Here is a 72,089-nt window from a genome sequence, read left to right as displayed (position 1 = left end):
AAAACCCATAGACTTGGAAACCCTTATCCTCCTTTCATTTATTTTGTAATTAACAGTTTTTTTCCTTATTCTTGGTCTCCCCCCTTCAATCCAATAGTTAAGTTTCCTTTCCCATTCTTTTAATTTCAACAGGGGAGGAGTTCCTGGAAGTGCCTGGAATACATACATCATTTTTGGAATTATCAACATTTTCAGTGTTCCTATCCTAGACATCCGCCTCAGGCTTTTATTCTTCCAACTACTCATTTGTTTTAACATTCTCTTCCATACTACTTTGTAATTTTCATCCATTATTTTCTCTAATGTTTTTTATATATAAATTCCTAAATACTTCATTTTTATACCCAATTTTAATCCTGATTCCTTATCTCTAATTGTTCCCTCAAAGGGGGGTATTGATAAATATGTCTGATTTCTCCATATTTACCAATAGCCCCAATTATTGTTTAATCTCCCTGAACATTATTTAAATCAATTGAATCATTTCCCTTGGTCTCTGTGTTAATATTATTGCATCATCTGCAAATAAGTTGAGTCTCAACTCCTCTCTACCATCCTTCCTTATTTTATATGCTAAGGATTCTATTACCAATCCATCCGTGCCTGGTACCCTATATTGCTTCAGTTCTTTTATTACCTTAATTACCACGTTTAACATATTTTTATCCTCCGCATTTGCTTTATTTTCGGTCTTTATCTCAACATTATTCACCTGTTCTTTTTGGTATAGATTCCTGAAAAATTATCTCATTATATCTTCTAATTTCTTTCTCCCTTCCTTCAACAATCCATTTTTATCTTTTGTTATATATGACTTTTCCTTTCTCTTTTTAAAGTATCTAACCATTTGTTTCATTGATTTTGTACCCCCATCCAATAATTATTTGCATCACACACTGTTTCGTTTTATTCCATTGCACCTCATCCATTAATTTTAGTTCTTCCTTTTTCTGCCTTAAAATTCTATTTATATTCCTTCTTTTTTGTTGTTCTCAATTATTCTTGTATTAATTTAATCTCTTTTATAAATTTTTCTCTTTTCTTCCTCCAGCTTTTCCTGATATGGGACTCAATACCAATACACTGACCTCATAACAGACTTTTAAATGAGTCCCACACCATGGTTTAAGATAAATCTCCAGTATCATTCATTTTATAATCTCTTATTTCCTTCTGTAACTTCAATTTATATTCACTTTTCTCTACTACCACTGAATTATATCTCCAAATTCTCTGTCTAATCTCATATCTCTACCCCAGTGTCGCAACCAAAGGATAATGGTCTGACAAAAAGATTGGTTTACTTCCTACCTTCTTTATTTGGACATTACCTGCTTTGTTTATTAAGATACAGTAGAGTCTCACTTATCCAACATAAACGGGCCGGCAGAATGTTGGATAAGTGAATATGTTGGATAATAAGGAGAGATTAAGAAAAAGCCTATTAAACATCAAAATAGGCTATGATTTTACAAATTAAGCACCAAAACATCATGTTATACAACAAATTTGACAGAAAAAGTAGTTCATTACACATTAATGCTATGTAGTAATTACTGTATTTACAAATTTAGCACCAAAATATCATGATATATTGAAAACATTGACTACAAAAATGCGTTGGATAATCCAGAACATTGGATAAGTGAGTGTTGGATAAGTGAGACTCTATTGTATAATCTATACAACTAAATTTATTGTGTCTTGCTATGTATCTCTTTTACTTTGGTTGAATGTACATCCACCATATTAAGCTTATTTACATTTGATGCTTTGTTAATTTTTGTAATTAAGTCCAAATTGAAATCACCTGCCCAAATCAGTGTCCCTTCTGCATAATTATCAAGCTTCTTTTTTGTATTCAGTATATACTGTTTTGTATTTCTGTTTGGTGTGGACATCACAGCTAATGTTATTTTATTCTGAGTTATCATTCCTTTCACAAAGACTGTTCTGTCTTCCCTATCTTTTTGAAAACTGAGCTCCTCAATGGAACATTTTCATTTATTAGAATCTCTATATCTCTTGCATTACCTGTCTCACATGATTCATAAAATCTACTCCATTTTTTATTCTTACTCAATTTATCACACACCCCTCTTTTTGTGCATTTTGGATAACATTATCAGGTTTATTTTACAATCGCTTGCCAATTTCAAAATTCTACATATCTTGAGATCTGCCATCCTGTTAATGTTCAGTGCCAGTATTGTTAATTCACCCATTTGTTTTGTTTAATTTCATTTTATGTCTCTTCTTTGTTTCTTTAACTTCCTTTCTTACTTCTACCTTCACCCATTTAATCCCCCTATATATACCCGTCATGACCCCCCTTACCTTGAAAAGAGGAGTGGCAAACCCCTATCTTGCCCTGTTTTGGGGACAATCATTCTGGTGTGCTTTGAATGCGATTTCCTGCTTCTTAGCAGGGGGTTGGACTGGATGGCCCAAGGGGTCTCTTCCAACTCTACTATTCTATGATTCTATGATTCTAGAGTCCTCCCCTATTCTTCTATTAGAGATATTCTTCTATTTTACTCTTTCCCTTTCACCTTCTATCCCTTCCATTCTGGGTAACTTATTTTTTAAATAAGATTTTACTGGTTTATTTTAATCAGTAAATAAAGGTCTAATGACATTTTTTTTTCTTCCTCTGTGCTCTTTTCCCTTTCACATCCTGCTTGTGTGCGCTCATCAGCTTTTGTTCTCTATTGTCTCTATCCTGATCATCCTCATGAGATACATTTGTTGCATAACTTTGTGTTGAGGTTGCTCCTTCTCTCATTTCTCTCAATTTCCTAGAGGTGTTTCATTGAGCTGGGGCTGATATTTGATCCATGCCATCTGTCTCAATTACTAATGACTTGAGCAATTGTAAGCCTTCTTCATATGTTTCCACTCTTAGGATATTGTTTCCTTTGAATACCAGGTTAGCTCTTGGGAACACTCAAGTAAATCTCTGATTACTCATTGTCAGCTTCTGGAATATGAGGCATAATTCTCCCCTTCATCCTCAGTGTTTCAGATGAGAGGTCTCTTACAGCAATTTTCTGGTTTCCTTCATGAATAAGGTTTGAATCAATCTGAAGTGTTTATATAATCTCTCCCCCTCCCTCTCTCTTGCAAAGGAAACTAGAATGTCTTTAGGTTTCTCCACTCCTCTCCAAGCCGCACTCCAAATAATTCTATCTATATCTTCTATATTTATCTCATATTTCTTTTACTTGAGCCATGCTTTTCCCTGTTACAAAGTTTTGATTGAAGCCTTGAATGCGAAGGTTCTCACATCTTTGTCTGTCTTCCAGATTAGTAAGTCTATAATTTTGTTTCCTCACACTTATTCACCATTTTAATTTGGCTTTTCATATTACATTGCTCTGTTTCTAATTTTTTAAGGTCCTCTGAAGTTTTTTTTTTGATAGTTTGTAACTCTGTAACCACTTGGGAAAAATTTTCCTTCATGAATATAAACATTCTATTCATTTTACCTTCTAGAGTTTCACAGGAAGTCGGCTCACTACTTACTTCTTGTCTTCATCTTCCCCTCTCCTTTGTTTGCACTCATGTTATTTTGCAATGGGCAAATTCCAATTCTGTTCACCTTTTCTGACCATTTTAAATGTTTTTTACCCTTTTCAAATTATTTTTTATCTCTCCTTTCATATGGTCAATTTTGCAAGTGCTGGGATATGGAATTATAGAGTATCTCTCATTCATTACACTTTGTGATGGGGAGCTCCCCTCTGGAGCATCTAAACTCTCTGATGACACTTATGCAACATCAAGGCAATTTCTTCTTCTATGTTTGTTAGTTTTCAGAATACAAAATTATTCTCACACCTTAACATGGATGGGAATCATGCAGACATTCAGTCATTGTTGGACTTTATTTCTCAGCTTCCCTTGCCATTGATTATGCTGGCTTCCGCTGTTGTGAGTTGCAGTTCAGAAACATTTACAGAGCAGCATGATGCCCATTTCTGTCTTTAAAAAGACTATTGATTAAAGATTGTTCAAGTCAAATGTTGAAGCAATTTTCCACATTGTATGTGAGTTGATTTTGAGACAGTGGATTGTAGGCTGAATATATGTGCAGCTAAATACTTATAAACCCCTTCCTTTCTTTTTAAAAAATAACCTTATAAATGACAAAAAGGAAATATTTGAAATTTTTATCTTTAGTCATTAAAGACACACAGATAAAGGTCCATTTATAGGTGGATTCCTTGGAATTAAGCAGACTGTTTCTTCACTCCTCTATATAAAGGGGCAAGGTTTAGTTGCACATATGCAGTTATTGTACCAGTAATAAGATTCTATACTTGCACACTGTTTTGAATGTTTGCTCTTGCAGAGCTTGAAAAGGATTGATGAGAACTGGATTCAAATTTCACTATCAAATTATGATGTTCAACAAATCATACACATTCTGTCACTATATCTTTTCCTAACCTACCAAACAGGGTTATTGCACTTACGAGAATGTAATGGCCCTATTGTATGAAACACTGAGCTGAGTGAAGGAAAACTTTGATTCAAGTATGACAAATGAATACAATGCTATATAGACATTTGACTATATAGGTTGAAATTCATTACCTGACTTTTTGGGGTCCATAAGTGTTTTGGATTTTTTCAGATTTTGGAATGTCTGTGTTTACATATACACACATAATGAAATATCTTGAAGATGGAACTCAAGTCTAAATAGGAAATCCATTCATGTTTCATATGCACTTCATCCACATTGTTTGAAGCTAATTCTATGCACAATATTTTAAACTAATTTTGTGCATAAAACAAATGTGTATACCTTGAATCATCTGAATGCATAAGTATTACTATTTCAACCACCTATGTGGACATTTTTAACTTTTAGGGTATTTTGGCTTTTGGAATTATGGGTAAATGATGCTAACTAAATCTGAAATCTTATAAATTTATAAAGAAAAGGTTGGAAGAATATTACAGATATTTCAAGTTTGAACTAGTGCCCAAGAAGGAGTTCTCATAGCTCATCAAGGCCTACAGCTTGGACTTTTTCATTCTGGATCTGAACCCATATTGAGACTAGATTAAAGTTGAAAAACCAATTGTGAGCAAGCAGCTGAACTTCAGCTTCTATAAAGCTAGTGAGTTTTGAATAACCTATAGCCTTCTGGAAATTAAATCTCATGCACTGCAGGGGTAGTCGATCACTTAATTTTTGATGTGTTTGTTGTTTGCCTGGTGTTAACATCCAGCTCATAAAATTGTATAGGCAAAATTAATATTAATTATATTTTGTCAGGCAATCCTAATGCCTCTGTTAGTACTGCAATATGACAATATGTTTTGATTTTATTACCAGTCTATCTTTCAACCTGTCCTTTTAATGACCATGGCCTTATTTACAGTGTTTTTGCAATGCTATCGGACGTACAAATGAAATGAAATAAAGTAAACAGTTCTACTAAATTATTGAAGCTGTGAGTGAAATGAGGATTGTGGAAAGGCCTGTGTGAAGTAAAAACGGTGGGGAAAGGTATCTGCTAGAGCTTTTCAGTCAACATTTATATTATTTATGACGAAAAGAACAAACTGCTTTTAATTGAGTTCTACTTGGTTGTATTCCACAGTTCAAGATAACCAGATTGTTTACACTGGAAGAGTTACTCCTAGAGGAGCCAGGTGTATACACACACATCCACTTAATGTTAAATTCCAAGTGACATCTTTCAAAACAGCCAAATAGACTACTTGCAATTTGTAGTAAGAGCAAGGCTGGAGGGAGACGGTGATTTGAAATGAAATAATGGTGAAAGTGGAAAGAATGTGACTGTCCCATTTAAATCAATGGGAATTACCAATAAGCAGAAGTGACTGTTGGCTTCCATGTCATGTGCTCAGCAAATCTGCTAAAGATATTATTCCAGGCTTTTAAAGACCTATCCAAGATGTCTTATGCCTAAACAACATTCAGCTCCTTAAATAGTTCCTTGAAAATAAATTGACCACAGAATGTATAGAATCCACTAGACAATTCATTTTCAAAGAACTATCCAAAGTGCTGATTTTTTGGTATGGGAATTTTATAATAGCAAATTTAGGAAATTTAGAAAATTTAGGAATCTAAACATTTTCAATTGTCAGTTCCAACTGACAGGTAATGCCAATTTGTGTGTATTTTTTCACTTGTATAATTTTTACTCAGAGGCATTTAAAAATGTTTTCATGGTTTTTTGTGGTTTTGTTTCCTTTGGAATGCCCCATAAGTTTTGCAGTTGTGTGATTTTGTCCCTCATGTATTTTTTCCCCTTGCAACCAGCCTTAGGAAATATAAGGATGCAACATAGATCTCTCTAGGTACTGAAATTATGTGATACAAATTTGGGAAATATTTATTTTGTTAGAGGAAACTCCCAAAACAGCAGAGCATCCACAAATACAAAAAGGATACTCATAATTGAGTATTCAGCTCACAGCAAGCAGAGTGTGAAGTGTTGTGTCCGGAAAATAATTTAGAGCTTAGGAGACAAAGATACAGAGTTCAATCTTTGAGTTCAAGTTACAAAAGGTATCAGGGGGAAGGGATTCCCTTAGCCTATTCTAAAGCCAGCTAACTGCTCCTCATTGAGGACTGAAGACTTGGGCAGTGTGGGGTTGAATTCCAACATATTTAGGCCATTTTCAAGAACTTTTCAAATATTTATCTCTATAGTTTATATTTCTCCTGAGAGGAGACCCATGCTGAAGACAAAAAAACAGATTTGCAGTTTGTAAAATTTGAATGTAAAGAAAGATGACTTGCTCAACTCTAGTCAGGATGCATTTATGGTTGTATTTGAAAAGGGTTTTTTTTTTTTTTACCACATGGCAGATTTATTTTTAATTTTTAGAAAAACACATTTCACTCACTGTAAGGCACACTCCATTACTGAAGCTTCAGTTTTAGGGAAAATAACAACAGCAACAACAACAACAACAACTTGGGCTGGCTTACATGGGGCCAAGCCCGGGTAGTTACAATCATCAGAAGATAAAAGCACATCACAATAAAATACAATTATACACATTAAACATAATAAAATAGCAATAATGTCAAAGTTTAAGTAAAGGTAAAGGTTTCCCCTGACATTAAGTCCAGTCATGTCTGACTCTGGGGGTTGGTACTCATCTCCATTTATTTATTTATTTTTATTTATTACATGCATTTATACCCCGCGCTTCTCCCCGAGGGGACTCTAAGCTGAAGAGCCGCCGTTGTCCGTAGACACCTCCAAGGTCATGTGGCCGGCATGACTGCATAGAGCGCTGTTACCTTCTCGCCGGAGCGGTACCTATTGATCTACTCACATTTGCATGTTTTCGAACTGCTAGGTTGGCAGGAGCTGGAGCTAACAGCGGCTGCTCATGCCGCTCCCGAGGTTTGAACCTGGGACCTTTCGGTCTCCAGCGCAGTGCTTTAATGCACTTTGCAACCGGGGCTCTTATACGTTTCATATTTATACCATCCCGCTGAAATGGTACCTATTGATCTACTCACATTGGCATGTTTTCGAACTGCTAGGTTGGCAGAAGCTGGAGCTAACAGCAGCCGCTCATTCCGCTCTCCGGATTTGAACCTGGGACCTTTCAGTTTTCATGTTCAGCAGCTCAGTGCTTTAACACACTTTGCCACAGGAGCTCCTTTAAGTAGACATAAATAAAATAAAAATAAAAACCAGAGTCAAGTTCATAAAAGTTAACTGGGCCAAAGTGCGCAAAGTGTATGTTGTAAACTAGAGAATGAAGTAGATGACCAAAGTGCTGCAATTTCATAGGATATTTTTGTATTTTAGAAACTTCCTGTGAAAATTTGATAATGATGGGGGATTGAAATGGAGTAAATACATCAAGAATAGATGAAAAATTGATAAAATTTCTAAATTTCTAAAATTCTAAAGAATTTATTTCTAAAATTCTGCATTTTAATTTCAGTATTGCTTTGTAGTGCAATCTTTTCTGTGGGGTGAGGAGGGAGTGTGAAGAAACCTGCAAGTCATTGTCTGCCCGAGTCTATAAATATTAAATCTGTAGGCTCATTAGAGAGGTAGAAGAAGCAGGAAGCAGTGCTTAGCAAAAATATCAGAAAACAGTCATCTGGCTGAGGACAAAATGGTGGGCATGTGATAGAGCCATTTGGGGCTGGGGCCCTCCCTCCTCCTCCTCTCTTTTGGAGGTAAGACAGTTTTGCACACAAAAAACACATCTATTCCACATATTTCTATATGGAATACTTTGAAAAACAGGCCCTAGAAACAGCACCAAAAAAGCCAACTGTTTGGTTCAGATACGTAGATGACACCTTCACAATTTGGAGCCATGGAGAGGAAGAACTCAGCAAGTTCCTGGACCATCTTAACAGCATCCACCCAAACATCCAATTCACCATGGAAAAAGAAAAGGAAGGAAAACTGCCATTTCTAGATGTTCTGGTCATCCGCAAACCCAATCAACAATTGGGCCACACAGTTTACAGAAAACCTACACACACAGATAGATACCTTCATAAAAACTCCAACCATCACCCAAGTCAAAAAAGGAGCACAATCAAAGCCCTGACAGACCGTGCACAAAGAATCTGCGAACCTCACCTCCTCCAGGGTGAACTCAACCACCTAAACTGGGCTCTACAGGCCAATGGATACTCCACCACAGACATCAGAAGAGCTGCAAGGCCAAGAACAAGCCATGAGAGTCAAGACAAAGATCCACCCAGAGGAAAGGTGTTCTTACCATACATCAAGGGAACTACTGACCGCATAGGGAAGCTGATGAAGAAGCACAACCTACAAACTATCTACAGACCCACGAAGAAAATCCAACAAATGCTACGGTCAGCGAAGGACAAGAGGGATCCTCTCTCTTCTGCAGGAGTCTACCGGATACCATGCAGCTGTGGACAAGTCTACATAGGGACCACCAAACGCAGCGCCCAAACAAGAGTCAAAGAACATGAAAGGCACTGCAGACTAATTCAACCAGAGAAATCAGCCATAGCAGAGCATTTGATGAACCAGCCTGGACACAGAATACTATTTGAGAACACAAAAATGCTGGACCATTCTAACAACTATCATGTCAGACTACACAGAGAAGCCATTGAAATCCACAAGCATGTGGACAACTTCAACAGAAAGGAAGAAACCATGAAAATGAACAAAATCTGGCTGCCAGTATTAAAAAACTCAAAAATCAGAACAGTAAATAAAAAGCAATACTCTGAAAACAGAGGGTTTCCAGACATGAATTAACCAAGGGCAGTTAACGACTCTAAACAAAGGATGCCCCAGAGGCAGGAAGAAGACAGCAGATAAGCTTTTCAATGCTAATTAAAGTGATTAACTACACAACATTCACACTGACCTCTCTCACCCTAGACTTTCCACAGATATATATTAACCTCTTTGCTTAGTTTTCTCCATACCTCACAACCTCTGAGAATGCCTGCCATAGATGTGGGCGAAACGTCAGGAGAGAATGCTTCTGGAACATGGCCACACAGCCCGAAAGACATACAACAACCCAAAAAACACATCCTTTGACAAATCTAAGCCACCATTGAATCTAAGGTGCACCCACAAATGGGTGCACCTTAAATTCCAAACAATAAGTCCAATTCTGTAAAATTCTTAGATACCAAACAATAAGTCCAATTCCGTAAATCACTGGAAATCCCAGAATAAGCCATACAATTCACTGATTAGTCTATATCCCACACAGGGCTGGAATCAAGACTGAGAAATGCAGAGCACTCAGTAGGGCAGGACTAGCATTGCCACATTTGAAAAATTCAGAAACACAGCTTGCTGGAAGGTAAATAAACTTCTCCCCCTGAGAATAAACCACAGCATTCCCATGGGAATGCCCTCCTTTTGCCCCTTTGTTTCCAGTTCCCTGCCTTGGTCTAGCATAGATCCTGAAAGGTCATTGCAGTTCCCATCAGTGCAACCCAATCCACTAGGTAAGAGAAAATAATAACTTTAATAATAATAACTTTATTTTTATACCCTGCCCCATCTCCCCGAAGGGACTCGGGGCGGCTTACATGGGGCCTTGCCTGATAAAACAATCAAATATCAAAACACAGCAATAAAACAATTATCCAATAAAAACATCAATATCAATTAAAAAAATCATTAAAATCGACATAAAACATACAATATTAACACAGGAGACTAATTCATAGAACCCAGGCAAAGTGCAGAATGTGCTGAAATGGGCCCAAATGGGAAAGGTAATTTCACAGTTGAAATGGACAAAAGTGCAATATAACATTGGCAACACTTCGAGAATGGGGGTATTATAAAATGGGCAGATAGATCAGTCCGACAACAGATTACGTGTCAAAGGCCTTTTGAAAGAGCCAGGTTTTTAAGCTCCTTTGGAAGGAGAGGAGGGTAGGGGCCTGCCTGATCTCTCTAGGGAGCGAGTTCCAAAGCCGGGGGGCCACGACGGAGAAGGCCCTCTCCCTCGTCCCCACCAACCGCGACTGCGAGGGTGGTGGGATCAAGAGAACGGCCTCCCCCGATGAGTGAAGAGAACGTGCGAGTTCGTAGGGGGAGATGCGGTCTCTAAGGTAGGTGGGTCCCAAACCGTTTAGGGCTTTGTAGGTGATAACCTGCACCTTGAATTGGGCCCGGAAAGTAAATGAAAAAAACCTGGGTCCAGACCAATCTGCAATCAGCTGTCAGGACCCAGGCTGCAGAGCACCAATAACCATGCGCAGAGACCAGATTCTATCTAATATCTTTATTAAGGGAATATATAAAGTCAATAAAAACAAGTGAAGAATAAAGTTCAGAAGTAGACCTTTCAGGAAAGGTCAAATATAGTCCAGGAAATCAATGTCCAATATGAGATATTAGAGTCCAAAGTTATAATCCAATAACCGAAACACACACTTGCCGAGCAAGTGTGGGGAAATGACAGGGTCCTTTAGTCCAATAGAGCTTGACAACAAGGCTGGAAAACAAACTAGATTCTTGGCAAACAAGACTTGATACGTGGCAACAAGAAGCAAGAAGCAAGAACGAGGTCCGAGGCGAGGTCCGGGGAACAAGGCAGGCTTGGAACTAGAACAAGGTCCGTGGCAAGGTCCTGGAAACAAGGAACTGTAGTAATGTAGTCCACACACGATCTCACTCCTGAAGCTGACGAATTGACTCCGCAAGGATCTCCTTGCGGGTAAACACCTATATAGGATCTTGTTTTCCCGCCAAGGAACACTTTCTCTGGGGAACAAGAAGTGAAACCCATACTATGTCCAGATGCATGACTCCTTAAGATTTCCCAAGGGAAACAGGCTTAATCAGCTAATTGTCTGGCAGCGATTCTGGCGCTTCGGCGATTCGCCTCCCTAGCGCCTCTATCTCGATTATAATTATCCTTACGAGAGAACGGGGGAGAATTCTGCCCAAGGCTTGTTTGGCTGGCTTCTGGAGGGCAAACATCCTGCACGTGCAAGGGCTCCAATTCTGGCTGAAACGGTGGGAAACCAAAGTTTTCCTCTTCGTCTGCCACAATAGTACTGGGAACGGGACTACATGGCCCATGAGACATCACATCAGCAGACCTTTGTGTAAGTGCTTCACAGTGAACTTGTTCCCTTTAATTTGCTTTCTTATTTTATTTAAATAGCTGTGTAGAACTGCCCTGAGATAATAATCAAATAAATAAATAATTTTGTATTTACAGCCCATTATCATCTCCCCGAATGAACTCTGGGTGGCTAACAGAAGCACTTAGAATTGGCACCTATAAACAAACAATACATAAGCATATAAACAGAAAAATAAGTTTAAAAACAAGAAACACACATAAAATCTACCAACAAGACTTTGAGCCCCAGGGATCTGTCATTTTAGCTATCCAATCGATCTTGCCTCAGGGTCACAAAAACTCTGTTGCACTTCTACCTGGGATTTCCTTTTTGGCCACATCTCCTCTTTCTAAGTTTCATCTCCTCCTCCCCAGCATGATTATAGATACACTATAATATCTCATATTCTCCAACAGGAGGAATCTTTCCTTAGGTTTTTTTTGTCTTTTTCACATAAATAATCCACAGTTACTTGCAAGAAAAGATGTAGCACATAGGGAACATGTGTTTTGTATTGAAGATACTAGCTTGAATTTCTGGTTTCTCCAGGTCAAATTTAGGAAAGTATCCTGTCTGAAACTTGGCTGATTTCCTGCTAGCCTGTGTCAATTTACAAGGCCAGATTATCTGAACAAATAAAAGGCAATGCTTAGATTGGAGGCTGCTAATAAAGACTCTCCATGCAAAGGATCGTTACCTTGATGTGGTGCTGGAGCTTGTGCACCTCAATGATGCCATGAGCTAAACCGTGAAGGGGCACCCCAAGACGGGAAGGTCATGGCAGAGAGGTCAGACTAAATACGATCCCTGGGGAAGGTAATGGCAAACAACCCCAGTATTCTTGCCATGAAAACTACATGGATCAGTACAACCAGAGAAATGGTCGGAAGATAGGACTCCCAGGTCGGAAGATGATCAAAATGCTATTGGGGAGGAACAGAGGACTAGTTCAGCTAGCCCCAGATGTGATGAGGCAGTTAGCTCAAAGCTGAAAGGAAGGCTAATGGCCGACAGTATTGGAAGTGAGCGACAAATCCAATGTTCTAAAGATCAAGACACTATTGGAACTTGGAATGTAAAATCTATGCACCAGGACAAACTGGACGTGGTTATTGGTGAGATGTCAGGATTAAAGATAGACATTCTGGAAGTCAGTGAACTGAAATGGACTGGAATGGGCCACTTCATAAAAGATGACCACCAGATCTACTACTGCGGACAAGAGGAACACCAAAGAAATGGAGTAGCCTTCATAGTTAATAATAAAGTTGCTAAAGCAGTGCTTGGATACAACCCAAAAAATGATAGAATGATCTCAATTCGAGTTAAAGGTAAGCCGTTTAACATCACAGTGACCCAAATATATGCCCTTACCACAGCTGCTGAAGAAGCAGAAGTATGTAGATCAGTTCTATGAGGATCTGCAGCACCTGCTGAATAATACATCAGAAAGAGACATTATTTTCATTACAGGAGATTGGAATGCTAAGGTGAGTAGTCAAATGACAACCGGAATCACAGGCAAGCATGTTTTGGGACAACAAAATGAAGGAGGACGTAGGCTGATAGAATTTTGCCAGGAAAACTCACTGTGCAAAACAAACACTCTCTTCCAACAACCTAAAAGACGGCTTTATACATGGACTTCACCCGATGGTCAACACTGAAATCAGATTAATACATCATTTGCAGCCAAAGGTGGTGGACATCCATCCATCCAGTCAGTGAAAACAAGACCTGGAGCTGACTGTAGTTCAGATCATGAACTTCTTATTGCACAATTTAGAATCAGACTAAAGAGACTATTGAAAACACAGACAGACCAGTTAGATATGATCTCACAAACATTCCTAGTGAATATGCAGTGGAGGTGAAGAATAGATTTCAGAGATAAGATTTAATAAATAGAGTCCCAGAAGAACTATGGACAGAAGTTCACAACATTGTTCTGGAGGCGGCAACAAAGTATGTCCCAAAGAAAAAGAAAACCATGAAAGCCAGATGGTTGTCTGCTGAGACATTGGAAATAGCCCAAGAAAGTAAGAAGGCGAAAGGAAACATTGTTGGGGGGAGATATGCCCAATTAAATGCACAATTCCAGAGGTTAGCCAGAAGAGACAATGAACTATTTTTAAACAAGCGATGCATGGAAGTGGAAGTAGACAATAGAATAGGAAGGACAAAAGACCTCTTCCAGAAAATCATAAACATCAGAGGTACATTTCAGGCAAAAATGGGCATGATCAAAAATGAAGATGGCAAGGACCTAACAGAAACTGAAGAGATCAAGAAAAGGTGGTGAGAATATACAGAAGATCTGTATAGGAAGGATAATAATATAGCTATAGGAAGGATAGCTTTGATGGTGTGGCGAGTGAATTAGAACCAGACATCCTGAGGAGTGAGGCTGAATGTGCTTTAAGAAGCATTGCTAATAACAAGGCAGCAGGAGATGAAGGGATCGCAGCTGAGTTGTTTAAAATCTTGAAAGATAACACTGTCAAGGTAATGCATGCTATATGCCAGCAAATATGGAAACAGAAGATTGGCCATCAGATTGGAAAAAATCAATTTATATCCCCATACCAAAAAAGGGAAACGCTAAAGAATGCTCAAACTTCCATACAGTGGCACTTATTTCCCATGCCAGTAAGTTAACACTCAACATTCTGCAAGGCAGCAATACATGGAACGAGAGTTGCCAGATGTCCAAGCTGGGTTTAGAAAAGGCAGAGGAACAAGAGACCCAATTGCCAATATCCGCTGGATAATGGAGGAAGCCAGGGAGTTCCAGAAAAACACCTCTTTCTGCTTTATTGACTATTCTAAAGCCTTCGACTGTGTGGATCATAGTAAATTGTGGCATGTTCTTGGTGGTATGGGGATACCAAGTCACCTTGTCTGTCTCCTGAGAAATCTGTATAAAGACCAAGTAGCCACAGTAAGAACAGACCACGGAACAACAGACTGGTTCAAGATTGGGAAAGGAGTACGGCAGGGCTGTATACTCTCACCCTACCTATTCAACTTGTACGCAAAACACATCATGCGAGGTGCGGGGCTTGACGAATCCAAGGCTGGAAGAAACATTAACAACCTTAGATGTGCAGATGATACCACTCTGATGGCTGAAAGTGAGGAGGAGCCTTATCACTAAGGTGAAAGAATAAAGTGCAAAAGCTGGGTTGCAGTTAAACATCAAGAAAACCAAGATTATGGCAACCGGACTGATTGATAACTGGTAAATAGAGGGAGAAAATGTGGAGGCAGTAACAGACTTTATATTTCTAGTTGCGAAGATCACTGCAGATGCAGACTGCAGCCAGGAAATCAGAAGACGTTTACTTCTTGGGAGGAGGGCAATGACCAACCTTGATAAAATAGTGAAAAGCAGGTACCTCACAACCTCTGAGGATGCCTGCCATAGATGTGGGCGAAACGTCAGGAGAGAATACTTCTGGAACATGGCCACACAGCCTGAAAGACATACAACAACCCTTTTTCTTACTGTTTTCTTTTTTACTTTCAATGCTACAGTTATAGATTGATCAGCTTTGCACATTTTTATTATTACAGTGGTTGATGCTTTCAGTGTTCCAGGCTTCATCTAATTATTAAGAACATGCCTCAGCTATGGAAGTTGCATTCTAACTGAAGTAATTATGCAGATGTTTGTCCATGGTGATGTTTTATGCTGCTTTCACATTACTGGCATGCATAGCCAGCAGCGAAAACAAATTATCTCTCAATTTGGATAATCTTTGATTGTTCAGAATTTTACTCACTGTGTATTTTGTGTACAAAAAAGTAGTTTTACCACAATCTTTTGGACTACCTCAATCTGTTTTAACAAGAGAGAGAGAAATACTTTTAAACAGCCAATAATAGCTTTTTGGTGGCATCAGACTCACAATGTTAAGCAGTGACATATGCTAGCAATGACTATCAGAAGCTCTAAGGTTGAACTTCTTGTTCTCAAAGATTTTCTAGGGTTGAATGAAAAATAGCCCTCCCAAATATATCCACATTTCTTGTCAGTGGTGAAATGTGGGCACAGAAGGGAGTAAGATTCATTTAATAAAAAATCTTTTTCTTATTTTAATATATAAATTTTATTTACATACATTAACAACTTACAGTGTCAACAGAACACATAACAATGAATAGTTTACAAACACACAACCCAACCACCAAGGCCCAAACAAGTACAATTTCCTTTTACATAAATGTATGAGTCAACCAGTAAACAAATGTCATATCCATAATTCCTGACCAACACAGTTGTATTTATCACATTCGAAAATATATTTAATGAAAACTGATCAATATGCATCAAATTACAATCTATTAATTTCCCTCCTGAATATTGTCATTTCCATTGACAGTTTAAGGCTATATTTCATATTTCCCCATTCTAGCATGAGATTGGTTACTATCTGTCCTGCCCTCCAGCTCTCTAGAGAAGAAGTTATCTCACAGGCAGACTGGAAGGCTTTTATTTCTCAAAGCATACAGCACGGTTACAAAGCAAAGTTCCTTCTGAAAGTTGCTTTCCCTCTCACCTGCTCATATCCCTCATCCTGGCCCCTTCACCATGCCCGTCCTGTTTCCATTGAGACCCTCCATCTGGTCAGCTCTCCCTTGCTTCAAGTATGTTTCTGGTCAAGGCATGACCTACTTTTATGATTCCCCACAACACCAGGAAAGAAGGTCATAACACTATCTTCCAATTCCTTGCAATTATAATCTTACCACTGTGAGTAAAATAATCACCAGTTCTTTTTTTTTCATTTCTAAGTTCAGCTTTGTGGCATCAATTAGTAATGCTAACCTAGCATCTGGGGCAATGTTTAATCCGATAATGTTACCCATGTCCATAAATATATTGCTCCAAAAGCTCCTCAGCTGGGGGCATTTCCGCCATAAATGAAAATATGACCCTTTGTGCATGCCACATCTCCAGCAGTGGTATTTTGCTTCCTATCCATCTGGGGTAATTTAATGGGTGTGGTATACCATCTCCATATGACTTTATGCATGCTTTCTTTTAATCTTATTGACAGATTCTTAATGACTCCCCACTTCAGAACCCTTTTCCAGCCAAGATCTGTCAAAGGCCCTAGATCTCCTTCCCATATCTTTTCTAACAGCTTCAGCCCTATTTCCTCACTATTAATCCATTGTATATTTTTCCAATTAGTCCTTTCCCAGATATTTCTTGCTTTTTAAGTTTACCTAACCATTCTTCATATTTATTTAACTCTACATATGGCATTTTTACCTAACCAGTCCTTTTTCCAATTATATAGCTGCTGCCTCTCAAACCAATTCAGAACAGCTTGTTGCTCTAACTTATTACAATTACCCATTGAATTTTTTATCAATTCCTTCCAAAAAAGAACAGTTGGGGCATGTAAAAATCAGTTGGTGTGTGTGTTAATTGAAAATGTAAAGAACGAAGCTGATTGATTGGGCCACACCTAAGGAGCTAACTGAGCCTAGGAGTTTTGGCATCAGTTACAGATTGCTTTCTGTGCAGGAGCTTAGCAAGAAAGATTTTGCTCCTGGGCAAAACCTCAAGGAACATCAAGGAACAGTCAGATAGGCTTTTCAATGTACCCAAAATCACAAATGCAATTTGACAAATCTAATTTGACTCTCATCTCCAAGACATTTGCAGCTACAGTAGCTTTGCTTGTATCCATCTGGTAAACAATTATACATGACTCACTTGATACAGGAACTGGGAAAGTTCTCATGAAAATCTGTAAGCATACTGGCAATGTAAAAACCTTGGCTGATATGGTGATAGAGACTAGAAAAAGGGTTAGGTCAACAGAAAATGAAGAAAATCATACAGAAAACCCAAAAATCCCACGAGACAACATATCTCATATGAAAATCTACAGGAAGTCCAGATGATGAGATCCCAAGGAGTAGATACTGAGAAAGAAACTCCTCAGTTATTGGAACAACTTCATAGGACACTTAAGCCCATTACATAACCCTACACCATCAATGGAGATTATTTGAGTTGGCCCATTAGAAAGACAGAACACAGGGGAAAGGATGTATCATGTTCACTTTAATTCAAAATGGTGAATAGGTATCAAAGGGCCCATTTACATTGACACTAAACCCAGGTCTGATCTCAAGCATTGCATTGGGTGGCTGGGTGGGTGGCTGGGTGGGTGGGTGGGGGGTTGAATTTTTTAAAAAAAATTTTTTAGCAAATCATGCAGAGTAGGTAATTGGAAAAAGGCCAATTTGGAACGGAGTGGCAGGGAAATGTCCTATTCACTTTCTCTGATATAAATTTCTCTTCTTGTTCAATTTCTTTCAGACATTTGTGATCCATTTCCATTTCCCAGTGTTAATCTAAATGTCTGTTTGTATAGACATTTGGATTAACATTGGGAAATGGAGCAGCTTAGGAGTTCGCAAAGTGGAGTAACCTTTACGTAGTTCCCTCAGGTATGAATACTGTTTGCTCCACTGTCAACATAGATATATTGGTGAGTATAATATATTGGAGGTGTCAATGAAAAAGACTATAGGTACACTGGCAGTAAGGAAAGGAAATCAAATAATAATGTGCACTGCAGTGTAGACAGGGAACACAACTCTGTTTTTCTTTTTCTTTTTTTGATTCTAGGGAATGGCCTTTATAGCCAAGATACTCTGGGAGAGATGAGTTAAAAATTTCTCACCAAAGTGATCACCTAAGCCAGCCATCCCAGACTGTCTTGGCTGCAGTGACAACCTACTTCCAGGAAGCCAAGCATTCATGTAATAGGCAGTAACCTTCTTTTGTCACCACCCCAACTCTCTTTGTATGTTGAGAAAGTGCAACCACACACATAAATGATATATTACATGTGCAATAGGATTCTGGCCTCTGCATCTTTAAAAAAGTGGTGTTCAGATTGTCCATATTAACTGGCTCCCAAGAGACAGATTAGCATGTGGAGAGCACACTGCATTAGATAATATAAGAAGACTTAAAATACACATTTTATGCAAATGGAGTAATAAAAGTATGATGAATCCTACTAGTTGGAACTATTCTAATTAGGACTAACAAGCATATTTAGGCCATAAAGCCACTATTTTTCTCTAGAAATTAATATTGAGGCATCCTGGAGCTGGAGACAACATATAGACATACTAAGTAGCAGCTATGGATAGCTTTCCCCCAGCAATGCCCTTTGTCTTTCTACTTTTTGCCCCTTCAATGCAAACCTGATTTTGACAAAGAAGATGCAAAATATCCTTGGTTAGATTTTAACTTGTACAACTGTTTGGCTGGTATTCTAAGAGTCACACTGCTTCTGCAAGTTAGAAATGTGTCTTGAAATTGCTTCCAAACATTTCTGCTTTAGACTGCACATACAGCAAACAAACAAGATTGGGGGAATATATTATTCTACATCTGTACACTTTTTGCATCTCTTCCCAGCTAGGAAATTATCCTCTGCGGGAGTCCAAAGTATTATCGACTATGTGGGATAATACATTTGGTTTGCTTTAGAAAGAAAACAAAGTCATTTTCACCAATTGTTTCTCACTTATAATGCTTAATGTAATGTACATGAAATGCCATGAACATATACCTTCAGAAACCTTTCATTTTATCTGTACCATAGAACTAATTTAGTAGATCTCAGCTAAATGAGGGAAAGCTATATGGATGCTTTATCAAAGGGATATTTACAACCTCTCTTGAGTGAAACATTTCTAGGCTTAAATGAGGCCACCTGCCAAGATAAATGTATTCACATCATGAAAAGGAGAATGTCACAGAAATCCAAGACATAAAGTTTTCCTTGAAACAGCAGCCTTTGAGAAGATTTTTCCTATTCACCAACACCTGAGGGCTGTTTTAATTTATGGAAGTGCCAAACAGCCTCTGTGGATAGAAACTATTCCACAGCCAGGAGGCTTGTCACACTACATATTTATACTACTGTGATTCCACTTAAATTACAACGGCAATATCCAATGAGACCTTGGGTTTGGAGAAAAAAGGGGTTATTCGGCATTCTCTGTCAAATATCTCCCCCGTAACACACTGCTAATATTTAATTGTTTTTTAACTTTTGTATTGTGCTTTTTAAACTTGACTACATATGGGATTGTTAGCTGCCTTGAGTATCCATGGGGAGAAAAGTGGGATATAAATATGATGATGATGATGATGATGATGATGATGATGATGATGATGATGATAATCCCTCTACAAACCACAGGATTCCATAGGAAGTTGAAGGGAATCATGTTCCCCATAGATGATGTTGGGTGTAAATCAGGGCCCTTCCAGACATCATTCAGGGTCCATCCAAACAGGGGCCATATCCCAAGCCCTCTTGGACTATTACTGGAGGTGTCCAAATGACACCTCCAGTAAAGGATTAATTTGAGACAAAGCAGGAAAACTCTGCTTCATCTCGAATGAATTTGATAGCCCATTAGACCCACACCTTTGTGAAAGGCCTGAGTCTAATGGGCTATGGGTCCTGTCAGCATAGGCCCACGGGGAGTCCTGGGACTACCCAGGACTCATACACCCATTTTTCACCTTCTGGGCTCCTGGAGGTTTTTTTTTGGGGGGGGGGGGGGGTTGGGGGAAGGGGGGGCATCTCCCACCCACCCCCTCCAAAAGCCTTAAAAATAAAAAGGAAACTTACTTGGAGCCACAGTATTCCTGCCTGATGGAACATACAAATGATGTGTGAAAAGATGGGGCAGCAAAATCGCTCCTGGCAGCCCCTGTCTTTTTGCACATCATTGGTATGTTACATCAGGCAGGAAGAGAAGCCTAATGGCTTCTGATTAGTTTTATTTTTATTTTAAAGGCTTTTTGGAGGTGTTTTTGGATGGAGCTCCGGTGGCAAAGTGTGTTAAAGCACTGAGCTGCAGACCGAAAGGTCCCAGGTTCAAGCCCCGGGAGCAGCGTGAGCGGCCGCTGTTAGCTCCAGTTCCTGCCAACCTAGCAGTTTGAAAACATGCCAATTGAGTAGATCAATAAGTACCGCTCCGGCAGGAAGGTAATGGCGCTCCATGCAGTCATGCTGGCCACATGACCTTGGAGGTGTCTATGGACAACGCCGGCTCTTCGGCTTAGCACCACACCCCAGAGTCAGACATGACTGGACTTAACGTCAGGGGAAACCTTTACCTTTTACTTTGGATGGCCACATGCCATCCTGAAAATATTCACAATTGCATGTGGACAGCCAACAAGCAAAACCTTTTTTCCCCCTGCCTATGTGGACTTAAACCCCCTTTGGAGCAGGTTTCTTAAACCCACTCCGAAGTGGGTTTAATGTATGTGTGGAACTGACCAAAATCCTGGGAGAACTGAGAAATTATATCCCTCCTGGAATTTAGTCTCCATACCTTCCCACAACCCCAGGCATTCTTTGGTGGGTGGGGTGGGGTAAACCTAGGTGACCCCCCCCCCCAAATCTCCTGACACATCATTTTTTAGCACCAGGAGAGCTCTCCAGAGGAGTCTGCGGGCGCTTGAATCCCAGTTTTCTCTGGATTAATTCAGTTTTACCTAAGGTGTAATTTGGACACCTCAGGTAAACCTGAGACAGGTCCTGGGATATGGGCTCGTCTATATCGGCTGGAGGTCACAAAATTTGGCAACAATAAAAGGTTTCTGAACATCTCCACATTTACACAAATCTGTTAGCAACAGCATGCAATGTTTACAGTAGACGCTGTAGAAAATGCTTCAGCTGTACTCCACAAAAAGGAAAATCAGGCTGTTTAGCAGGCTTTGCAAATGCTGATTTATTATCAGTATACGTTTGATAGGTAAAGGTAAAGGTTTCCCCTGACTTTAAGTCCAGTCATGTCTGACTCTGGGGGTTGGTGCTCATCTCCATTTCTAAGCCGAAGAGCCGGCGTTGTCCGTAGACACCTCCAAGGTCATGTGGCCGGCATGACTGCATGGAGCACCGTTACCTTCTCGCCGGAGCGTTACCTATTGATCTACTCACATTTGCATGTTTTCGAACTGCTAAGTTGGCAGGAGCTGGAGCTAACAGCGGCTGCTCACGCCGCTCCTGAGATTTGAACCTGGGAGCTTTCAGTCTCCAGCTCAGTGCTTTAACACACTTTGCCACCGGGGCTCCTATACGTTTGATATTTATGCCTATTTTATATATCTAGATATCTGGAAAAGTTATTGGAAGGAAAAGGGTCTTGAGTGGAAAAAAAAATAAGATGACCTGCTTAGAGACTAGGGCCTTTTCTACACAGCCCTATAGTCCAGATGATCAAAACAGATAACGCACATTATCTGATTTGAACTGGTTACCCACCTATAGCAAATCTTTACTATGGTCATAGACCAGCATAAGGAGAGTGGGTACTGTCTCACAAAGGCATTATACATTGAAAATCATATTTTATCATATTCCACCTAAACATTAGGAAGAACTTTCCTAATAGTAAAAGTGATTAGGCAATAGAATGTGCTGCTTTGGAGCATGGTGGGGTCTCCTTCTCTTGAGGTTTTTAAGCAGAGGTTGGGTGGCCATCTTTTGGGAGTGCCTTTAATTGTGTGTTCCTGCATGGCAGGAGATTAGATGGGATGGCTGTTGTGGTCTCTATCAATTCTATGATTCTATGATTCTATACACATCTTTAGAGCTCACAGATTTGAGTGGCTCATAGGACAGAGATCAAACCCACGGTTTATGAATAGCATCAAAGGCATTCATCTGAAAAAAAAAATCACCATCACATAAATTTTGTCAATTAGGAGAAATGCTTGCATTAGGCAAACTGGATAAATAAATGAATGTGTTTTAAAATGCATTAAAATATGAACATTCCATGACAGAAAAATCTCAAATGGTCCAAAATACAAATAAAAATATTTATACTATTTCTAATTAAAGATACTGTATTTCATTGCATAATCATTGGCAATCTTCCCTCCTCTCTAAGATGTTTATTGGAGGTAAAGCATTTTATTTATTTATTTATTTAAAAATCAAGAAAAGGTGGAGGGGTTCCCCTTGTGTATTAGATCCCTTCTACACTGCCATGTAAAATCCAGATTTTCTGCTTTGAGCTGGCAGTGTAGAAGGAGCCATAGTCACACTCCCCATTTTTGATGAAAAAAGGAAGGGAAAGTGCAACTGTTATATGATGAAAGATAGGCACTCAGATATTCCAGCTCAAAGCAGATAATCTGGATTATCTGATGATAATCTGGATTATATGGCAGTGTAGAAGGGCCCCAGTTCTGACAGCCAGGATAAACAAACAACATTTGGGCCTTAACAACATAACAAGGGGGAAAGTCATGTGAAACATTGGATTTAACAAGGTTTGTACTTTTAAAATTAGAAATTTAAAGCAACCATTTTCAAAAGACTGTCAAAGAATTGCCATGGGGCTAATTTATCTCCTCTTGAAATGAACATCACCTCCAAGACATTGACACTTTCACTATGACAGCTGGGGATAAAAAAGATATTGAAGGATTTTATGCTGACATAAATGACTAATGGGCAGAACAGTTATGGCTAATGGGGAGAATATTTATTCCCGTCATTGTTATCTTGAATTCTGTCAAAAATTAGGTGAAAAAGACTAACACGTTTACAAAGAAAAAAACATGAAAAGAAAGAATACAAAAAGCATAATTATGTATCAACTACTGAATAATTACCATTCATTCGGGGTGTGTGAATGTACTATAACTTCAATTACACACATACACAACTTATTATCCGTAATTGCTTGTTTTATCACTTTTAAAAATTGTATGAATATGGTGCAAGCCACAGTTGAGTAGAACTTTGATTTATCTTTTCTAGCCAAGTTTTTTTCAAGTTCCCTTAAGCTTAACCTGAGGAATTGTAAATTGCTAGTGGCTATTTGAAGAGTTCACAAGACCAGAGCTGACCTATAGGCTCAGTTTTCCTTTTTGTATAATGTACTCATCTATTGGAGAATTATAATTCTGGAAATAAAGGGGCATTGAAGTTTTCTAATACTTGGATTTCTGTACATCACTATCATATGTAACAAGAATATCTTTGGGAAATAAGGACTAGCAGTGATGTGACAGTAGACTTAAGTATGTAGGTGAGTTTTGATTTACATGCCGATTACACTTGGACCACCAGGCTTTCTGTGGTTGCTGATAGTGTTTTACACAGTTACGGAGAAACAGAACTGGCAACAATTCAATGCCACATGTATACATACATCAATGAATAAACAAAGTATTAAAACCAACCAGTTAAAACATAAAATTAATACAAGAACTAAAATCACATAATCCAGGTCATATTCTATGGCTATTCTGACTTGTCATTAAAATTAATTTATAATCTATTAATGTTACTGCTCCCATTATTGCCCAAAAGCCTGATCCCAGAGCCATGTTTTTGGTTTTTTAATGAAGGCCAGGAGGGAAGGTGCCAATTTAATTTCACTGGGGAGGGAGTTCCATAGATGAGGAGCCACCACAGAGAAGGACTACTGTGCATGGACTACCGTGGCCCAGTCGGACTTCCCAAGGTGTGGGCGCAACTGACGCACAAGTTTTAATTATGAAAAAGCTCCCCTGACCACTGTCAAAAACTGAGGTTCCAGGCTCAGCAATGAGTTCAGGATTACTCCCAAGCTGCGAACCTGTGTCATCAGAGGGAGTGCAATCCCATCCAACACAGGCTATAACCCTAAACCCTGTTTGGTCTTATAAATGACCAAGAGTACCTTTGTCTTGTCTGGATTCAATTTCAGTTTGTTGGCTCTCATTTAGACCACCACAGCTGCCAAGCACCAGTTCAGGACCTGAACAGCCTCCTTAATAGAAGTAGAAAGGAGTGATAGAGTTGAACGCCATCTGCATACAGATAACATTGAATTCCAAAACTCTGGATGATCTCTCCCAGCAGCCTCATGTAGATGGTAACAACATGGGGGACATTATTGAGCCCTGTGGGACCCCAAAACCAATGGCTACGGGGCTGAGCAGGTGTCCCCCAACAGCACCTTTGGGGAGCAGTCCTTCAGAAAGGACCGGAGGCACTGCAAAACAGTGCTTCCAAGCCCCATTCCCATGAGGTGTCCCACAAGGATACCATGGTCTATGGTATCAAAGGCCGCTGAAAGTCCACCAGAACTAACAGGGACACACTCTCCTGTCCAGTTCCAATTCACTAAAGTGACCAAGGCTGTTTCAGTTCCATGTCCCAGCCTAAAGCCAGACTGTGCTGGATCCAGATAATCAGTTTCTTCCAAGAACGCCTAGAGTTGAGAGGCCACCACACGTTCCATGACTTTGCCCAAAAAGGGGAAATTGGAAACTGTCTGAAAGTTGTTTAGTTAAGTGGGGTCCAGTGGTTTTTTTTTTCAACAGTGGTTTTATTACAGCTTCTTTTAAGTTGGCTGGAATTTTGACTTCCTGTAAGAACGCATTAATTACCATCTTCACCTACTCACCAAACCCCCTCAGGTCTCCTTTACCAGCCAGGATGGGCAGGGGGTCTAGGATGTATGTGGTTGTTCTCCCTTCTCCAAGGATCTTGTCCACATCCTTGAGCTGCACCAATTGAAATAAATCAATCAAACTAGACAAACAGGTGCTCCTGTTACATCCTCAGAGACTGCCGTTAACATGGTGTCCAAGTTGGAGCGGATAACCCAAGCAAATGCTTCACAGCAGGCTCCCGAATACACAGGGAATAGACAAGATTTAACAACCCTCTGACTACTCAAAACAGTTCGCTGGATGGTTCCTTGAGAACACAGTATTGGCCACAAAGAAAGATTTCTTTGCGGCATCTTTTGCTGTGGCATATGCCCTTAGATAGGAACACAACCTTATTCGGTCTGACTCGCTATACTAGTTTCCTCTTTTACACGCTTCATCGCTGCCAGCTCCTTATTGAACCAAGGGGCTGGTTTAGCTCTGCTGTTCAAGAGTGGATGTTTCGGAGAAATTGTGTCTATTGCCCTAGTCATCTCCCCATTCCAGAGAGTGACCAGAGCATCAACAGGATCACCTACCGAGGTGGCGGGAAATTTCCCAAGAGCCATCAGGAATCCATCCGGATCCATAAGCCTCCTGAGGCAGATAATTTTAATTGGTCCTCCACTCCTGCAGAGGTTAAGGGACATAGTATGCCTAAACCTGATCAGCTGATTGGTCCATGGTAATGGAGCGATGAACAGCTCCTCCACACCACCACCACCTTCCTATCTCTGGCAGAAAACCAAGTCTAGTGTGTGTCCAGCTCTGTGAATAGTGCCAGATACTAGTTGTAACAGCCACATGGTTTCCATGATGACCATGAAGTCCTGAGCCACTCCCAACAGGGTGATCTCTGCATGGATGTTGAAGTCCCCCAGCATTATAAGCCATTGGGACTCCAGCGCCAAGCCTGAGATCACCCCGGCTAGCTCAGGCAGGGAGATTGTAATCCCGGTCACCTACCCACAGGTGGACACATTCAAATATGGTTGACTGCAGGCACCTGGTAAGGGAAATTGAATCCCTATAGACCACAGCAACACCATTTCCCCACCCTTCAGATCTCGGATGGTGCTGCACGGAGTAGCCTGGCAGGCAAAGATGGGTGAGATTAACCTCCCCCTCCCCAACCTCATCCAGTCAGGTCTCCATTATGCATGCCAGATCTGCCAATTCCTCCAGAATTAAATCCTGGATAATAGCTGTTTTTAAATTTACAGATCTGGTGTTCAACAGCACCACTCTTAATCCAAAGGGACCACCATCCTAGGTACTCAGTTTTACCATGTCAGGAACTACAAGTACTCTAGGCTGTTCCCTAGGCTGAATTGATTTAGGTCTCCCTTTCCCATATCTCTCCCTCCCCAATATTACTTCTATGGAAGGCAACAACAGGTGGAGAATGGCAGTAGCAGCAGAGAAAGCAACTAGGGCTTCAACAGGTCACCATGTGGATCAGCAGATCAATGAGATGTTCATGAGCCTAGGAAGCTCGGTACAAGCCATCCATCAACGGAGCCACCAGCCTTATAGGTCCACTCCAAGTAGGGAAACTGCGATCGAAGGGTTTCACAGGGAACTCCTATTTATTCAATTCAGTTAGTTTGTTCATTCTCCAAGATCACCTGCCTGCGGAACGAAAAATTCATTGGATTTATATTTCTATAAAGAAATACCCATTTGATCATTCATGATGTTGTGACTGCGCCTTCGGGGATTATGGTTGATGGTGATGGAATTCGGAGAGGAAGAAAAAACCCTCGTGATGAGGGTTCACTGGAGGAGTTGCGCAGGAAGCGACTTAGAGAGCTATATGGGGAATCTTCTGAGGAAGATTCAGATGGGGAGATGGATGCTGAGGAACAGGTGGTGGCTGGGGAAGCGGGCACTGAATGGGCACAGCCACCGGAGATGTCTGGGGATTTGGGGCTTATGGATACTTCTGAACCTGGGGTTTCTGCAGGAGCTGATCCCAATTGGGATGCTTGGAGAAGGAAGGATGGTCCTTTAAGTGTTCATGGGGCTAAGTGTGGGCAGGATGATTGGGACTCCGACGAATTGCTAGGTACTCCAGATCCACGAGCTCTAGCTGTGTGGAGTTCAGACTCTCAGTAGATTTGGGACACCTGGTGTTTGAGTGTGAGTGTTTGGTCACCCAGGAGGAAGGGGAATAAAATGGGAATGTTTGGCCACTGCACTTTGCGTGTGGCAAGGTGTTGCTGAGGCGCCATTGGGATCTCTGTGTTTCTGGACTTGGACTGTGATTCGGATCTGCTGATACCATCTGGCTTGGCTCTCGCTGTGTCTTATCGTGGACCTGTTTTGGATGACTGCACCCTCTTCGGACTTTGGATTGAATTTGACCTGGCTTCTGTCTATGCCCTCTGACTGACGGCTACTCCCAGCTTCTGACTATTGGTTTGTCTTTCGGAATTTCTGCTGCCTCCTGACCTGACCTTGGATTCTTCTGACGACAGCTATTCATCATCCCTTTGAGGCTCTCGGCTTATCTGCACCGTGGAAGCAGCTTTACTGCTTTTCTAGTTTGTTTATTTTCCAGCAATTAACTCTATTTGTTTTCTAAAGCTGAATTGAAGCGTTATTTAGTTTTTTATTGAATGCCAGCATGGGAAATTAGCGTGGCTCGTTTTTGAGTTATTATTGTCCAATCTACTCTCGAAACACTGAAAAGTGAAGTGTTTCAAGGATATTTCCTGTGTTTATGTTATTTTTTGGCTTATCTTCGGAATAAACTTTGTTTTGTATGTTAACTGGCGTCTGACTCTTGACACATGAGGCTACTAATATAACATAATATATCTTTCAATGGTTGTATTGTATTTCAGAGACACATAAAATGCACAGATACTTAGCAAATGTTCATGTCTAAAACTCTGTAATTTTTTTTAAAAATAAATGTACTAAAACATGCTTTATTCAATAAAAAAGCATAAAAATGTATAGGAATAGATACAGACATGTATACCGTGGAGGGGGTGCACATAAAACATTCACTATTTTCATGTAATTAAAAATTACTAAGTGATTTGACATGGGGATAAAACATGAATAGCAAATTTAAAAAATCAAGTGAGAAGATTGCCAGCATTTTACATTTTAATTGTTTCTTATCTAAGCAACCTTCCTTCTTAAGATGGCAGAAGAACATGTCCCAGGCCATTCTGTTTCAGAAAAAAAAAAATCTTTAAAGCAGCCCAACCACATTTTATCACTAATCTGCTGATACAGTGGAACCTCGATGTAAGAGTGCCCCAGCTTAAGAGTGTTTTGGGTTTAGAGCCATCACTCGGCCCAGGTTTCACATTGACATACGAACAGAATTTGAGTTAAGAGCTAGCACCAGAGGAAGCAGTAGCACGAGAGTGCAGGGCTTTAGGGGTTCAGTGGAGTAGCCTCCATTCCTCGTGCTCCTGTCCGCTTTGAGAGAGTGCTGTCTGCTTTTCCTCTTGTCCACTTTGGGAGATTGCTGGCCAGTTTGCTAATGTCTGCATTGAGGAACTTTAGCTTAGTTGATTTTGTATGGTTTTTACTCCTGGTATGTTTGGCTTCATGACGAGAGGGAGGGAGAGAGAGCAAGAGAGGGAGAGAAGCTGGAATGAGTACTGTATGAGGAAAATGATGCTTCTGCCTCTTCACTCTGTGATTTGCTCTTCCTTGCCACAACTTTGTGCTTCTATCATTTTAAAGTCGATCTTTCTTGTTTATTGTTCCATGTGAATGTGCAATAGATGACTTGAAGGCATATATACATAGACACATATCTATATCAAATCCATCAACCACCACAGAATTTAGTAGTAATTATGACATGGCAATTTCACTGGGGCTTTGTAGGTATCAGAATTGAAGGGCACATTTTATTTAGACATTTCAAGAATGTTTCTTTATAAAGATTTTGAAGCCTAATATGTGGATGTCACAAAGAGAACCTTCTGTACCCACCCATTCTTATAACTACCTGTATGTGCTGCAAAAAATATCTTTGGAGGAAGACTCGAACAATATGAACAGGGCACAGAGGACTGCTAGTGGGAGAAAGGGCCAAACGTCTCTTTAAAGAACATTCTCTTTTTATTTATGCTCCAAGCCAAGGATTCTCAAGAACCCAAAAACAAGAACTTATATATTATATAGCTATTATCATATTTAAACCTTAAATTCCAAACTTTTTAATTTCAGAGCCAGCAGGAACGCAATCATTCTTTTAAAGCCTGTAAAATCTGCTACTTTGTGCAAAAATAATATATAGTTTTAAAATTGGCTTCAAAGTAGGCAACTAACAGTTCTAAGCTGTTTATAGTGCTTCTTTGATGGTTGTAGTTGCTGCTTGGACAATTGTTATCAGTAGGCCATTCCACCAAATTTATGTCTACTTTATGTTTTTCAGAATGTATTAAAGATACCTGGGGCTTTAAAGGAGATGCAATTTGTGACAATTGGGATTACAGTCATTATGCCAGAAAAAGAATCAGTACCTCTGGGTCTTAATGGGACCTCCTCCTATTTGGTGTGTGCAGACGACTGAGACTCATTTGCTAAAGGTAAGAAACTAGTGTCCTCAATAATCATTGTGGGTCTGTGGACTCTTGTGTGAGCTGAAGATTGCTTGTTCTTTCCTCCCCCAAAGTAAACTTTTAGATACCTTTGATTTGATATTTCATGGCTTAAATTCAACATATGTCCTTTGCATTCCACAGTAATGAAAGTTTTCCATCTCTACTGCTTTATCATAAAGAGTGATGATTTAATCATCATCATCATCATCACCATCATTGCTACATCTTTTCCCCAATATGGGACCCAAGGTAGTTCATAATATTTAAAAAATATATAGTTTAATCATTTACATAATTAAAAATATAGTTAAAATATGAGTACAATTAAAAGGAATTAAAAACAAACCATTAAAAAGGAAAACAAATCTAAACAACACAGCACATTCAAGATATATTCTCCTTGAAACCCTCAAAGACCTGCTAAACCAAAGAGTTGTGAAAGAATTGAAAGTACCAGTCTAATCTTCTGGAAAAGATAGCTCCCAGTTATTCATGGGTGTGAAATCGGTATAATTGGTATAAGGAGAGAAGACTTTCACAAAGATCTCAACACAGAGAGAGGCATCTATGTAGCAACACAGATAAACAGCATTTTGAATTGTGTCTGGAAACAGCTTGGCAGTAAGTACAGCTGATGTAGCTGTACTCCTGATAGTTAGTCTTGTGACCTTATCAGAAGACTCAGTGGCATGCTTCACTTTGCTACCCCTTTAAGCACAGAACTTGCCGACTCCCATTACATGATGTACTACTACTTCCAGTGACTCTTTATGCTTAAAGGAGTGGTGAAGTGAAGCATGCCACTGCCATGGCAACACAGGAGGCCTCTCGTGTTGCCTTGGAGCAATGGGGGGAAGCCAGAAGGTCGATCCCTTCCCCCATGGGATCGCCCTGTGGGTAAGCTGGGCAATGAAGAGCATGGGACGACAGGTTCCCCATGCCCCTCAAAATTGGTCGCCAGATTAGCCATGGTGCATGGTGATTCCAGTGGCCAGTGCGAAAAGGTCCTTGGTGGACAGTCTGGAAGCAGTTCTTTGGCCCAGTTCAAGTTTTTGGCTTATTTGAAAGGCAGACTATGTTATAGTAATGGAAACTGGAGGCAACTCAGGTAAGATCTGACATCTCAAGAAGCAGACACACTTGTCATGGAAGGCTTTAAAGTATCAACAGACTTCCACACCGAACTCAGGCTCAGGGTTAAGGCTGGAGTCCCAGACGTTAGCAGTGGCCACAGGAGCACATTCAAATAGTTACCATGAGTATTTCTTGATTGAAGAATTAATTTCACAACATAGAACATTTGTGGCTTGGAAATTAAAACTGCAGCTGGTATGCCAGCTACTTCCTTTTTTGGATAGCAATAGCCTAGTCCCAGTCAGGGCCGGCCGGAGATATTTTTAAATGTTAAGCGGGGGTGCTAAAAAGCGCCCCCGCCACCGGCCCCGCCTCCCACGCCCTGGCCCCGCCCAGCATGCCCTGGCCCCGCCTCCCACGCTGCGTGGGAGGCGGGGCCAGGGCGAATAGTGCTGGGGGCGGGGCCAGAGTTGGCCCCGCCCCCCGTCCAGCGTGCCCTGGCCGCGACCAGGAAGTAAGGGCAAAATGGCCTATCTGTGCTATGTGTATGCGCACAGCACAGATAGGCCATTTGGCCCTTAGTCTACAAACTAAGGGCAAAAAGGCCTATCTGGCTGTGCGCATGCGCACAGCACAGATAGGCCATTTCGCCCTTAGTCTACAAACTAAGGGCAAAATGGGCTATCTGGCAGTGCGCATGCGCACAGCCAGATAGGCCATTTTGCCCTTAGTTTGTCGACTACGGGCAAAATGGCCTATCTGTGCTGTGCGCATGCACACAGCACAGATAGGCCATTTGGGCCTTACTTCCTGGTCGCGGCCGCCGGGCAATCGGCGGCCGCGACCAGGAAGTAAGGGCCAAATGGCCTATCTGTGCTGTGCGTATGCGCACAGCACAGATAGGCCATTTGGCCCTTAGTCTACAAACTAAGGGCAAAAAGGCCTATCTGGCTGTGCGCATGCGCACAGCACAGATAGGCCATTTTGCCCTTAGTCTACAAACTAAGGGCAAAATGGGCTATCTGGCAATGCGCATGCGCACAGCCAGATAGGCCATTTTGCCCTTCGTTTGTTGACTAAGGGCAAAATGGCCTATCTGTGCTGTGCGCACGGGCACAGCACAGATAGGCCATTTGGCCCTTATTTCCTGGTCGCGGCCGCCGATCGCCCGGCGGCCGTGACCAGGAAGTAAGGGCCAAATGGCCTATCTGTGCTGTGCGCATGCGCACAGCACAGATAGGCCATTTTGCCCTTAGTCGACAAACTAAGGGCAAAATGGCCTATCTGGCAGTGCGCACAGCACAGATAGGCCATTTGGCCCTTACTTCCTGGTCGCGGCCACCGATCGCCCGGCGGCCGCGACCAGGAAGTAAGGGCCAAATGGCCTATCTGTGCTGTGCGCCTGCGCACTGCCAGATAGGCCATTTTGCCCTTACTTCCTGGTCGCGGCCACCGATCGCCCGGCGGCCGCGACCAGGAAGTAAGGGCCAAATGGCCTATCTGTGCTGTGCGCCTGCGCACTGCCAGATAGGCCATTTTGCCCTTAGTTTGTCGACTAAGGGCAAAATGGCATATCTGTTTTCAGCGGTTTGGCGCGGGCGCGGGGATTGAAGCCCCGCGCGGCCGCACCAACACCGGAGGCGTCGGTGGCGCTACGGGCCGCTGTCGACGCCTCGACAGCGCCCCTAGCAGCCAGCGCCCGGGGCGGCCGCGTCAGCGGCCTCGTATAGTCAACCGGCCCTGGTCCCAGTAGTCCATCCACTGGTAAGCTCCTGATTACATTATTGTAATACACTCTATGCGGGAATGCCCTTAAAGAAGACTGTCAACTGGAATATCATATAAACTGTGTGTAATGTTAGCTTTAAAAGGCCTGGCTGCCATTACATGTATGATCTGAATTCAAAGCATTTGTAATGACATTTAAAGCCCTAAATGGCTTGAGACTTCCGTGTATGAAAAAGCATCTGTCAAAGAATTAAGATCTGTGTTAGGAGTCTTGCTCCTAGCCTGGAAGTGAGTGCAGTAAATTTTTCAGCTGTGACACAAGAAACTTGCTTCTTTACCAAAGTCTTTCAATTTGTAAATTATCCAAAAGCTATTGTTTATAGCTTTTATAGGGGCCCCTGGTGGCACAGTGCGTTAAAGCACTGAGCTGCTGAACTTGCGGACCAAAAGGTGCCAGGTTCAAATCCTGGGAGTGGAATGATCACCCGCTGTTAGCTCCAGCTCCTGCCAACCTAGCAGTTTGAAAACATGCAAATGTGAGTAGATCAATAGATACCGCACTGGCGGGAAGGTAAAGGCGCTCCATGCAGTCATGCCAGCCACATGACCTGGAGATGTCTATGGACAACACCGGCTCTTCAGCTTAGAAATGGAGATGAGCACCAACCCCCAGAGTCAGTCACGACTGGACAATGTCAGGGGAAACCTTTACCTTTACCTTTACCTTTACCTTTACCTATGGTTTATAGCTTTTTTTAAAAAAAAAAACCCTTTAAAATATTAAAATCAGTTTTAGCTAATTGTATTGTTTAATATCACAGTGATCCAAATATATGCCCCTACCACAGCTGCTGAAGAAGCAGAAGTATATAGATCAGTTCTATGAGGATCTGCAGCACCTCCTGAATAATACATCAAAAAGAGACATTATTTTTATTACAGGAGATTGGAATGCTAAGGTGGGTAGTCAAATGACAACCGGAATCACAGGCAAGCATGTTTTGGGACAACAAAATGAAGCAGGATGTAGGCGGATAGACTTTTGCCAGGAAAACTCACTGTGCATAACAAACACTCTCTTCCAACAACCTAAAAGATGGCTTTATACATGGACTTCACCCGATGGTCAACACTGAAATCAGATTAATACATCATTTGCAGCCAAAGGTGGCGGACATCCATCCAGTCAGTGAAAACAAGACCTGGAGCTGACTGTCGTTCAGATCATGAACTTCTTATTGCACAATTTAGAATTAGACTAAAGAGACTATGGAAAACACAGACAGACCAGTTAGATATGATTGCACAAACATTCCTAGTGAATATGCAGTGGAGGTGAAGAATAGATTTCAGAGACAAGATTTAATAAATAGAGTCCTAGAAGAACTATGGAGAGAAGTTCTCAACATTGTTCAGGAGGCAGCAACAACGTATATCCTTAAAAAAAAAAAAAGGAAAACCAAGAAGGCAAAATGGTTGTCTGCTGAGACACTAGAAGTAGCCCAAGAAAGAAGGAAAGCAAATGGAAACAGTAATAGGGGAGATATGCTCAATTAATTGCACAATTCCAGAGGTTAGCCAGAAGAGATAAGGAACTATTTTTAAATAAGCAATGCATGGAAGTGGAAAAAGACAATAGAATAGGAAGGACAAGAGACCTCTTCCAGAAAATTAGAGACATCTGAGGTAAATTTCAGGCAAAAATGGGCATGATCAAAAACAAAGATGGCAAGGACCTAACAGAAGCTGAAGAGATCAAGAGAAGGTGGTGAAGCTATACAGAAGATCTGTGTAAGAAAGATAATAATATTGAAGATAGCTTTGAAAGTGTGGTGAGTGAATTAGAATCAGACATCCTGAGGAGTGAGGTTGAACACCTTGCCACCTGAAGTTCGTGCCTTACGAGACTTGTCGGCCTTCTGCAGGGCATGTAAGACACATCTTTTGAGTTCTGTTGTTGATGTTTTAAAAGGTGCTTTTAGGATGTTTTTAAGATGTTTTTTAAATTGTTGATTTTAGCCGGTTCTTGTAAGCCGCTCCAAGCCCTAGGGGAGTGGCGGCATATAAGTTTGAAAAATAAATAAATAAATAAATAGACATTCCAACCCTAAGGACCTCATCACATTGTAGTTCAGAAGCTGGGGGACAGTGGGGGAAATGGTGGGGCAGCCAAATGCTTTGTGCCCTTACCATCGGTGGACATGGGATCCCTTCCCATGACATTTCCCTGCTGTCCCAGCTTCCCCCACACACATCCTCCCCAGCTTTTTTTTGGCACTAACAGGATGCTGGAGCATGGAGCCCAATAGAGCCCTGCCAGAAATAGCCCTGCATCATTTGATGGGCTCTGGGGGCCTCTGTGCCAGCAGCATGTTGGCAATGCCAAAAAGCACAGGGAAGACACTTCTGGACTTCAATGTGATGAGGTTCAAATTATATATTTTTTAAAATTGTACTTTATCTGGGAGCAAAGTTTTAGTTCCAGAGTTTTTGCTCAGTCAGATTTCACTGGTGTTTTATACCATGCTTGGAGATGATGAGAAACTGAAATGAAATGCTGTAGAATTAATGAAGGTTGACACCACTTGAACTGTTCCATAACTGTCCAATGTTATGGAATTCTGGGAGCTGTACTTTGGTGATGCACCAGCATTCTTTGGCAGAGAAGGCTAAAGACATTGTAACACTACAGCCCCTTGATTTCTTAGCATTGACCTATGGTCGTTAAAGTGGGTCAAGTTACATTAATTCCACAGTGTAAATGCAACTGTTGTGGTGTCAATGGAAGCAGAAGGCATTTGCAACCCACACTAAGAACTGTACTTCTTCAATTTTAAAATGCACCTTTTTCCTGTATAAACCTATCTAAAAATGGATACATCTTACAATCGCAGGTGTGTCTTACAAACAAGAGTGGAGGGTGGAGGGACAGAGTGCTAGTACTATGTGCCTTTGCAGAAAGGACAACTTTGCTTTCAAATGCTGGAACTGACAGAGGAGTTCCCCCAATCCATGATAAGGGACGGAGCTTTGACTGAACAACCCCAATGCCAAAGCAACAGTTATTTACCAAATATGATTTTATTTTATTTATTCATCTGAATTTATGCAGTCCTGCCATTTCATGTTTGGAAATATGGAAAGAGGGTCAAATGAACACAATATTAACAATAATTGCTAAAAAAAATTTGATGCAAAATCAATGACAGGAAGGTAGAGAGATGCCAAGAAATGACAATAGCTGGATGTCTAACATAATTCAAGATGTACAAAATCTAGTAAAAGAGACACTGTGAATAGGGAGGTAAATTTCTTACATTGGCGAATGTCAGTGAATTAAAACATATGAGAAAATCTAAAAGATATTCTAAGAAATTGTATTTTTCTTAGAATCAAAGCTCTTTATCAGTTGGTTGTCCTAAAATTAGTGTACATCTTACAATCAATTGCAACACAAAGAAATACAGTATTTTCCAGAGCTACCAACATTGTCAACTGCTGTTTTATTCTGCATTTTGAAATAATTTTTATTGAAGTTTACTAAAGAAAAAAAAAATCAACTGCATTTAAAATATGTATATGAAACCTAGCAGTAATATAGATATGTTTCTGCCATTGATGAGATTTTTCAGGTCCTTTGGAAGTGACCAGAAACCTCTTATTTCAGAGAAGAGGTATAAAACATGTATGGCATCTTTGCAATTCTCTTCTCCCTTGCAAATATAGAAGTTGAAGAGGTAATACCAGGGTATGCATAAAAGGTACTATTTCTAGCAAACTTGCCCTCTCAATCTGCACTGTAATCCATTTTCCTTGGAATAGTTGTGCCCAAAGGTGAAACAACTCTGTAGTGGTTATGAATCTAATTCCTTCCTGATATTTTTTCCACACTAAGACCAAGCTTGATCTCAACGTAGTGGCAGAAATTAGCCCCAGGCTTTTCTTCAGTAACGATGGTAATAAATTGGATGAAGTTTGAAGTTTCACATTTCCCAAATGACATTTTCATATTGCCTTCACAGCCCAAAATGTTGTAACAGTGTTATATAAAAAGAATCTAGTGGTAGTCCTCTTTATGTAATTTCAAATCATTTTTCTTTTCTTGAATTATGGACTAATTTAAATATATCAAAAAGCATTAAAATATACTTCTAGACCCGTCTACACAAAATTAAGGTTCACTGAATAACTTCTAGGTAAGTGACTGCAGCATGGATGGGAATCAGTGTCAATGAACAGTTAGGCTCTGCACTGTTCCATTTTTCAAACCGGGCTTCAGATGATTCAGCATTTTTGGGTGTCAGATCACCTGTAACAGCTTGGGTGGCAAGGGCATTTTTTTTTCAACCACAACACTCAGCAGCTGAAAATGGTTGCTTTCAGTTTCTTTCGGCTACACATGAAGCATGAAGCAGCAGCTGAGCGCGCACTGGTTTTCCTGTGAGCTCTGCTGCCTGAGCCAATCAGAAGAAGAAAGCCAGTCACATGTCTTTTAGCCTAGCTCTGTTAATTTTATCTCTCAGTGCCATCGCTGCTTTGGATCACTTTTTGACTCAATTCTTTTTCTTTGGCAATTTAATTAAATTTTCTTTGTTTAATATCTTCCAGTCCTACTTAAAAAAAAAATCTTTAGGGAAGTGAGGGTGGCCGTGTGTTTGGGGGGGGCTGTGAAGGGGCATTTTTGTGGGGTGTATGTTTAAATATTGGGGTGTTTTAGTGAAGGGAGGGGATAGCCTGAATCCCTTGAGCCCCTGTAAGTTGTTCACCTCATGCGGCCCGCCCTGTTATATTGCTTTTTTGATTTTGTGTTGTACTGTACATGATTATTTATTGTATTGTTTAATTGTATTATGATATGTTGTTTTTATATTTTGCTATATTGTATTGTCCTGGGCATGGCCCCATGTAAACCGCCCCGAGTCCCCGTTGGGGAGATGGTGGCGGGGTATAAATAAAGTTTTTATTATTATTATTATTATTATTATTATTATTATTATTATTATTATTATTGTAGCTGCTGTGTGTATGCGCTCCTTCTCTCTCATAAGAAGCCTGAGTGTTGAGGCCTATGAAGCCTCTGAGGATGAAGATTTTTTTGGTTGAACCTGCTATTTTTGTGGGGGAAAGCAAAAGTGTTTTTCAAGACAATGGGAATGTTTTGGGTTGATCTGTTGTTGGGGAAACAGACAGTAATTCTCATGAGAATCAACCAGGGATTGACTCCTAAAGGAATGTGGAGGAGACAGGAGGGTTACAGATAATCCAGCATTTACAGATCCAAAGGGATAATGCGAAACCGAGACAAATCCGGTGTTCCCAGAGACTGTAAGATAAACAAAGGGAATGCAGGTGTGAGTGATGTCATGGGCAAGAAGCAGTATTCTTAAGGAACTGGACTCAAAGTTTGGTGGAGAGATCAACGTTGGATTTTCATGTGTGAAGTTGCCTGTGTTTGGAGCTCTGTTCTTGAGTCTAGATCTTCTTTTCCTGTTTAAGTTCCATGCCTCCTGTTTGGATTACAAATCTTGTTTCAAGTTTCAAGACTTTGGGATTACAGTGTTCCCTCACTTATCGCTGGGGTTAGGTACCAGGACCATCCGCAATAAGTGAAAATCTGCGAAATAGGGACACTATATTTATTTTAATATTTATACATTATTTTAAGTCTTTATCAACCAATCGTGTGTTGATAAATTGCCTCCTTCTCCTCCCGTTGCCGCTTGGGCTCCTTTTCTCTCCCTTTGGCTTCTCCTTCCTCCCTTCCTTAGTCTGTAAATTGTAATTTTTTATGATTTATAATAGTCTTTTAGAATTTATTGAAAAACTGCAAAACAACGAATCTGCAAAAAGTGAACTGCGAAATAGTGAGGGAACACTGTTTAATCAAGTTCAAGTATCAAGCCTTTGGATTATGGTCACTTTCATGCTTTCAAACTTAAGGATATACAGTAGAGTCTCACTGATCCAACACTTGCTTATCCAACATTCTGGATTATCCAACGCATTTTTGGAGTCAATGTTTTCAATACATCATGATATTTTGGTGCTAAATTTGTAAATACAGTAATTACTACATAGTATTACTGTGCATTGAACTACTTTTTCTGTCAAATTTGTTGTATAACATGATGTTTTGGTGCTTAATTTGTAAAATCATAACCTAATTTGATGTTTAATAGGCTTTTCCTTAATGCCTCATTATCCAACATATTTGCTTATCCAACATTCTGCCGGCCCGTTTATGTTGGATAAGTGAGACTCTACTGTAATTCTAGTTTAAGTGCAACAACTCTTGGACTACAGTTTCTTGCTTTTCACTTAAGTGATTTTGGAATTCCTATGCAGAGTTGGTCATTACTTTTTGTTAAGCTTCTAGAAATCTAGCTCATACTCTTTTCTTAGTAAACTTACTATTCTTGTTCATCTGTGTGGTGTTTGGGTAAAAGGGGGATCAAGTGGGTGGCTGGGCTGCAATAATGAGCCCATTCCTCCCCCCCCCAAAAGGTAATAAATATTATATATAGAGAGAGGGGGTAGCCATGGTGTTGGTGCTGCTGGGTCAAATGGCCAGGCTTTCAGGGGAGTAAAAGCCAGAGGGAGAGGGAAAGGTACTACTGAATCTCAATCAGATCCTCCCAAGGGATACCTTTTGCGGTTTTTCCTCCCTGCCTCCCCACCTACCCCCTTTCCCCACAATCCACCCTCCTTTCTCCCTTCCTCACTTCCTCCCTTCTCTCACTAACTAGTGTCTACTTTTTTGGGGTTTTAAAGAATATTTTATTTCTAGAAAGTTTAAGAATTTCTTTAAACTCAGTGGATGATTCAAACATTCTGAAACTTGGTGGGCTTGCAGTGGTAGATGTGTCCTCCAAGAGTGGCCATTTTCATCTTGATACCCCTAAAAATGACAGAAACCAGAGCTTAGGAAGTTCTCCCATTGCTGCCAATGGGCCAGATCTTCCCAGGGCGAAAATGAATCTTTGGGCTGCCAGATTGAAAAACAGCATTTTCCCCTCTTGATTTCAGGCAGCTCCTGAAAAAACAGAACAGGGGCACCTGAAACCAGACAGAGAATGGGGTTTACCTGAAATGCCCCTCCCAGCAACTTGAGTCAACACACCTAATGCTGAAGTATTCTGGGACTGGCAGTACACCAACATCTATAGGTCTGCATCATTCCCAACCCTGCAAAATAAGATTGCAGCCTAGAAAAATTAATGGAACAAATGTAATAGTTTTGCTTTTGACCTCAGTCACCAAAAGGGACAAAACATTTATAAGGACCAAAGTGTGGGTTCTGTTAAGCATGTTTACAACTACACAGTACCTTTAGGATCCTGGTTGTATTTGCTTTTTGAGTTCTCAACTTAGTGAATCAAGAATGGCATTTTCTTCTTGGGTTGTCAGTGGGAAAGAGTAATGATATTTTGACACAACATTATGATGGCATTTATTTTATTCTTTTTTATTGCTGGCATTTTTGTTTGAACTTTATATTGCACCTTGGGCACCCACAGTGAAATTTTAAAAAAGGTGTTCTGCTGCATGCTTTAAACACATACAGTTATCTTGAGAATTTCCTAAAATTTCAATGCTTGATGTGTGTACTAGATTTTATCCTTTTATATGTAACACATGAATGGGAATATTATATACCATTGGCATCAACAGAACATGTGGCGGAGACGTCTCTTTCTCCCCTGTTACAAAAAAAATAATAATAAAACCTCTATGCAAACATAATACTGGAATTCAGATATAATTCTGCAACTATTTTGTCCTCACATGCAAGGAATAAATAATAATAATTAATTTGTTCACATTGTGGGAGAAAATGAATATTCCTCTGCAATACTCTCCCCAAATTTGAAATGTTGAACTGTTGCAAAGCAATTATTCTATGGGACACACAACTCCCTGTTCTTTTCCCTGGATCTCTTCCACCTCTTTTAGGAAATCGGTTGGAGGTAGGGACACAGCCTTTTGGTTGTTTGAAGGTATTCTCCCTTTAACACCAAAGCCACAAGCTTCAAGTTTGCAAAATTCTGTGACTTCAGCAATGTCACTTCTGTCTCCGCTGGATGGTTCATATTAACATCTTTGCCTAATGAAGCAACCAATGATCTTCAAAAGCTAGCGTAGTGTGGTGTAGGGCTTTTTAAGCCTTCTGCTGAACTAATAATGATATTACCAATGTGCATTTTGGATTTGGTTTAGTCAGTGTGGCTACTAGTGCATTGTACCAAGAAAAAAAATCTGTTGTTAATTACAAACAAGTCAGTTGTGACCCAATTAATGAGAGACCTCCAAGACACCATGTTATAACAGTCCTGTTTAGGTTTTGCAAACTCAGGACTATAGCTTCCTTGAATTTTATTGTGGTCTTCTTCTCTTTCTACGGTCTATTACTCTACCAAGCATTATTGTCTTTTGCAATTATTCAAGTTGTCTCATGATGTGTCCAAAGTATATTAGTCTCGGTTTAGCCAATTTATCCTATAGGAAGAGTTGAGAGTTATTTGCTCTAGTAGGGCTCATTTGTTTGCCTTTTTAGCAGTCCATAATATCTATAGGACTCTTTTTCAGCACCATTTTGGTACCCTCCTCCCCCAACAAGTCACTGAAAAATAAAAGGTAGAAAGTAGAAGTGAATAGAATTTATATGTGTGACTTGTTTGTAATTAACAACAGATTTTTTTTTCTTGGTACAATGCATTAGCAGCCACACTGACTAACACACACACACACACATATATATGAGAGGCATATGTTTGTGTGTGTGTGTGTGTGTGTGTGTGTGTGTGTGTGTATATCTTATATACACATACACACAATGAGGAGAATATGTGGCAAGGTAGACAGGTGGAGGATTCTCCAAGGTAGACAGGTGGAGCCACAGTGGAGGATTCTTCCCGGGAGCAAGGCCTCAAAGCACAGCAGACAAAGAATCAGTACAAGAAAACCGCACTACAAACTAGAGCTGACAGCTGGCACAACAAAACATTGCATGGAAAGTTCCTTGTCAAAATTGAAGGAAAAGCTGACAAGGAGACAGAAGGCCTGATCCTTGCAGCCCAGGAGCAAGCCATCAGAACAAATGCAATTAAGACCAAGATCGAAAAATCAGCTGATGACCCAAAATGCAGACTGTGCAAGGAAGCTGATGAAACCATGGATCATATCCTCAGCTGCTGTAAGAAAATCGCTAGCTCCAGTTAGAAGCCCTTCTGTAGCCCTTCACTAATGTTTATCGTAAGTACAACTCTTCAGTGACGCTTGTTCAACTTTTATTTATTTATTTATTTATTTATTTGCAGTATTTATATTCCGCCCTTCTCACCCCGAAGGGGACTCAGAGCGAATCACGTTACGTACATATAGGGCAAACATTCAATGCCCATAAACACATCAAACCGAGACAGAGACAACAGACAGACAGACGCAGAGGCAATTTTAACCTTCTCCTGAGGTGATGTTCGATTCTGGCTACCGGGGGGAGCAGCTGCTTCATCATCCACTCTGATGGCACTTCCTCACTTCCTCATTCCAACGTTGTAAATTAGTTAAACTTGCCTCCCCACTTTTATGAGTGGTACCTTATTTCCTACTTGATAGATGCAACTATCTTTCGGGTTGCTAGGTCAGCAACGAGCAGGGGCTATATTTTATTTTTAATTGATGGGTGCTCACCCCGCCACGGGCTGGCCTCGAACTCATGACCTCATGGTCAGAGTGATTTATTGCAGTAGCTGTTTACCAGCCTGCACCATAGCCCGGCCCCCATACTACATTTGCAGCTCTTCATTATAACTTGACCGGCTTGTTATGGCAATTGTTTAAAGGACATATCTTTTGAAAACTTTATAAGGGTTGATTTTACCCATTTATAAGCTTATCATTATGATAGCTTTTCAGAAAATGTGTTCATCTCCTTACTATACGTCATAAGCACAGCTTTTTAGTAAAGCATGTTCAGCTTCTCACCACACTTCTTAAAGGGCACTTATGGAGAATAATTATCTGATGATATTCATTTGGACAATGGACCTTAATCCTTAAACTTACTTTAAATTTACTTTATGTTAATCATATAACTGTCTTAGCCATATTATAGAGATTACATTCAGTTCCACTATGCTATTGTTAGCTATACACTATATCCGTTTAAGTTACATTTTATATTTCTTGAATTTGGTTGTTCTATGTTAAGTATTCTATTATTTTGTCTTTTAGAAAATTATTTGCATAATGCATATTTATATTCACATCTTTATTTGGATTAAAGTTTTTGTCCTGAGTTTAGTTAGTTTTTTGTATCTTTGTGAGAACCTCTGGGATTTACTTGTGTTACAGCTTTCTTCATCGGCCAGCTTTTCATAACTATACATAGAAAATTGATATAATAAAAACATTATTTAAACCCACTTTAATTGCTGGTGGGATGCCTTCTAGCAATATGTATAACTGAAAGCATTTGTGAAAATGTGCACACCAAGAAAAGAAAGGGACTGAACCAATCTTACCCCATTTCTCTGAAAATAAAAACTAACAGGAAGATACTGTAAGCCCTAGTATGATTTTTCAAAATGCTTGTAATATAAGCCCTATCCTAAAAATCAGCCGCAGTTAATCAACTAGATGGACAGATTTAGGACCACATCAGACAGGCGGGGGGACGACGATGAGAGAAAGTGTGGGACAGTGGAGGGAACAGTCTTACTCTGTTCCCTCCCATCCAGGTCCATTTGATACCATCCCATGTCCTTCCTCCCTTCAGGTCTATACTTCCCTGACATTTTTCCACTTTGTGCTATTAGGAGCTAGGTAACACCCAACTCCTCCAAAAATACTCTGTGCTTTGTTTCTCCACACTGCCAAAGCAGACATGGAAGGAGTCCTTCCAGAACTTGCCCTGTGTCATGTAATAGATTTCATGGGACTCCCTTTTGGAAACAGGGAGAAAGAGCAGAAAAGACTGCATCTGATAAGGTCCTTAGTACATCTGTTATAACACACAATAGATGTACTGAATTATAAAATGAAAATATTACTATATAATTTAGCATAAATAAATAATATTATTTTCATTAACACTTAAAATAAATGATCCTATAAATATCTTGCCTTTGGACGAGAGGTAAACGCCTATGTGAGATGATGAATGCAAGACTTATTGCCAAATGACCAATCGGAGTACAAACACAATGCACAAATAATGTGTGCACTTGGTAACAAATGGATGTGGTTTGTGTAATATAAATCTTCATAATTCAATATATCCTGTGTTGTAATTGATGTAGCTAATGCACTCATGTGAAATAAATAAATGTTTTCCTGAATTGTGGTGCCTGCAATTTTTGTCACTTTTATGTGGACCATCATTCTCATTAAATTATAGCTTTATTGCTGGACATGAGATTGCGGCCAATGGTTCTACAGAAAACGTAGTTGCAAGAAATTCAGGCTGGAATTTGAGGTTTGGAGAGTTATGACAATGTTCTAGAAAGATGGTGACATATCTGTATTTGAATAAATGTAGATTGTTGTACATGAAAAAATAAGTCATCCCTGAAAATAAGCTCTAATTCAAAAATTGCTATAAGATCTAGTCTTATTTTAAAAACCTCAAACATACATAAGATCCAAAATGTGGAGAAGGGAAAAGAGGACTTCTATAGATGTAGAGTTTATAGATCTGTACAAATCTAGTCACTTGCGTAGCTGACATTTCTTAAGAACACTTTGTTTGCAACAAACCGGTGAACAGTTTCTCCTTTTAGCCTTTGTGTGTATGACAGCAGTTTCAAATTAAAAGTCTTATGAGCCTACTCATATTTATGAGTAGAATGCATATAAGCATCATTTAAATGAAATAGTTCACAGATGGAGAGGAGGACAGTTTTCCTTACCACATAAATTTCAGAACAAAATTGATTTTTGAAAAGTTGTGTCAGGGTATGTAATGGAAAAATACTCTGGAGATGAGAAGAAGATGAATACTTGCAGAAGATAAGATTTGCAGATATCAAGTTTGGAGCATTTCTTCAAGCCTCTAAAATTAAAACTCTTCTCTTTCAGTTTATTTTCATAAAAGTACATGAGGTCGCCTTAGACTTCCATTCCCTCAATATCATTCTGTGATCTTGCACACTGTGGTGCTCTCCTCAGGCAACAGTGGGAAACAAAAGAATATTAAGGCAGCATGGATGAGTCTAAAGCAAATTGTGACTTTGGTAGATGAATGTACTCTGCATGTGCCTCAGGCATCTGATGTTGACATTTACCTTCTGCTCCCTGTTATAAACAGTGAAAAGAAAATTGTTCCCAGAGTGCTCAGGAAAATAGTCCCCATCAACTAACATGTAAACAGACATGCAAACAACTCTAGATTGTTGTTTTGTTTTGCTATGTTGTATGTATTTTATCTCTTTGATTGACTGAGAATCTGTTAGAATCTTCAGATATGATTCTAGTATCTATTTTATTTATTTATTTATTTTAACAAAATAACGTTTCTATTTCTCATAGTTGCAAACAAAATCCTAGGTACTTCTGTGCCATTATTAAGACTTTGGGCACATATATTTCATCAAGTTTTATATCTCTCAGCCCTAAAAGCATCAAGTGGTGACTTGTAAATGAATGAAGTGTTGTTGATCTGAAACCAGAGCATTTATATCACCCAGTGTCAACACAAGCACTGTGAATTCTTTGCCACATTTTCAGAAGTCAGAATTGGGAGCCAGCATTTGACTGGTTAAAATAGTAATGCAATCAACTCCTCAAGTGAACTGCTGGCCTGAAGGTTGGGTTGCTGACCTGAAGGTTTCCCGTTCGAATCCGCAAGACAGAGTGAACTCCTGGCTGTCAGCTCTAGCTTGTGGGGAAATGAAAGAAGCCTCCCAGCTAACACATCCGGGCATCCCCTGGGCAACGTCTATGTAGATGGCCAATTCTCTCACACCAGAAGCAACTTTCAGTCAAGGTAAAAATAAAACTTGAGAGCTCCTGCTGCCTTCTGCCACTGTTGACTCAGGACCTCTTCATTTGGGGTATTTTTGCCCCATTTTGCTACTTTTAATCATGGCAAGGACAGGGCCAGCTATGCACCACCATATGACATATGGCAGGCCCCACCTACATTCCCCTCAAAGTGGAAGGTGGAAGGAAGCCAAAAGGTGCTTTCTCCTCAACTGCGGGGAGGAAAGTGTCGTTTGTGTAGCTCTGACAGAGGGACCCCTACTTTCCCTTCAATTTCCCCATGTGATGGCTGAAAGGGTGGTGGGGCAACGTATGTTGCCGTGCATTGCTGCCCTTTTTGCCATCTGATGAGGGGAGAGAAAGGGTGCCAAAGCACCATCTCCTGTCCCCTCTATGTGATGAGGGGAAGAGGAAGAGCACACAAGGAGCCATGAGCTGTTCCACATGCCTTCCCTTTTGCCAGCAATTGTCAGCTCAATGGCAAGGCCCAAAAGGGCCATGTGAAGATGTCGTCAGTCCAGTTGCCTTATAGAAGGTGAAAGAAGGGGAGAAGAGGAAAGCATGAATAAGACAGCAAGAGTGATCAGAATTGGGAACTGTCCCAATGGCAAGTTGAAAGTACCACACACAGATGATAAACACTGAACTGTTTGTGTTTTCCCAGATTCTACTCCAATGCAGGATTTTTTAAATGTCTGGAGTGACTTAAGAAACTGCAAGTCGCTTCTGGTTTAAGAGAGTTTGCTGTCTGCAAGGACATTGCCCAGGGGACACCCAGATGTTTGATGTTTTACCATTTTGTGAGAGGCTTCTCTCATGTCACTGCATGGGTAGCTAGAGCTGACAAATGGGAGCTCACCCCCAAAACTAAAAAAAAAAAATGAAATTCAACAGGGACAAATGCAAGAGACTCCACTTAGGCAGAAAAAATGGAATGCAAAGATAGAGAATGGAGGATGCCTGGCTCGACAGCAATACATGTGAAAAAGATATTGGAGTCCACGTGGACAACAAGTTAAACATGAGCCTACAATGTGATGTTTTGGCAACAAAGCCAATGAGATTTTAGCCTGCATAAATAGGAGTATAGTGTCTAGATCCAGAGAAGTAATGCTATCCCTCTATTCTGCCTTGGTCAGGCCATACCTGGAATACTGTGTCCAATTCTGGGCACCACAATTGAAGGGAGATGTTGATAAGCTGGAATGTGTCCAGAGGAGGGTGACTAAAATGATCAAGGATCTGGAGAACAAATCCTATGAGGAGCAGCTTAAAGAGCTGGGCATGTTTAGCCTGTGGGAGAGAAGGCTGAGAGGAGATATAATAGCCATGTATAAATATGTGAGAGGGAGCAAGCTTCTTTTCTGCTGCCCTGGAGGCTAGGACGCAGAACAATGGCTTCAAACTGCAGGAAAGGAGATTCCACCTGAACATTAGGGAGAACTTCCTCACTGTGAAAGCTGTTTGGCACTGGAACTCTCTGCCCCCGAGTGTGGTTTGGGCTCCGTCTTTGGAGGCTTTTAAGCAGAGGCTAGATGGCCATCTGTCGGGGGTGCTTTGAATGTCATCTTCCTGTTTCCTGGCAGGGGGTTGGACTGGATGGCCCATGAGGTCTCTTCCAACTCTATGATTCTATGATTCTATAAATGAGGTACACATCCCATGGCATGGTTAACCTGACAACTGGTGACTTCTCACCTGTTGCAGCCTTCTTCCATCTTCACAACTGTTGTAACATGTACTATGTTATCATCTGCCTGCTCCACTGTTGAGGACTTCAGATTGTGCTTGGTTTGATTCCTCCCCTGTGACCCTGCTGGCCCAGGGAGAACCTCCTGGGAGCACATGGCTCCAACGGCTTCACCCACAAGTTCACTGGAACACACAAGCCCCCTCACCTTGACAAGGTGTATACCTTGAAGTCATTTCCGACATATGGGCAATCTCTAGGCAAACCTATCACAGGGTTTTCTTGGCCAGATTTGTTTGAAGGGGATTTGCTCTTGCTTTCCTCTGACTTGCCCAAGGTCATCCAGTGGGTTATATGACTGAGTGGGGATTCAAACTCTGGTTTCCAGAGTTGTAGTCCAATGCTCAAGCTACTAGTATACCATACTGATTTATACATAAATCAGTGCTTGTAGAAATAATTGTTAAAATATAACTAGAAATGTATTGCATCTCAGCTTAGTAGATGGCAGGGATCCAAAGTTGCACATAATGGTGGGAACATTCAGATTGTTATACTCTTTACTTTCATATTTTTAAAAAAAACCCAAAAAACCTGAATAGACTTTTGAAATATCATATCTTCTAATAAAAGACAGTATTCAACTTAGGCCCCTTCCACACAGCTGTATAAAATCCACATTGAACTGGATTATATGGCAGTGTGGACTCGGATAATTCAGTTCAAAACAGATATTGGGGATTATCTGTTTTGATATTCTGGGTTATATGACTGTTGGAAGGGCTCTTAGAAGAATCATCCTGGTTTATTCAGAAGGCCTATTGTTCACATTCTGCTCACAAAATGGCCAATCATGTGGCCTTCACAAGCAGGACATGAGGACAATAACACCCTGTCACTCATAATCATGGATAAGATAAGTGGCTCTTATCCATATTCCTCTCATACTAGAGGTACCTTATTGCCATCATAATTAGCAATGACTGATAGCCTTATCTTCAAATGAATAAATTACTCTTCAGGTAACCTACAAATGACTAGAGCAGGCTATCTGGTAAGTGCAGGAAGGATAAATTGTATCATTCAATTCCCTCTAATATTGGCATTGTTGCTGCCTTTGTCACTGTCCAAATGATGACAAGTTCTTATTAGGTTTCCTGACTACTCACTTAGATCTGCACATTCACTGATTCCTTCCACACTACACATTTTCATTCACTTTAATTGCCTTGGTCCCGACTTATCAAATCCCTGAATTTGCAGTAAAGGGGTGTTTCCAAACCAAACGCCTAAGGATTCCATGGATTGCAGTCATGGTAGTTAAGATGGAATTATAGTCCTAGAAATGAGTAGTGTGAAAGGGACTCCCATCTTTTTGTCATTCTCTATGGCAGTACCTGCTTTCCTGGAGTAGCAGAGAGAGAAGAGGAGATATTGCTTGAGGTGGTTTCTACCAAAACATTTCTATTTGTGGAACTGTCCGCATTGGTCTGTAAACAGAAATAGATCAAAAAGCAGTGATGAGAGGGAAAACTTTTGAGTTTCAGTTGAAGATCGCAAAGTGTCCTCTCCTACCCCTTCTTTCCTATTTCTTTCCATGTAGCTCTGAAAATTGGAGTCCTGCTAAGATAAATACTTCATTATAGAACTGCAGATGAGTTGAGCATTCCCTAGCCAGTAACCGGCTCAATAACTGACTTTCTATTAGTTTATTTTTAATCAATTGTCATTAGAAAAACAAAATTAGAAAGCACAAGACTGCAAATCAAATGCAATACAATTCTGTTTAGAGATCTGATCACTTGAAACTCCACTGAAAATCATTTTACAGTTGAAAGATTACACACTACATCACACCCACTTGAAGAGTAAGCTCTTTATTAAAACACAACTTTCTCTGCACCTCTGTGAATGTGCATCTACAGGAGCATATGGGAGAGACAAGCAAATCTGAGGTATCTCCACAAAATGCTTCCAAATTCAGAAGAAACATCCCCTTAAGAATATCTTGTAATGACTTCCCTCTCTTTTTTTGATACAGGCTTGCCTATTATGAACTGGCATGCTTTGGATTAATTTTCCTGTTGTATGTGCTGACTTTAGTATGAGTGAGTGCAGTTAATTCAGTTTGCACTTCAGTTGAAACTCATGCCCCTTCTACACTGCCATATAATATAATTATCAAAGCAGATAATCTGGATTTTATATGGCAGGGTAGAAGGGGCCTCACCGAATTCACACTTCTTGAATCTGTACATTAACTGGAATGCAATAACAGTACAAAATCTATTTGCACCTTGCTCAATTATGGAATCTCACTGAGTGGACTCAGCAAGTCTTTTTTTTCTCACATTCAGAGTAAGGCAAGAACAGATCTACTCTGAAGAAATCTTGCCAACAAACCCCTATAATAGGTTTGTCTTATATTGTTGTTAGGTGTTTTATTTTATATCTTGTTTTATATCTTTTTTTGGGCTTGGTCCCCATGTAAGCCGCCCAGAGTCCCTTCAGGGAGATGGAGACAGGTTATAAGAATAAAGTTGTTTTTGTTGTTGTTGTTGTTGTTGTTGTTGTTGTTGTTGTTGTTGTTGTTATTGTTATTATTATTATTGAAATAGTTTATGATTTTATATATTTTGGTTCAGGTGTTAATCATAATAGATGGTGCTGTCAAAAAACAGAGAGAGACTAATGGCCCATCTACATTGGCCAAGTGAGTTGGTGCAGGAGTAAATGTTTTCCATGGCATGCAAATGATGCACAGGGCCAATTCACCTTGTCCTACATTAAAACATGTTAAGAGATTCTATGGAACTTCCCTGAAGCTCCAGAAATTGTCCTCTTTGTACTGGAATGAACCATTGAGCTATTTCCTCAGGCAGAACAGGGACAGGGATGGCACTTATCTTGGCTCTGTTGTTCTGACTTTGCAGCGATCATAGAATCATAGATATGAAACTGGTAGTGGTCATCTAAGTCTACCACTTTCATATCCCATGGTCACTTCAAAGCCCAAAACAAAAGGAGAAATGTTGGGTGTCAGTCTAGTCATGCCTAACTGTATCCTGCGCATCAGGGTCAAATAGACACTAACCAGCCACTGGGCTGGGTCAATGCTATTTAGTGCTGACATCCACCAGTCATCAAGCTGGCTCAGCATCTGGCCATGTAGAGCTTGATGGTACTGATCTGGAGTACCGCACTCCAGATTAGCATTTGTTATTTGTGGCACCTGTAGATGGCCCCCAAGATTTGGAAGGTGAGAAGCAACTAGAAAAGAATCTCAAGAATAAAGATACATAGTATGTACCATATAGGTTTTGGGGTCAAAATTATGGATTTTGATATGATCTGTGGATAAATTGAAAATCAATCTGCATAGTGGGGAAAGTGCTGGAGCTGCCACAAGGGAGGCGAACACACCTTACAAAGTCCTGAACACCACTGACATTTGCCTGGCCAGTGGTATCTCTGCCACTGACCTGTTTTCCACTTGTTTAATTGGAGTGTCTGAACCATTAGAAACCTTCTGAAATTTCACCTTCCTTTGAGCCATTCTAGCTAAGTCTATGTGTTACAGAAATGTCCCTATGTGGGGAAAAGACTGTGCTTGAGAAGGGCCCTGGCATGGTTTGTTATGAAATTGGCCCATAGCCTATCTACCAACCATTGCTTCACGATATCCACCTTCACCAGGCATTGTAAAAGGTTGCCTATCGACAGGTCTCTTAACTGAACTATGGTGGAAGAACTCTCATACATGAATGCCCATATAGTCCTCCCATTAGGCTGGTTTTTCATTTGTGGCCAGACAGCCTATTCTTATCTACCTGCCAATTCCACCATGCCTTGAATTACCTGGAGACAGAACACTCTTTTGGTCAAGTGGCAAGGGAGAAAGAAGATAAGAGAAGGTCAGCTAGAATGCTGCAAGGACACTGAGCAATCAGACCTTGCCCTAGGACCAACCTGTGCTGGGGGCTATAAATCAGCAGTAAAGCAAGTGGTCAATGCTGGCAGCAACTATTCTACTTAGTGCTTCAATGCTCTGGTTTCCTTGCTTGCAGCTCCACCGTCTGTGAAGCACCTTTGCCAAGGACTCTTATTTCATGTCTGATGAAAGACTTTTTGCTTTGTTTTTGGGATTTACCTCCTGTTCCCTTGCTGCTGTTTGTTACATTAATATCATTTTGCTGAAGTAAAGCTTTTCTCAGTTGCTTTAACCCTTGTTGTAAGGCTGTTTTGGAGGCAAGACAGGATAGATTGCTGCCAGCCATAAATTTTATAGCCTTAATTACTGGGTGAAGCCATAAATCTGTTTGGAATGGAGGAGTTAAAAGCTCAGGCAGAGGAGCTGAAGCAGCAAGTGGTTGCCTTGACTTCCACTGTGGGATATCTACAAAGAGCTGCCGTTCCCAAAAGGAAATGCCCAGCTGTGGTTCCTGAGAAATTAAATGGCTCCAGGGACATGTTCCAGACTTTTATCACTCAAGTAGATTTGTATATGCAGCTGCATCCTGAGGACTTTGCAACGGAGAAAGTCAAGGAACCCTTCAGCATTTCCTTGATTGGTGGCCCTGCTGCTAAATGGCCTACTCCTCTTTTTTTTTGCTACAGAGTAGTCTCATTCTGAAGAGTTAGTATCCCTTCCTGGAGGCAATGAAATGGACTTGGGGAGAACCATTGCTAGCTGAAACAGCTAACTGGGGGATCCGGAGGCTGAGGCAGGGAAATGGCTACGAGGCCACTTACAACACAGCCATTTGCCGGCTGGCCCAAGACCTGACGTGGAATGATGTCGCGTTGATGCACCAGTATCTGGAGGAGCTCAGCGATGCTATGTTGGATGAGCTGATTTGATTAGACCCTCCAGCCTCACTGGAGAAGCTTATAGAGGTCAGCTTGCAGATAGATGGATGCGTGGAATCCAGATAGCTGTTTTGCTCCTCACAAAAGTTACCTGCGTCAAGGCTTTAGATGCTCCCTGCCACAGAACCAGCCAGTCCAGACCCTGTTGTGGTGGAGAAATCCATGAAGCTGGGTGAAGCACAGCTGCAGCTTTCCAACCAGGAAAAGGAGTGCTGCTGCAATGCTGGTCTGTGCCTCTATTGTGGACAGCAGGGGCATATTGTCCGGAGTTGCCCTGCCAAAGGGAGAGGTCCTGCACCATCGGGAAACACCCATCCTCAGATCTGAAGAGGCTTGGTGACCTGAGTGGAGGTGATTTGGTTGGCAGGTTAGAGAAAAGAGAGCCTACTGATGGCCCGTTGGTGGCCAGTGTCACTCTGACTGTGCTCCCCCCCCCCAGTGCAAATAGGGGCCACCCTTGATTCTGAGGCCTCTAAGAATTTCATGGACCTTGTACTTACGCAAGAACACCAGTTCCTTTCTGAACCTCATCTCGTGGAGGCCATCGATAGATGACTCCTGCATTCTGGACCAGTCACTCACCAGATGACGCTGGTGCAAATTGAGATCCAAGGGCACCTCGAGACCTTGCAGTTCTACATTGTGGCCATCTCAAACTTCTCTGTTGTGTTGGGTATGCCTTGGCTGTGGAAGCATGAGCTGCACACTTCCTGGAGGCACCACAAGGTCATCTTTGCTTCAGACTACTGCTGTGATCACTGCTGACCAGGGTACCTCTTGGTGGAAAGCATGCTTGTTTCCAATCCGGCAAGTTTGTCAAACTTCTTGTTTGCTTTTTGGATTTCTATTCTAGCCAAGACTGTGGCCTTGTGTTTCAGCATTGACTTTATACCTTGAACTACCTTGGAGTTTGATCCTGCATTCTAGCCTTGCTTTAGGTGTTTCCAGTTTGGCTCATGCTTTGGAATTAATCCTTGATATCTTGTTTGGATTATTCTTGATACCTTTCTTGGGATTTACTTTGATATCCGGTTTGGACTATGTTTTTTGAGTGACTTTTATAGACTCTTGTTTCAAGATATTCAAGTACTTTGTTCTTGTAGACTCCAACCCATTTTATTGACTTTGAAGTTTGATTTTGCTATTGCTTGCACAAAATCCTCAATAAAACAGCTTGCTTGCTATATTCTGTGGCTTCAGTGTGGTTTTGAGGTGCCTACGCAGCCTAGGGGTGAAACAGACTGCAAATACTTCTATTCCAGCCCCTTTTTCGCAAAAAGGATGAGTATCCAATCTCTGGCCCACACTAATTCAAATATCACTACTACAGATTAGAGGAATTTTTTTAGTTTTACTGCACTCTTGGAGGAATACTTGATTGAAGCTTATTTAACTGGCCACTAAAGCTGATGAACTGGCCTGCTCCATTTTAAATCATTTTGGAATTCAATTCAGATTTCGTTTATCCATTTACAAATTTAGAGGAATGGGAAATAGTGTTCTTTTCTTTATAAATGTGAAACAGTTTGCCTCACAGATGGCTGGGCAGCATAGCATTCAGCCAAAATCTGGGAAGTCTCCCTGAAGGCAAAATAATGGTTCTGGGAGAAGAAGAGGGAGATCAGCAGTGACTCATTGGAGAGGATGAACACATAATGAAGTATAATGTGGCTAATCTTTGAAAGTCCATACTAAAATAGATAGCTTAAACTGAAAGACCTGTAAATTAATCTTGTAGAACATTTGTCACTAAACATGTAGCATGCAGATCACTGCTAAAAGTGCAAACCTTTTTAAGTCCCCACATACAAGGACAAATAGTTTTAAAGATCTTCTTTCCACTATCCAGGTTTTTACATAAAACCTTTTTCAAGTACATATGAGATGAGCTCTTTATGCTGGGATAGTTTTTCGTCTTCCTCCTGGTGTTAGGACCCAGACATTCTACCAAGGAAGGACACTGGACCAGAAATCTTACCAATGCAATATGAATGACTAATCAAAGTGAAGGAATAAGCATTTCCTTCTTAAGCTTAAAATAATGATTTGGAATCCATTAAGCCCAACATCTAAGGACCTTATCATATGGGCCATCAGAATCGCCATGCATTATCGGGAATGACAGTTCACGGGGTGGGGCAGGGCAGGGGGAACCCATCACTCCAAGCCCTACATTGCCCAGCTTCCCCCCATTGATCCTTATGCAACACAGGAAGCCTCCCGTGTTGCTTCTGCAGTGACATTCTGTGATTTTCTTCCATTTGCACAATGGAGATCCACTGGAAATAGCTCTACATCATGAGATGGGAGTCGGCGGCTCTGTTGAACAAATGGAGGGGAACTGGCGTATATCGCCGAAATTACCCCATATTATGAGATTGTAACATTACATAGAATAGAGTCAGTGTGGTCTAGAGTTTTGAACAGACTACAACTCTGGAGACCAGGTTTTGAATTCCTCATCAGGCATGGAAACTTACTGGTGAACTTAAGCAAGTTACATGCTTCAAAGCACGGTCATAGCAAACCCCATTTGAACAAATCTTGCCAAGAAAATCCCTTGGTAGATACAGTTAACTGTTGTCATGAGTCAGAAATGACTTTAATATACACAACAATAACAATGACATGTATTACCAGTGCTGCACTGAGTGTAACCACAGATATCTTTGTCCTGTTCCCATGAACAGAATGTATGAAAAATAAAATGACCTTTCCACTTGCTGTAATTGCAGCTATAATTGGGGACTGCGGAAGTCTGAGAATGCAAGAACACTTTCAAATATTATTTTCATGAAACATTTGTTTTGCTTTATTTCCTTCCATGCAAACTATTCTTGCAAGAGACACCCTTTGTTGGTAACTACTTGTGGGACACTAGTATAAATTAATGACATTATTGGCTGCTGCATTTGTTTTCAGAAACTCATCTCATCTAAATTTTCTGACTTATTATTTTACACATGTCATTCTATTCCCCCTGCTTCCATCTTGTAATTTAATCACATTTCACCAAACTTACTATTTAATCCTGCCCCTGGTCTCCCCTTGCCACCCCCTTTAGGGAAAGAACAGGGCTTTTCACTTGACTCCAGCCTCACCATCCTCTTCAGGGTCCTTTGGGGAAACCAAACCTAGCCTTTTTGGAGGAGAAGCAGAACCTGTGATGGAGGCCTCTCTCATTTCTTAATATCACATTGTATGTACTAATCTTACGAAATAGAAATAACAAACAAATTACAAATGAAGTTTTGCACAGCCCCTACCTCTCTCCTAATTTGCATTGTACACTATTTGCACTTTTCTGGGCCACTCCTCTTTTAGGAACCAACCCAGGATTTTACCAAAGTATGTTTATTGGTACAGTAGAGTCTCACTTATCCAACATTCACTTATCCAACATTCTGGATTATCCAACGCATTTTTATAGTCAATGTTTTCAATACATCGTGATATTTTGGTGCTAAATTCGTAAATACAGTAATTACTATGTGGCATTACTGCGTATTGAACTACTTTTTCTGTCAAATTTGTTGTATAACATGATGTTTTGGTGCTTAATTTGTAAAATCATGACCTAATTTGATGTTTAATAGGCTTCTCCTTAATCTCTCCTTATTATCCAACATATTCGCTTATCCAACGTTCTGCCGGCCCGTTTGTGTTGGATAAGTGAGACTCTACTGTATATGTGATTTTATCTGTTTTTTTATTTGTTTTCTACTGTTGAGTTTTATATTGTTTGTTGCCTGGCCCTGGCCCCATGTAAGCTGCCCCGAGTCCCCTCAGGGAGATGGGGCGGGGTATAATAATAATAATAATAATAATAATAATAATAATAATAATAATAATAATAATAATCCATTGATCCAAGCTCAGGGGATACAGAGGCCAACTAGATGTTATATAGATGGCAAGATACAACAAAATAGTTTGAGTGATTGGTAGATAACATGTCCTGTGTTTAATTCTATTTAATGCTTTTATGATGTAAGTTTAGTTTTAATTTACATAGTGTATGATTTTTAGGGTTAGCTTCTTTGAGTCTCCTTGGGAAAAGAAAAAGTGAGATATAAATACTAATACTAGTACTAATATCACTACTAATTATATTTTCAAAACTTCAATGTTGGGTAATAGTTTGCATCATATGTGCCTGACACATTACAGAGTCAACAACCACCAGGAGTTTCATAACAACTTCACACCAATTGAGACAGGCTGCTTCTCTATGGAATCAGTTAATATATTCAGCTGTGAGAGAGGGCGAATGCACATGGTTTCTAATCTTAATCCCAGTTGCACGCCAATAACAAAGAAGCTCCAGAGGTCAGAATGCCTGTGTTTCCAGGACAATCTAGAAGTGCCTTGATCTACCTAAGACTGAGCTGCCAAGCAAAATGGTGGGATTGCTTTATTTTTAAGGAAGTCGCCCTTTAAAAGTTTTTCATAGTGGTGTTGCATTCCCTCCCTTCCTTGCTTCTACAGGGCTCTAAATTAATTTGGAGAATAATTTGGCATTAATCCCTCGTGACCCACTGTATGAAGTCACTGAATTCCTAAGCCACCCACAGAGGCTCCTCTTGGAATTTATGAACTGCCCTCAAGCAGCGCTGACAGTCTGATACATGGGTCAGCTGCACATCAGATTTTTTCCTGTGAATTATTAAGCTATTAACTCTATAGCTTTCTCAGCTTTAAAAAGCGCAGTTCTGCTGTGCACACAGAGGATGAATAGCTTCAATAAATTCCATTAGGCTCAGGAACCATAAGAATAGCAGAGTGTTGATTTTAGGAAAATGAATGCCACCCAGGAATTCTCAGCCTTCCATCACGGTTAGCATGGCACTCTCCTTTCACGTGATTGGGTTTTGGAAACTGTTGTCTCTCAAGAGGTCTTTTTCAGTTTTATAGTCTTGACAATGGCTGAATGAAATAGGCTCTAATTTCTACATTTGTGTGTAGATTTGCATATGATTTGGAATAATTTAAACAATTACTATGGCAAAGAAGAGAGGGGAGGTTCACTGAATAATTGGGCTGTTTTGATTTAGCTTAAAACCCTGCTCAATGCCATTTGGGTTCTCTATTCTTGCCATCCTTGACTTCACTGTCGCAGAATCTGATTGGCACACATGCTTTTACTGATGCTATATCTGTTTGTGATGATAACCACAACTTTTCATAAACAATGATGTGGGTTGCTGCAGCTGATCTGAATGTATGGCATTGAAGGCAGAGAAGCAGTGGTATTACCTCCCAATCCTTCAAAGAGAAACAGAATTTAGTTGAAGATACAGACAGGCAAATGTCATCAATTTGGTCAGTAGTGTTTTACAACCTCATCAAATGGGGGTGTAATCAGAAGCATGCACTGTTTTGCCTTGCCTTTTGCCACAGAGGCCACTAGATCCCATCCCACGATGCAATGCAGCTTCTGCTGGACTTACATGGTGAAAGGGAAGGCAAAGCGATTCCCCATACCCCCTAATGAATACCACTGGTATTGCCACAATCCTTGGCAATTCCAGTGGCATGTGTGAAGAGAAATCCTTAGAACAGTGCTTTAAGGCAGACGTCTAGGAACCCATTCAAAAGAGGCAGGAGGACACTTGAACACAGTAGGTTTATTTTCCACTTTCTGGAGTAACTGAAGAAAAAAAACAAATGTGATGAGTCAGCCAGAAATCCCAATATGATTCTATGCTACCTCAATTAGAAGTATAGAGTCTGAATCCAGGGAATAGTACCATTCTGTTCTGTTTTGGTCAAGACTCACCTGGAATACTGTATCCATTTCTAGGCTCCACAATTCAAGAAGGATTTTGACAAGCTGTAATGTATACATCTTTTTTGTGTGTGTCAGAAACAACTTGAGAAACTGCAAGTCATTTCTGGTGTGAGAAAATTGGCCATCTGCAAGGACATTGCCCAGGAGATGCCTGAATGTTTTGATGTTTTACCATCTTTGTGGGGAGGCTCCTCTCATGTCCCCACATGGGGAGCTGGAGCTGACACAGAGAGCTCATCCACGCTCTCGCCAGATTCGAACCAGCAACCTTCAGGTCAGCAACCCAACCGTCAAGTCAGCAGTCCTACTGTCACAGGGTTTAACCCATAGCGCCACCAGGGGTTCCTATGTATAAATCTAAAAGACACATCATTTTAGACATACCAAAAGCAGAACAATTTCTATAAAAATATAATAGGGATTTTGAGAAGGACACTGATTGAGAGGAGATAAATCTGCAAAGAAAAAAGATGCAGAAGGATCAGGAATCTTCGTTATGTCACAGAGCCAGCAAGCAGAAGTGGAAGAACAGAGTTGCCAGAAGGGGGCAAATGATGATGTTGATGATGATTATGATGATGATGATGATGAAGAAGAAGAAGAGGAAAAAGAGTTTGCTTCTGAGAGTGTGTAATTTTTGAGGGTATATAACAAACTAGCTGTGCCCGGCCACGCATTGCTGTGGCTTATGGGAATCATTTGTTGACCAGGTGGAATAGCAGTGAATAGTCCTTCATATCAGGGCACTTCCTTGCCTCTTTTGGGAACAAAACGAAGACTAAGATAGTTCTTGGAACTGATAGAGCTGTACTTTTATGTTTTTCTATATTTGCCCTGCCTTCAGCATTCCTTGCCTCCATTCCACCAGTTCTGCTAAGCATCAGCCATGAATGGCTGCCAACGTCCTGCCTAGGGTGACCATCTCTATTTGTTTAACGGCAGGGTCAGAATTTTTACTGTCACAACAAATTTGAAAGACTTTGCTCATGAAAACACTTTGAGGAATTCTAAGAAAACACCAAAAGGTTTTAGCTAGACCAATTGTATTCCTTGGGTTTCCTTTCAATTCCTATAGGCTCTCCATATGTGGAAGCCTATTTCTATACAACAGAACAGATACTTGGATCCCAGCCTATTTCTTTATTAAAAGCCTTGCCTTTTCTTTTCTTTTTTAAAAAGACATTTAGAATCTGTTTTTCATTTGAATAGAAAATAAAATTAATTTTGGAATAGACACGATAGCTCTAGGGCTATGATGACTTTCAGAAACACAAGTATTAATTCTCCAAAGAAATTAAATACAGTTGCTGCAAAAAGGGCAACACAGTTTCCCAAAATCTGGAACTAAGCACTTCATCAAAAAAGCAGGGCAGCATATGAATACTTTTCGTTTAGGTTGGCATCTATCAAGAACTCCTCAGGTCTTTATTGTAGTGAAAGATAAGAAAAGATTATGATTGCATTTCCGAACAGAAGTCACACACAACAGTTAGTTATCCTAGATGAATATTTCCATCTAAATTACAAGATGCAATCAGTCAGTTATATCATGATTTACCTGAAGGGCACTTCTTCAGAAAACAAGAGATGGGACAACAAAGCCAAGTTAAAAGATTCTGTGTCAGAAGTTAAACATGAGGGTCCTTCTCCCATCCCTTTTCTGACTCCAGTATAAAGTCATGTTGAGTTCAGGTTCATCTCAGAGGATTTACTTACACACACACACACACACACACCAGGCTCAAGGAACTAAAGCTGCCTAAAAACAGAGATCTCCCAAACCCAACATTTGATGGCATCTATGAAGGCTGAACTAGAAATCCAGCTGAGGCAAAGCACAGAGAAAGCCCCAGCCACAATCCATCAGCATTAGCGAGAGCTGTGCAATGGAGTGTCTGAATACAATGGTATATAAATATGTGCTGCTCACACATGAGCCTGCAAACGATTCAAATCTTTGCTATCTTATCTCCTACCATCAATATTCCTGAGCTCCTACTATTTGTTCTCCTGGACATACAGCATTAATATGCACTCCTTCCCCTGAAGTCTCAACTATAATAATGTGCATCGTGCAAAGGGCTCTATGCTGAAAGTGGAGGGGAAGCAGCATACAATGGGCAAATTGGCCCAAGTGATGCGGTCGTTACTGTGTTTCTATATGAAGTATTTCTAAGTGTGCAGCTATAAGTATAAATTAGTATACAGTATTCAAATGTTATGCAAATCTTCATCTTTTTAATAAGGTAGTTTCTCTTGTTTTGTTTTGCGTTTTTAATCCACTTTATTTTACATTCATATTAGCTGTGCTCTTCAACGTGTATCAGCTTTGCTTGATGGATTTCTCTGATTTTTTTTGAGATATATATATATATATATATATATAGTGGCATTACACAACAGTTTCTCAGAAAATATGCTTGAAAGACTATTCTAGCAGTATGTAGAAAGTCATGACTGTGTTTCTCCTTTTTTGTGAGCTCCAGTACCTGCGCCTTGTGCACAATGCTATTCACCCTTCATCCACAAAACATTTCAAGCTCCATTTGCTCCAAAATGCTGATAACTACCATTACTTGAACTAATTGAGAATCATTATCTGCTGCTCTAACAAAAGGTCTCCTGTGATCTGTAATCCTCCTTTAATGTCTTCATGAGAAATGGCACACAGGGGATACCATTGAAGGGGAAAAGAAACTGACAGTTGAAAATACAGATGACACCCAGAAGAGATTATTTAACTCATCATTACAAAATAGTATCACTGGGCCTTTGTAGCATTATCTTCAGAATATATGGAAAAAGCAAACAGCCCTTCTCACAGAGACAAAGATGCAGGATATAACTTCATGCATCTTTGGTTAGGGAATCACAAAGATAATTATTCTGTTTACGCAGGCTGAAGCATATGGCTACTTCACCCAATGTTTTTAGAAGTCCACCTAAGAAGCAGAAAAGTTAATTTGCATCACTATTCCATTTTTCTTCTTAATTGGTTATGTAAAAGGAAACGATCATATGAACATGCATGTGTGTTACCATAACTGAACACTTAACCTTTTTGTTGTTATTGTTATCTTACTTTTAACAGTGCTTTAAAGTGCTCAAGGTTATTTGCATATATTGTCATATAAGGAGTGTGCACCTGTGGGAGACCTGAGTGTTGCATTAGCCCACCAGGATACCTTGCAGAACCAGCACCTGCAAAAAAATTTTTAATTCTTTTGTCCAGAAATGTCCTCTAGGATACTTGAGAAACTTTTCCACAATCTTTTCAGGACCCTGGGGTCATTCTAGGCCCAATATAAGCTTGAAGTAATGTTTTGTTAACTTCTTATTGCTTTTAAAAGCCTCTCCTGGACCTAAGATGATTCAGGGGGTAAAACTGTGGGGAAAATGCCACCCAAACCTTCTAGAGGACAGTTAGCATCTTGGCAAAATTTAGCACCTGTTTAATCCTGAGGACCATAAAAATGGTTCTGAGGCCACGGTGAAATAGAGCAATTTAAAATGACCACGGATAGTGATATCCGAGCTGTGGATAGCAAAACCTGAGGCACGGATACCATGTCCCAATAAGCAGATACAGTAGAGTCTCACTTATCCAACACTCGTTTATCCAACGTTCTGGATTATCCAATGCATTTTTGTAGTCAATGTTTTCAATACATCATGATATTTTGGTACTAAATTCATAAATACAGTAAATACTACATAGCATTACTGTGTATTGAACTACTTTTTCTGTCAAATTTGTTGTATAACATGATGTTTTGGTGCTTAATTTGTAAAATCATAACCTAATTTGATGTTTAATAGGCTTTTCCTTAATCTCTCTTTATTATCCAACATATTCACTTATCCAACGTTCTGCCAGCCCGTTTATGTTGGATAAGCGAGACTCTACTGTACCTGTAGGTTTGTGCGCCTGGTGAGCAAAGAAGCCCAATATTCCTGAATAAAGCTAACCAAGCTGAAGAAGATGCCACCGAGGTATTTTATTCAATCAGCTGAAAATTATGCCAGCTCTCGGTTATCTGCCAAAGTAAGCTGAGATACCATTACAGTGAAAAACAGATGTTTTATACACTTTATTCCTTTGAAATCCCACTCCCACCCAGCTGGACCCAGCTTTGTCATAATTGACTAAGCCCAGATGATGTCAGGGAGGACTCCCTCAGAGGTGGGACTGTGGTGCTCACTGGCCAATGGGGGAGCGTTCCTCCAATCCAGTATAGATTTTCCTCTTTCCAATGGTTGAAGTGGGGTGGGAGAATCCAGGAGACAAAGGTGCTGAAATGGGTTTTGAGTGGATTATCTTTCCAAACTCAGGGATGAAGAAAGGGGACTATTGCATCCCATGTGTCTTGATGATTGATATCATGAATTCCGACCCCATGGACCGATGACTCTGCACCAGTGTCCTTTATATTTCCAACAGTAAATATTGTTCAAGATGATGGGATTATGAATCCATTCCTTGGAAAAGAGGAAATGTCATTGATGAAAACAGAGCACGATCCTCTCCATATCAGGAATTGCCATGCCAGGTGATGAGCGTCTTTTCATATGACCATGTGGTTGCACAATAAACAGATTGTCCATCTCCAAAGCCTGTTGTCTTTGCACAGCCAGGGATATGGGTCACAGATGATGGGTGATTGAGTCCATTGTCTTAGATGATGACTGCAAAAATGGCTGGAAGGAATTCCCAGATCAAGGATTGCTGACAAAAGGTCACCAAGATCATTCTGAGTGGCTTCAGTCTCCAATGTTTTTATAGTAAGACATAAAATATAGAAATTTTAATAAAACACACAAAAGGGGTTCCACAGATAATGGGGAACCCGACCTTGCAGAGACCTGGTACTCATGGGATGAGGGGGCACAGATGCAGAAGGCACATGGATGTCGAGGGGGGGCCTTATCCTGTGAAGACCCTAGGCTCCCATGGGGAAGAAAGCTTAAACACATACAAAAGGACCAGTGAATAGCAGGGGTCCCCAATAGATTGGTAGTTTGATATGCACGGGAAAGGGGAGACAGGAGAAATCTGCAGATACTGGGGGAACCCAAATGGTTTTCGGTATCCACGGAGCTTAGTATCAGTGCAGATTATGGGACTTAGAGTAAGGCGCATGCAAGGGAATTGTGGAGGGGAGAGTGTATAGGCAATAAGGAAAAGTAGATATATTGAGGCTCCTGGGGGAACCGGGGCGCTCATGGAGGTGGGAGGTGTGCAAGGGGGTTCAGGGATTGAAGAGGAGGCATAGGACAATGATCCACAGATACTGGGGGAGAAACGGCCAATCTCAGTATCCATGGGAAAGGCTAACACAGATTTTGAGTTAGTAGGGTAAAGGTCGGATGATTTGAGGACAAGCAGTAGGGAGAATGAATGACGAAGGGAAAATAAATGAAAATGCAGTGTTTTGATGTATATTGGGGCTCCCAAGGTGGTTGTGGGGTGGCAAAAGGTTTGAGGAGGCGAGTGGGGGGTTAGTTGGTGGAAGGGGAGAGGATTGAGCCCTGCTTGGAGGGCTGTGGTGGGCAATGGAGGGCTGTGGGTCATGTGGCCCAGGCCACTGTTGACCTGGTCCAGGAATGTGGAAGTGAAAGGAAAAAGGACAGAGAGAGGCAAAAGAAGATGAATAGAAGCAAAGGATGAGGATAACTTATTTTATTAATGGTAAAAGATTATGGGTAGGTAATATGGAATTTGATGAGCCTCCTGGGTGCTGATAGCTGCTGCTATAAAAAGCTGTGTTAACCTGCAGAATGCTTCACCGGGTACTAACTTCATCAATTTAATATTTTGACCCGGGGGATCTGTTTTCAACATCAACAGGGTGCCCATTGCTCACCCTTGATATACAGTAATCCTCTATGAAGCACTGACAAATAGGTTGGTATTGTTATCCCAATATATTCTAGACTACAGGAAGCTGAGCCTGAAAGTATTTTGTTCTGCTCCACCTAGAAGTTTAAGGAAGAGATTAAATTTAAAAAATAAGACTTCTGGGTTCATTAGAATACCACACAATAGATTAGTTCTTTGTTTATGTAGAATTTCTCATGCAGGCCCATAGCCGGGGGGGCTGGCAAGGATAAGGGTGTCCCCCCCCCGAATTGTGTCAGGTTAAAAAAAACCTGGTTTACTCATGAATTTTAAGTATTTAATCAATTCATGAATAAACCAAGGGGGGGGGGGGGGTTGGTGACACATTGGGGGGAAGAATGCTCTCATATGGCACGGGCCTGCTCTCATGTGGTAAAGGTGCAATGCCTGGGCAACGACGCAAATTATGAAGCTGTACCAGTGATACAATCATGTGCCCAATCCTACTCAGCAATACTATCTGATGCATCGATTATAGGATGCATTTATAAAAATAGAGTTCTGTTAAAATTACAAAATAATAGAGCTGGAAGAAACCACAACAGCCACTCAGTCCAATCCTCTGCCATGCACTTAGCAAAGGATTGAAATAATGCAGTCATTTGCACATTACCAGGACCAGCATAGTGCACACTTCTTGGGAAGTTCCTTCAGCTAAAAAAATTGGTATAGGTGGGGAATAATAATAATAATAATAATAATAATAATAATAATAATAATAATAACTTTATTCTTATAACCCATCTCCATCTCCTTGAAGGGACTCGGGGCAGCTTACATGGGGATAAAGCCCAGCATAAACAGATAATTTTGAAGCTACAAAATTAAAAACACATAACAATAAACAATCTTATAAAACAATTAAAACCAAAAAAGTAAAAACATCATAAAATACATCAATCAACATATCAAACCAATAACTGGAAAAAGTGGGCAGTTCAGATTTGAGAGGAAAGGGCAAGACTTGTGCAAAATGCAGAACAATAGGACCAAGGCTGGAAATAAAGTGCTGGAAACCCAGAGCAATAAATAAATAAGGACTGGGGAGGCAAGATTGCAAGCTAAACTGTTATTCGAAGGCATGTTGGAGCATTCAAGTTTTCAAGTATTTACAGAAAGTGGAAAAGGTGGGGGCTAATCTAATCTCCCTGGGAAGAGAGTTCTAGAGCTGGGGGGCCACCACCAAGAAGGCCCTCGCCCTTGTCCCCACCAATCGTGCTTGTGACTGAGGTGGGAGCGAGAGAAGGGCCTCTCTGACAGATCTTAGAGCTTGCGCCGGTTCGTAAGAATAGATATGGTCATGAAGATAAGCAGGATCCGAACCGTTTAAGACTTTCTAGATAATAGCAACTTATCCCACCAACTTTTCCACCAGATATGAGGCTCTATGTAAACCTCCATTGCTACCTAATGTGAAGACTTTAACAAATCTCACTGTTACTATCAAGAGTGATTGTTTCATCTTACTTCTGCCACCAGAGTAAGGACCTCCTTCTTTGTTACTGCTGTGGTCACCAACTGAGGAGGCCTTCTAGATGACCTCAAGTTACCAATGTGTAGTAGTATCAGAGCTGGCCCTAGGTATTTTCCAAGTGTAGGCAAACAGAATTTTGGCACCCCCCCCCCCCAACCAATCACTGAAAAATAAAAGTGTTGGATAAGCAAAAATGTTGGATAATAAGGAGGGATTAAGAAAAAGCCTATTAAACATCAAATTACATTAATATTTTACAAATTAAGCACCAAAACATAATGTTTTACAACAAATCAACATAAAAAGCAGTCACTACTGCGCCCCCGTATGTTTTGCGCCCAAAGCGACCGCTTAATTCGCCTCATTGTTGGACTGGCTCTGAGTAGTATGCAACTGATACACCTACCAGATATCATCCCTCTTTATTCACTGCTATCAATTACCTTGTTTGAATCCAAACTTTCTAATTTACAGTGTTTCTGTAAGCACAAAAAGAAAATAATTACAAAAACAATACTTTATTAACAGAAGTTAAACATAAAAATATAGATTAATTGTTTAAAACACATAAAGCAAAATTCAGTCTCACGCACAAGTCACTCTGAAACACATCACTAATTAATTCTTAAACCTGACTCTCTTATCTCTAATCCTCCATTCACTCACTCCTCCACCCTGTGTCTCACTATCTTAATGATTGAATCCCAATTAACACTCACCAACTTTACTTCAAATCCCCTCAGACATTCCACTAGTCACACCTCATATCCGAAATTCTAGCCTTTCATCTCCTCTGGACAGCTTCATATCTTATTACCTCTAAAATACAGCACATATATCAAGAAATTAATATATATAATGAATTAAACATCATTTTGCAGGTGGGAAGATATTATATCCTTAGAGCTGGTCTGGAAGGGCTTTGGCTTCACAAGGGGATTGGGGTCCTTGGGTCTGCCTTCCAGTAGATGGCCAGACAAGAAGCAACGGATGTATTGGGCTGTCCTCTGGGCTCATGGGAAGGCTGAGGAAGAAGCAACGGAATAACAACTGGCCTCAGGTAATCCCACTCTAGGTTGCTCCCCTCTCTTGCACCTTTTAGATTCAACTCAGTTTAAATAGATTCTAGGTTAAATAAAGTGGCCCTTTTCAACTCAGTTCTCTGTGTCTGGTCTTGTTATTCCACGTTTGGTCAACAAATGTCACACATGTCACTTTACATCAAGCCACCAAACTGAGTATCTTGAACAAATAGCTTGCAGCTTTCTCCATTCTTATATAAATATAGATATGTACTGACAGCTAAAAAATGTTTAACATGTGTTCAGCATCAGTGAAATCCTCAACATCCCCTTGCTCTGGCATTTGAAAGTAATTTTCCTCCCCCATTTTGAATCTCCATCATCTATGGTTTTCACATAAAAAAAAAATCAAGAAGTTCACAAACGTTCAAGTGAAATGCACCAAGCATCAATATAGTAATTGGACCCAGGATAGGGCCAGTAGGGGAATAATCTTTTTTGATATCAAACCAGATGACTGGGTGGTGGGTAGTCACCCTACTATTTTTTCTTCACCATAGATGGAAGTAAGGCCAGTGATTACAAATGAAACAATGCAATTGGACACATCATGGGGTATCATTTTCATTTGATTTTTTATTCTCTGTAAAACCACAAGTCAATCATACCCTCCATTTGAACTTATATAATAGGTACAATTTCAATTTTCTCTCTTTGCACACTAGCAACTGTGACTATTGACCTTGATAGTAGTATTTCATCATTCTGCTTTCAATTTCAGATATAGCCAGAGTGGTCATGTGAGCATATGGTATAAAGTCAGTGTCACTGGTGTCCCAGATCAGAGCAATACAGATATAGTGTTAGGCATAAGATGAAGATCTGCACATCTCTATCAAGAAACAAATGCAATAGCATTATTTAAATGTTATGTATTAGCTACATGCATTCAGAACCAAGCCACTAAACAGACAAGCCATTAAAGCCATGGGGCTTTTTTGGCCAGGGAGAAGGGAAGGAGGAAGGTGAATTGATTCTATGAATGTATTCCCTCACAATTCTGTGAATCTATTTTTCCTTCTGTTATTTGACTATTTATGAAGAATCATAATTCCTTTAAAGCTCCATAAAGTAGAATAACAAAGAGTTAACCCAACCAGTCATACAACCTAGATATTTTTGAATTACTGGTAAAGTGGAATATCATATATAAGAAAAAGTAAGTGTTTGGATCAAAGGCTAAACATAAAGGTGGAAAGGGCTGAGAAATCAAGAATGTGAACTTGGAAATAACCTAGCCCTAAAATAACCGGGTCCTGCTTATCTTCATGACCTACAGCCAAAAAGACCAGCTACTAATCTTATCAGAGCAGATATAGAGATAAAAGCTTTATTAAGATTATAGCATGTGATGATGTACAGCAAGTTCAGCATTTCTTCACCTCACCCTCTTGAAAATTGGAAGGAATGATATAGCTCAGCTCTTAGGGTGTAAACTATTTGTATGAACTGCAAACCATCACGAGGGCTTGGGCAGAGTAATAAACACTTATATTTTTGCATGGCCTAAGACTGGAACTGCCCATTCTAGAACCAACCAGTATCTGAAATTTCTCTGCAAGAAAGCCCAACACAATATAGTTATCATGGTGATTTTTCCTTGTTCTACCCTGTTAGTTTCTAAATCAAATTTCGTTGAGGAGACTGACAGTTAATAACAGCTTAGAGGCAAACCCTATGCTGCTGACCAGCTTTATTCTGTTCTGTTTCTCTGCCAGTAGCTTTAGCAAAGAGTGGTTCAGTTATTGGGCCTGGAGCGAAGGGATCCACAGTTAATCCTTTTCCAGCCCAGTGGGTTCACACCTCAGAATTATAGCAGCAATATGTCATCTCTCCATGTCAGTGGATGTTCAGGTCTAAAATGGACCCCATGGGCACTTGGCAAAGTATTTTCTTCCACAAAGGGCAGACACTTGCAGGAAAACAGATAAGCTGAAAAGCAATGTCAGATGAGACAGTGTTGACTGGCTTGATATAATAACCCGTCACTACTTGTACATTTTTTGCACTTGAACAGAATATAACCATCTGTGGAGGGAAAAGCTGGCTTCCAATAGGTGAGGCAAAACATCTGGCATGTAGAGGATGGACTTGAGATAATACCATTCAAGCTTCATGGCAACACATGCAGTTTAGAACATCTGTCCTGAAGCATCTGGTTGAAGTGGCTCTTTGTACTTCAAGAGATTCCTTGAAATATGAAAACTGAAAGAGAACAGGAGGAAGATTTACAGTGCCAAACATGCAGATTGCTTGATAGATGAGATGCTGGATAATTTACTTGCAGAGAGACAAGGTAAAGCTCTTTAGCTTCAGCTCAGTTTTTAATCAAAGCTGGGAAAAGTTACTTTTGGAATTTTAAAATACAAAAACCCTCTTCCTCTGAGAATTACAGTCTTTAAAAATAACATTTCCAAGCTCTGTTTTTAATGTGGTTTCATGCTATAACAAAGGTTGGGGGGAACCTTCCTGAGAATTTTTTCCAAATTTATCTAAAAGCTCTTAAAGTAGACCAGGGCAGTGTAATATATGGTGAAATTATTGCTGTTCTCCCAAAGGCTATAAAGAACCATTTACATTTTAAAATATGGGGAGTTGTTATGGGGAACACTATTGGCCTTAGTAGTGTATATGGCTCACAGCAGAGGCTGGTAGTTATGACGTCAGGGGGATAGTAAATCAAGTCTGAGTTTCATGCTAGATTTTAAAAGAGAAATTCAAGGTATCAAACCCTGTATCTACAACATGTTTATCACTTGACTATAGAATGAAACATAGAGTGAGTTCACCACCCCATTAACATGGAAGCCATAAGTTAGTTGCCACTGCACTGAAGTTTTTTACCATGAATTTAAAAGAACTTTCCAAAGTGCTGAACTTCATTTGCCGATTTGTAGTGGGACTGCACTGTAGAATGAATGCAGTTTGATACTGCTTTAACTTCTATGACTTAATGCTGTGAAATCTTGGAAGTTTTACCAGGTCTTTAACTTTCTCTGCCAAAGAGTGTCCCTGTCTCATCAAATTACTCCCATTATAGGGGTTGTGCCTCTTCAAGAACTCCAATTGTTTCCCCCTATTTCAGCCCTTTCTTAATTAGAGGGATGAGCATTGTATGTATAGTTCTGTGTGTGTGTGTGTGTGTGGGGGGGGGGGGGGGTGCCAGTCAGCCTCTTTCCCTTTAAAGTCTCCCTCTCCCTGTCCCTTTAAGGATCCCTCCAAGGGTGGAGCCTGACAACAAGCTCTGCTAACTTCTCTATAGTTAGCCTTTTCGAGACTGGAAGGTGAAGAGAGAGGAAGACTGAAAAGTCTACTAAATAGCACACCCAGTCAAAGCTGTATTCAAGTCCAATCAAGAGTTAAATATTGAGACCATCTTAAAGACAACTGAACAGCATTCAAGAAAAAGACAATAAGAAGAAATAAAGAATCAAGAGCCTCAGTTCAGCCAGAACTGTGACTATCTCTCAAATACTTTACTTCTCCTCATAAAGACCTTGTAGTGAGACTCAGGAAAAGAGTAAGTCTAAAATTCTTGTCAGATAACAAACTCTTGTTTGATTAAACTATATAGTCTCCAATCTGTTCCCTGTGCAGCCAGTTCACCTTCCAAATACTCAAGATAGCATGGGGCAGAACAATAGAAAACTGATATTATGGTGTCAGGACAACTAAACCAATGGTCAACAAAGGGTCCAGCACACGTGACATCAGACCCAAATAAGCCATCAAAAGAGGCAAGGAAAGGTTGGTGGTGAGTGTGAGAATAAGGGAAATGCTTTTGTTGTCAAGCAAATTTGGGGTTTGCCTCAAAGAGCAGGGGTGAACCGATGCCCTCCGACCTCAGGATTCAGTCCTGGCCAGTGGGGTTGCTGCGAATTAAAAACCCTATTTCCCAAAATAATCTCACCCAGATCTTGAAGAGAGAGAACCGAGTTGCCTTTATTTCGAGTCAGCTGACGCGGATGCCAAGACGCAATCGCTCACAGTGATGACATGCCCCAGTGCAGCAATTTTTAAAAGACAGGCGGAGAGATTCAAATTTCCCTCCCCGCCTTTCCCCGCCCAGTTCCACTCTGATTGGCTCTTTGACTGGGTGGCGCGAAATCCCCCCAATCAGATGGCTTCCTATGGTCCGGTGTCTCTACCAATCAGAGACAAGGGGGCAGGCTGAGCAGCGATCAATGGACAGCTAAGCAGATTATGAAAGGATGAATGAGTCAATATGTCTTAAATGGGTGCCAATTTACATATGTGCCTGACAGACTGGTTAGGCGCTGGGAGTTGTGGTGCAAACCTTGTTTTTTGTGAATGAGTCTGGTTCATTGACAAAGGGAGAGCTGTTTCCTGAATAATTCGGCTCTTCCTGCCAGATGTGCAGATGAAAGGCAAGCAATTTCCCTTCTGATGGCCTGCTCCGAACTCAGAAGGGGGAATAGTCCGAATTATTGTCCATGCAAGAGTTGGTGATAATCTCTCCCGGGCAGGGTGCTCCAGCCCATCCAATCTGGGGGGGGGGGGCGGGGAGGCTGTCTGCACGTAGCAAGAGCCAAACCTCAGTCACTCTATTTTTCATATTGCAACATATATTTCATAATGGAAAAGAAAAGGGAAAAGGGACATGCAGGGTACACAGAGAAATCCATGATATCAGATCATCAGCCCACCACCCACGCATAAGTTTAGTTCATCATCCTTTCAGAGAAATATGAAATTAAAGGAAATATAGGCTTCAATGGATGTCCATAGTGGGGTCACATGGTTGAAAGGTCAGCAGGAGGGGCTCTCCAGGGTTGGGGTAGATGGCTCAGGGCACAAGAGGACCTCTGGATGATCCTCTCCGTGTCTGCACGTAATCCGATCTTCCGCGGGCTGGTTTTCATTGAGAAACGCTTATTTTCATTGAGGGAAAACATTGCGCAATGAGGGAATCCCCGGTTTGACAATCAGCTGTTTTGGTGTTTTAAACTTGTCCAGTTCTGGCGCTGTTGGTTGTCCTGGAACCAGGGGCTCAGAAAAGTTGTGTAAACAAAAGATAGACATACTCCAAGCAGTTTTGGGTGAGTTATGGCTCAAAATGTGAGCCCCCATGTTAATCAATGGCAAGAGGTTAAGAATCAATGGTTAAGGAGAGGATACAAAATAACCACTTAAGAGAAGATTGAGTTAAAAAGAAATGATTCTTTTTATTTAGGGATTAGTTACATTGTCAGGGGCTGATAGAAAGGGGATCTTTAAGCTGCCGCTGGAACATACTTCATTCTTTTATTGATTTCAGCAGGGTTCCTACGAATCTGTGGAACTCCCTGCTACAGGTCAAATTTTAGTTAAATTCAGATGGCTGCTGCACGACCACACTTTAACAAGAAAGTTTGTCACATAACAGAAATTCTAGCTATTTTGAGTGATGTTATCATAACACTTTGTGCTTGGAAATTCTCTGCAAATCTCACTTTAATATTCACAGATAATATTAAACTGAATCACTGTTTGGGTTGATGCAAGTTTTCTGGGCTGGATGGCCATGTTCCAGAAGCATTCTCTCCTGACGTTTCACCCACCTCTATGCCAGGCACCCTCAGAGGTTGTGAGGTGTGTTGGAAACTAGGCAAGTAGGGTTTAAATATCTGTGAAATGTCCAGGGTGTGAGAAAGAACTCTTGTCTGTTTGAGGCAAGTGTGAATGTTGCAATTGGCCAGCTTGATTAGCATTGAATGGCCTTTCAGCTTCAAAGCCTGGCTGCTTCACTGTTTTATCCTCTGGATTTTCAATGGCTTTTAGTAGCCCTGAG

Source organism: Anolis carolinensis, chromosome 3 (assembly GCF_035594765.1).
Source record: "Anolis carolinensis isolate JA03-04 chromosome 3, rAnoCar3.1.pri, whole genome shotgun sequence".
Lineage (NCBI taxonomy): Eukaryota > Metazoa > Chordata > Lepidosauria > Squamata > Dactyloidae > Anolis > Anolis carolinensis.
Note: the sequence above shows the minus strand (reverse complement) of the source record.